Source organism: Pinus tabuliformis, chromosome X (genome assembly GCF_031772625.1).
Source record: "Pinus tabuliformis cultivar Carrire ecotype Pingquan chromosome X, CPIR1, whole genome shotgun sequence".
In the NCBI taxonomy this organism is placed as follows: Eukaryota; Viridiplantae; Streptophyta; class Pinopsida; order Pinales; family Pinaceae; genus Pinus; species Pinus tabuliformis.
The window spans coordinates 1,598,597,624-1,598,669,712 of record NC_142308.1 but is presented as its reverse complement, the minus strand read 5'-3'; the positions used below and the strand labels follow the sequence as shown (position 1 = coordinate 1,598,669,712).

Sequence of the window (72,089 nt, the reverse complement as noted above, 5' to 3'; positions counted from 1 at the left end):
ATCTCCATACCACTCATCGCTTACAGATATCAGAAACAAACTTTCGTCCACGATTGACTCTTCCGATGTTTCATCGTTGGACGACGATGGGAGATCGCATAATAATTCTGCGAAAACTAGAGCTTTCTTTGATTTGGATTTTACAAATTCCAGATCAAACTCTTGAAGGATCGCTATCCATTTTGAATATTTGCCCCCCAGCAACTGTCGCGACAGTATATAAGTCATGGGGTTGCAATCTGACAAGATGGTAGTTTTCCGAAAGAGGACATAATGTCGAAACCTTTGAATCGCTTGAACAGCTGCAAGCGCTAGTTTTTCAACATAAGAATATTTACTTTCTGTATCATTTAAGTTTTTACTTAAATAATAAATAGGATGTTCAATTCCATCGACTTCTTGAACTAAAACCATTGCAATGGTCGTATCCGCTGCAGCCAGATACAGGTTAAAATCTCTTTGATAGTCTGGGGCGTACATTAATGATGCTTTTACTAGACAATCTTTCAGAGCATCAAAGGAAGCTTGCGCCACCTGGTCCCAGACAAAAGGTACATCCTTTTTCAAAAGACGAGTATAACCCTTAGCAAGTTCTGCGTAATTTGGAATGAACCTCCTCAGAAAGTTTGCTTTCCCTTGGAGTTTCTGAATCTGAAGCAAATTTGAAGGTGGAGGCAAATTAATGATTGCCTGAACCTTGTAGGGGTCGAGACGAATCCCATCCTTAGAGACTACAAAGCCAAGTAAACGACCAGAACCGACGCAAAACACACATTTGTGCGGATTGAGTCTTATCTTGTAGTGTCGGCAACGTAGAAATATCGCTCTTAAATGCTGCGGATGATCAGTCCGCTTTCGCGAATGAGCCGGAAGATCGTCGAGATAAGGTTGAACAATGTTCTTGATGTCATGGAAGGCATAATTCATCGCCCTCTGAAACGTCGCCCCTGCGTTCTTTAAACCAAAGGGTAATTTTCGATAAGCGAATGTGCCCCACGGACAAATAAATGCAGTCTTTGACTGGTCCTGTGGGCGGATATTTATTTGATTATACCCGGAAAATCCATCCATAAATGAAAAGATTTCACATCCGGCGCATTCATCAATTATCTGGTCGATGAAGGGTGTAGGGTAGTTGTCCTTCGGACAAGCTTGGTTTACATCCCTATAATCGACACACACTCTAATCGTCCCTTGTTTCTTCATAACAGGGACAATATTCGATACCCAATCGGTTAGAGGAACCGGGTAGATGAATCCAGCATGGAGGAGTTTTTCAACTTCCGCCTTAATGGCAGCGGCTTTCTTGGGGTGCACCTGCCGAAGCCGTTGTCTTACTGGTTTGACATCAGGATACATTTTAATTTCATGTTCAACGATACTCGAGTCAATGCCTGGCATTTCATCATATGACCAAGCAAAGACATCTCTAAATTCGCGAAAAAGAGCGTTATATATTTCCAGTTCTGAAGGGGAACAACCTTTGCCGACATAAATATTCTCTACAACATCTGTTTTAGTCGAGATATTTATGGCTATAGTCTCTTCAATATTGGATAGGTTTCGCTCGGAATCCACCGTGTTTACAGTATTTGTTAGGAATTCAAAAACTGAAGGGTGATAAAGGTCACTTTGAGTATCTTCTTCATATTCCGGAAGAAGGGAACGATGGTGGTGATCATTCCATGGTGCCCCCTCAATCATCATTGATTGTAAGATTCCTTCGTCAGTCCCATGTACTTTCGACCAAGGATCTAATGGGGTTCCATATTCTCTAGACCTATCTACCCAAACGCTTGACGAGCGTTGATTTGGGTTCGCCTCCCATGCTTGAAACATTGATTGCTACAATATTTCTAAAGGGCTTGGGGGCAAAACCATTGAATGATCCATGTTGACCTTCGTGGAAGATATCATGTTGCAGGTTGCTACAAATGGTATATTTCCCATATAAATAGGAGGTGGTAGCGCGAAAGTTCCCATCAATGTGGGGTCTTTCAATAATCCTACTCCGATATCTTGAATTGAATGGTTGCTCTCATGGATCATGGGAATGCTTCCTGTAACTTGTGAACCATTAGGGAGGAAGTTCTGTTGGTCGACGATCGTAATCCCTCCTTCAAACGGGAATGCGATCTTCCTAAAATAAGTCGACACGACAGCTGCCATGGCATAAATCCATGGTCTACCCAGTAGGATGTTATAGTCAAGATTTCCATCAATGACCTCAACATCAATTTCTACTGTTTTTCCTCCTAGTTCAACTTTCAAGTTATTAAGGATACCGTAAGGGGTATAAGTCCTTCCGTCGAAAGCTTTTAATGTCGTCGATGATCGCGACAAGGTTGGAGATCCTAAAGTTTTCCAGCAACTCATCGACATAATACATGTCGAGGCTCCCTCATCAATTATTGTTCTGTGAACAGTTTTGTTGAGGGCTTTCACTTGAATAAGGAAAGCTAATTGAGCTGGTAACTGAGGATCATATCCCTTGTGATCAAAGGATACAAGATTGGAATCCTTAGGATCAACCCCACCAATTGCTGATAACAAGGCCTGCCTTTGGGTTGGACAATTTTGTAATACCTCAAGAGTCGACATAGCGGATGGCGATTGTGCCAAATCTTCCACTATGTTATAATGCTGCGCCGCTCTGGCGCGAGGATTAAATGTCGACTTGTGTACTACACCCTTTGGCGGTTTTATTGTTAATTCAGGGATGGTGGGCGTTACAACTTCTGTCGAAGTTGTTGTCGAACTACTTGGTTGATCTTTACCTTTTTCGTTCGACAGCTGAGGATTCCCATAATCTTTGTTCCTTGTCGAAATCAAAGCATCATTCTGCTGTTTTGAAACCGACAACATAAGGACTTGCGACGGGGAAGCATTTCCACTATCAACCAGATTTTGACCTGGGTTGGGAAATGGATCAGTTAACACAGCTGAGGTTTGGGAACTTTTAAAGAACCTCTTTAACTCAGCTTTGAATGGGCAATTCTTTGTGTTATGATCCTTATCATCACATATTAGACATGGATAATTTTGTTTCCCTTTCCCAGGAGGGTTTGAAGAATTTTTTCCAGGGGATGACTCACCCTGTTTCTTCTTCTTCCCTTTGTTTTGTTTCTTCTTGCTTCCTGGTTGATTGGTTTCTTTGCCTCTATCTTTGATACGGCATTTACTTCCGAAGCAAGAATTTCTTCTTTTGCATTTTGATCCGAATTCTTACGGGCTTTCTTTGACGAAGCCTTTATCGATTTCGCGTTTGCCGTGCCAATCACACCGTCACCGGCATGAGAGTCACTATTTGATTTAGGAGGGGGAGGAATTGAAAACTCTGGTCTAGGGGCGTCAGGTATTTTGTCATAGAGTGTGCCGGACTGAGTATAAACTAAGTCCAAATACTGTGCACGAGCAATCACTTGCTCCTCTGTTACGACTCCCCCCTTGGCCACATCTTCCGTAATAGCCGGAAGTAACGACTTTATAAACCATTCAGCTAATAGCTGATCGGGAACATATGTTTTCACCATCCTACGACGACGACGCCACTCATGTATATGATCAGATATATGGGTGGCAGTTGTCTGCTTGAAGTTGGTTAATATTTCTGTTCCCGTTTCATACCTTATCGGTAATTGAAAATGGGTTAAGAAAGTCGTGGCTAGGGAACTAAAATTGTCGAAAGAGGCTCTTGGCAATTCAATATACCATTTAGCCGCTGGACCTGTCAATGTCCTCTGAAAAAGGCGAAGCCTTATCGAATCGTCGTTTAGGGTGTTCGACGAACACCACAGATGAAAAGTCATCACGTGATTCGATGGGTCTTCACCTGGATTTCCATTGAATTTAGGAATGTCAGATGGAAGTTTATGAGGAATCGCTGGCCACCAAGGGGCATAAGCAATCGGATCGTTGGTTAACCGGTGTAAATCGGGTAACTCTAAAGTTGCCACGAATGGTAACTGTTGATTCAGGTTAGGCGAAGCGTAACCAGGGTACGATGGAATCGCTTGAGCAGTGGGCCTTTGCATACCAGCATAATGTAATTGATGTTGGTATGACTGATACGGTTGGTGGACTTGACCACTGTAAAGTGGTTGGTTTTGACCGTTTTGGATATACGGTTGTCCACTATTCGCAAAGATCTGCTGCTCAGAACCTTGGTACACCTGCTGGAATTGCGGTTGTTGGTATTGCACAAGCCATGGTTGTGACGCCATGTTTTGTTGTGCTATGCTAACCGTTGGACCAAGGTGTGGGGTAATTGTACCCGTTTGGACCTGTGTCGCCCCACCAGTTGGCGATTGTGGTTGTGACCCATGATCAAGTGGCTGTTGCATTACAACCTGAGAAATCTGAGGTTGACATGCAACAGGTATCGCTTGAACTTGTGACACTGTTACAATAGCCGGTGTGGTTGGGATGTTCGTCATAGGTACACACTGTTGCATAGAATATACAACCCTTGGTTGTTGAGGTAGCATAGGTACCCAACTACTTGATGCAATTCCAGTATAACCTGAACATTGTTGTGAACTCACGTATGGGTACCCTCCCGGAGGGGGTAATGAAAGGGCATATTGCCCCCCATACGGTATCAATCCCGAACTCAAGGGGATTGATTGCCCAGATTGACCTCCAAATGGATCAATTTGGCGAGTTTCAACATAAGAGTTGCCGGGTATTACTCCGGATGAACAAACTGGAACAGACCATACTGTCGAAATAGTCCCTTGGTGGACTCCTTCTAGCTGTTGTGAGCTAGTTGGGACAGCTGGTATGCCGGCAAACATCGTCGGAGTGACGGCAGGGACTTCTGCTGTCGCTGTGTCATTTGACACAGTCCTAGATGATGACGGTTGTTCAGACATCTTAAGTCTATCCAATAGATTGCCTAGCGATTCTACAGGAACTTCCACTTGTGGTGGATTAACTTCTGATGAAGGAAATAGAGTGACCCCGACTCCAAAATGAGTTGGAGTACTTGCTTGCGGATCCTCTGCAATTTCCTCTATCGCAATCAAACCCGGTGGAAGAGGAAGACCGTCAGGTCCGTAAAATATTTCTGGTGCCGAAGAAGTGGTTGCTTCGACAGCGACAGTTGTTTGAGGAACAAAACTCTCTGGACCGGTTACAGATGGAACTGGTTCAGTTACACAAGTATTTGCCCCCAGACTAGGATCAGTATTACTGTCCTTCTGTGGCTGTTGAACTTCTTCTATAGAGGCAGGGTTTCCAGAAATGTTAGGAGTAACCGGAACCTCAGATGTAGTTGGAACACTTGTTCTAACTTTTATAGGAGATTTTGAACCGGTTAAACGAGTTCGCTTTGTCCGTACTGTTTTCGATTCCGGAGACAAAGACGGTTGACTCGTAAGCCTCCGCGAACGACGGGGTTTCAATTGACTTTCTTCCACGATTGCGGATTACTCGATCAACCAAAATATTAAAAGGGGAAATTTGTGTTTCCGAATTGAATGAATTTTATTAGACGCTTTTAGACACAACTTGCTTTTTCACTTTTTAAGAGTCGAGAAAAAGCTAAAGATGACTCTAGTCTCCTTCGATGTATTAACGAGCCCGAAGTGACAAATGCTCGGTTGGACTTTTTCAGTTATAGAGTTTGAAAAAGGCCAAAAGAAACTGCTCTGGAGATCTAGGCAGAGGGTGTGCCAAACCTTTCGCAAAACCACAGAATACGTTTTACGGTACGGGTGGTCGATCTTCGTGAATGCTGTGTTCACTGCATTGCGATCAGTAGGGCGGCCGACACGATTTCCTATGGATAAAAGATATATGCCTATAGGGGTCTCCCAATATATACGCGACGGTACGTGGGAGCACAAGTCCGTATTAGTGCCACCGACTCTCAGGAGGAATCACCCACCTTCGTCGAGATCGACAGTCACTACGTTTAACGACGCCGGAACACGTCTCTAGCTTAGACCTCTATGTGTTTGCGTTATGTTTCAAAGCGTTGTTAGGTTCATTCAATATATTTTAAGTTGATCTTTTTAAAGTTTTCCTTTCAAGGTTCACCACGAGATGTTTGATACAAATTCCTAAATGCAGTCTAAGATGAGAAGCAAGCTTTTTCAATCTTTTCGACTTATGAAAATCTTAACTACTGAGGGAAAAGAGAGACAAAATCTTTTCACACAGATCAAAGAGCATACACTAATGCACTTTTTCCCTAAATCAACATGCAAACTTATCAAATGCAAAATGCAAAATGCAGGTATTTCTTTTCTCTTTCTTAATGTTGGTGCGATACAAAAAGAAAGTTGTTGTATAACTTTGAATTCAATTTCAAGTGAAAGCAAACAAGCTTGTCCAAAATCAAAAGACACCTTAAGATTTACTTGTTTCGACACTAGAAATATATAAATTCAAACCATATGACGAAAGCAAAAGCTCAATCAGCTATGAACATCAAACAAACTAACTCTTAAGATCAAAACGACACTTTATCACAGGTCTAGATCTAAGAGGCCACAGCAAGACTAGTTCACTTTCGTTATGGGAAACTGCAAATGATGTAAGAAATACACAAAGAACAAACACAGTTTCTTTATACAACCGAGGCGGAATAGTGGCAAGGAAAGTTGGTTTCAGATAGGTACATTGACTGGTAACAGGCTGCAAAAACAAGAGTGAAAACAGGGCAAGAAACAGCAAGAAACCCCAGTAGCACAAGGCAAGACTGGTTCAGCGCAGGTAGTACACTGGAAGTTTGACCTTCAGCGCAGGTAGCCCCTTCGGGAACTGCGCTGAAATGCAGACAGCCTTCACACAGCCTGCACTGAAGAACGAAACTTTCGTTTCTCTTGGTTTCCGGGTCACAGATTGCTAAAAAATTCACAGTTTTTGGCCAAATCAGAAGCTATCAGTCAAGTACACACTAAGGGATGAAAAGAAGGATGAAAAGCTATCACTAAGAGTTGTTCAGAGTCATTGTGGATCATCTCTTCAAATCATAAACTTGCCCAGCAACTGAGCTAGAGTAGCTGCCCTCTACTTTGCATTTGAAAGATCCAAATGCAGTTCGATTCGGTACTCCCTGTGTTTATGAAATGAATAGCAAAAACACGAACAAGCAACAAGATACGATCCCCAGTGGAGTCGCCAATTTGTTTTTGGGAAAAGTATCCAATACGGAATGACCCTATCCCACTCTAAGGGTGATAGTACCTCAGCAACAACCGAATGCAAAGCTATTCGAGATTACTTCTTTATGAGATGTAAGAGAGGGGAGAAAGAGATCCACTAACCATTGTCTTCCGCTAATGATTGATCCAATCTTCTCTCTTTGCTGCTTGCTCCCAGCTCCTTGCTCTTTCACTGGCCCAGCTACACAAAGATCCTGCAAAAGGGCAAGAGAGGGAAACTACAAGAAGCATACATTCATAATTGATTCAAGGATTAGAATAAATCAAATACACAAGTATAACAATTCACCATTGAGACACATGCATATAGAAGAACCTCAAATGCTTTATTAATGGAAGAAGTAAAGTTCTGAGAGTGTTACAACCATAAGAGGCCCAATCCAGCAACACCTCCCAGCAGAAAGAAATCTCCTCTTCACCTCCTTCAAGCAAATCACCCAATAGTTCTATACTCAAACCAAAAACACTTCCTTACATTCACAAGATTCCCGCCTCCCTAGACCTCATGAGAGAGCTCTATATATAGGAGTTTTGGAGAAAGGATGAGTCAGCTTGAGCTTGGCATGGAGCTGACTAGTGTCCTCTCCCACTTCAGTTATTCTTCAGTTCTTGAGTCCACTTGGAGTTTCTTGCTTCCACTTGGAGATCTAGATCCTCTTACTCATCACAAGGCGAATTCCCTGATCCAAGTGTCATTTTGGAAGCTTCCTGGGCATTGACACCTTGAGGAATGACTGTGCCACTTGGCCAAACTCGCCCAGCGCAGGTAGCCTTCTTTGCAGTTGACATTCAACGCAGGTACACAGTGGAGCACTTGACATTCAGCGCAGATGCTCAGTGGAGCAGTTGACATGATCCAGAATTAGCTTGTTTTTGAGTGTTTTCAGGTGGAGAACTGATATTTAGTGCTGTGGTTTGCTGACCTTGTTCCTCTAGGGGTAGGAACAACATGTTTAGGGACTTTGGATCCCTCAGATTATTGACATTTCATGCTTCATGCTGTAAGGCACAAAAATGTCTATAACAAGTGTGCTCTATGCTCTTTGAGAAAAGACTGTGTCTTTCTTTTCCCCTTGTAGCTAGGATTTTCATTGTTGAAAAGAGATAAAAGCTTGCTTATCATCTTTAGATTGAATTTAGGAATTGTATCTACATCTCGTGGTGATCCAAAAAGGCAAACTTCTAAGAAAGATCAACCTAAAATAAACTGAATGAACTTAACAACGCTTTGTAACTTAACGCACAACATGGAGGTCTAGGCTAGAGACGTGTTCCGGCGTCGTAAAGCCTGGTAACTGTTGTCCTCACTGTTGGTTGGGTGATTCCTCCACTGTGAGACGATAAGTGCCAGTACGGATTGTGCTCCCACATACCGTTGAGTACATATTGGGAGACCCCTATAGGCATAAAACCTTTATCCATAGGAAGCCGTGTCGGCCGCCCTACTGATCGCAATGCACTGAACACAACATTCGGGAAGATTGACCGCCCGTACCTTAAAAAGTATTCTGCGGTTTTGCGATTGGTTTGGCACACCCTCTACCTAGAACTCCAGAGCAGTCCCTTTCGTTCATTTTCAGACTCCTTAATGGAAAAGGTCCATCTGAGCACTTGTCACTTCAGGCTCATTAAAAATCGAAGGAGACTAGAGTCATCTTTTGTTTTTTCTCGACTCTTTAAAATTGAAAAAACAAGTTGTGTCCAAGCGTCGTAAAATTTATTTTAAACAGAATATTCATCCCCTTTTCCTATGTTGATCTTAGGTTGAGAAAATGGAGTCTACCAACCAAGGAATTCCCCTTTGTGGAAATCCTAGTCCTTTCTCCTCTTGGGGAGATGTTGGTGCACCCCATATGGCCACATTGTCGCTTCCAGGACTGACAATTGGCTTGCCAGTCTGGCTCTTCTCAACCAATGTCGTTCAGAACACCACTATTCCTGAACAATCGAATCAACAGTTAGACCAATCCAGAGTTACCCACCAACCTTCCACTTCCTCTAATTCTTCCTCTCCTCCTTCCTCTTCGCTTGATGGGGCTGGCAAAGCCAAAATTCAAGTTCCTAAGGAGAAGAAGGAAAAGAAGAAGAAAGAGAAGAAGAAGAAGGAGCTAAAAGCGACTGGGGGCAAACGAGTGTCGTCTGACGAAAATCCACACACTGCACTGACGAGGCCTAAATTGCCATGTGTCGTTTGCAAGGGAGACCACTTTCACAGAGATTGTCCCTGTATCCCTCGGATACTAAGGTACTGGTCTCCCCGTTTGCACAATCAGGTGGCGTCAACCTCTGATTGCCATGTTGAAAGCACACCGTCAACTAGCGAAAGTGAAGTCCCAGGACAAAAAGGGAGAGCTAGATCTCCTTGTAAACTGTGCGAAGGCAATCACGCCATCCACCGTTGTCCCTTATAAGACGAAGCTAAAAGAGTTTTGGATGATCGTTCGGTTTCACCGTTACGACTTCCTACTGGATATAAAAAACTCTTGTCGAGTCCTTCGTTAATTAAAAATCTAGCTGGCCCGCTCAAGTGGTCAGCTGAAGCGCCGGTCATTGAAGATGAACCAGCTGAATCCATACCCGACGAAAGTCAAAAGGTCGAGGTGGCAGTTGACCCGGTCTTGCCTTCAGAGGTTTTATCTTCGAATGATACAGTCACTGAGGAGAATAAGGATGACACCGTCCAAATTCTCTTCATCAACACAGACTCCGACGAACACGGGGGCAACCTACCCATTCCTTTATCGCAGGAAGGAAGTTCGTCAGAGCCGTACCCGGCCGTCTACTCGGTCCCACCTCCAAGCAACCTAGTTGTCTCCTTCGACTGGAATCAACTAGGCAGACCCCGTTTACCAGCAAGCATACCATTCAGAATTATCGTCCAAATATATAGAATGGTCATGGCTGGTACCATCATAGATGAGGGGGCTTCTGTGAGTATCCTTTCCTCTACTGCTTGGAAAGCGCTTGGTTCGCCATCGCTTTTGCCTGAGATGAGAAATCTGACAGGTTTTGATAAAGGAACCAGTCGACCTTTAGGGATCCTCCCCAATGTGCCCATAACATTGAAAGGGAAGACCGTTCAAATGAACGTGATGGTCGTTCAAGGACCTTTGGATTATAACCTACTCCTTGGACGAGATTATATTTATTGCATGGGAGCCATCGTCTCCTCACTCTTTAGAGTAATGTGTTTTCTGCACGAAGGAAGAGTGGTCAAGCTCGTGGACCAGCTTTCATTTCCCGGATCATGCATCGCAAATAGTCATATACCATCCCTAAATGGTCTCTTCACGCAAGAAATGTCTCAACCCACGGTCTGTCCTCCCGATGAGCGCAAGTAATTCGGAGGGATATGACTGGAACCCAGGGGGCATGCGTCCTGGTATGCTTCGGCAGGAAAACTTCGGGTATAGGGTAGGTTTCCGCGGGAGAATATGACTAGTCTGTACCCCGTCCGTGATTGGAAGAGGGGTTATTCTAGAATAAGATTCTCTTGTCAAAGTTATGTGTGTGGCGCTCGTTGTCACTCACCTTTGTTTATCTCGGTAGACATCGCCAGAGAAGTGTTTTGTTTACACTATAAATAGAACAATCTCTGGGTAGCATGTAAGAGGTAGTACCCTTCCTGATAAAACAAATGTTTTGTCAGCTCGAATAAAGGGTGACCCTTCCTGATGAAACGAATGTTTTGTCAGCTCGAATAGAGGGAGACCTCGAAACTCTGTTTTATACCTGGGGGCATGCAAACCTTTTCGAGTGCAAGCAAGGGGCGGCTATTTATTTTTTAAATTTTTAGGTCCTCCCTTTAAACCTGTAGGCTAACCCTTTAAACTCGTAGGATTAGTCATTTCCTAACTTGAATAAAGAAAGGATGTGGGGAAAAAATCTAAATGTTGACGTTTTATATGAGACGTTCTTATCATATGACTGGATTATCGAGCAGTTTTAGCACATAGTTCATGCTCGTTAAAAAATAAACATAAGATCGAGCAAGTGTTTCAACCCGAGTTTAAGCTCGTTAAAAAATGAACTATCCTCTGGTAAATAACCACTGTGAATGTAACATTATCAGCCATTAAAGCCTTGGTCGTGTTTGCACCGTCACCTCCACTTTTCCATTGGCCGATCATTCACCTCCATTTGATTGTTTACCCATTTTGAGGAACAGCTGCGAAGAGTGATTTCACTAGCCATCCTTGTGACACTGCCGTGCTTGGAAAATTCCAACCCTTACCTGGAATCAGCTGCTACCCATTTTATCACTCGTTCCTCAAAAGACGAGTCTTCTTTAAGCTCTTTTCATCTGACTCGTAAAATATGAAAAGATTGCCGAGTTTTGGCCTTCCAGCTCGTTAAAGTGACAGGAAGAGCTATCCCTCCTCTAGATTTTAATCTTTTTGGACCTGAGGGATTATTGCACAAAAAGATCGAGCGCTTGTTTTGTTCGGCTCGTTAAAACTATCGAAAATTCATCCCTTCTGTATTGTTTTATACTTTTTCGGACTTAAGGGATTAGATGACGAAAAAGGAATTCCGGAGTTAACTTTACGTACCTTTTCAGACTCTCTAAAAATGAAAAGGACCGAGTTATCTTTGTCGTTAGACTCGTTAAAAATATTAATAGCGACAAACTTGTATTTAGACGAGAACGAGTTTCACTATCGCTAGGCTCGTTAAAACATAGCGATGGGTTTGCCCGAAGGGCAAATTATAGAACAAGCATATGTTATCCTCCTCAAGCTTGACAAAAATAAAGAGGTACTGGTCAGCAATGACTGGGGAAAAATTGGGAAGAAACTCAAAGAACCTTTATTGGTAGCAAGTCGCTCTTGAACATGACACTTCCACTCCGTGACTGAGTCGGGTTGGGTTGTTTCATTCACCGGTCACATCACCATGGTCTCGCCATACCATCCACCTTTAGGGTAAATGCTACCAATCCATCATATAAGTGTCACCGATATGTTCAAGAGAAGTCATCCAGAGAAGTCACCCGTGTCCCATCCACTGCCATACATTATACTTCATTCTTTCATGACCGCCACCCTGAACCATATATCATCAGATCGTTTTCACCTCCATCAAAATCATTTGCTCTGTTCCGTGTCATTGATGTGGGATTCATTAAGGCCCTCCTTTGACGGATCGCTTCTTGTCTACATCAGCTCATTATCCAAGAAGTTGATCTAGGAACACCCCCTTCAGTACTTTGAAGCTTGCATGCCTCAATGGCAAGTTTCTCACTTCCGGCGACAGGTATACATCAATGACCTTCGACCGAAAGATTTTGCGTGGTGTTCGACGCCAAGTCCTTTATTCACACCACGTGAATTGTACTGCAGTACCTTGAGGGTCATTATCATTATCGGTGATTCCTCTCGCGCTTGTTAACAGTTTACATCATTGACTGGTAATCAAGCGATGTCTTTCCATGTTCGACTTCAAAACATTTCTCACATGGATCGACTTGTACTTAGAGTGAAGATCGGACGAGATTGAAGACCCCGGATCTAGTTTCATCCATCCGAGCTGCGATATATATTTAGAAAAATAAAGACATTGACATGTATGGCATTGCAGAACAGATAATCATCCTACCAAAAGGATGATGATTTCATCAGAATCATCAGTCTACCATCAGATGATTGTCTGTCCTATGTACATAAAAATGAATTCATAAAGCTGAGCATGGGAATGCCCGCCTCAGCTAGATCATGAAAACAGTATGAAAAATAATGTATTGTATTGTATCTTATTACAGGTCTCCTCCCAGCATTGAAAGAACTTCGGATCCTCCTAATAAAGCATTTCACCCGATAAACGACCTCATACTTTAGGGGGCAACTATTATAGTCATTTTGTGCCTTACAGCTCTAAGCATGAAAAGTCCATAATCCAAGGGATCCAAAGTCCCTAAAAGTGTTGTTCCTGCCCCTAAAGGAACAAGGTCAACCAATGACAGCTTCTCCCAGAAGTTCTCCACCAAAAACTACTCAGAACTAGTCAAATCAGGATCAATTTAGATGCTCCACTAGCTGCCTACGTTGCAAAGCACCCAAATACACTGTCTAGGTGCGTTGCAATGCACTTGAATGCACTACCCAAGTGCGTTGAGCGGGAAATGACAAGTGGCAGAGTCATTCAATGAGGTGGAGAGACAATGGAAGCTTCCAGAATCTTCTCCAATGACACTTGCCTCACTGAATTCGACCAGTGATGAGTAAGAGGCTCTCAGTCTCCAAGTGGAAGCAAGAACTGACAGAGAGAAGCCACAAGTCAAAACATAAGCTGACTCATCCTCTCTGCTTACATCTATATATGGATCCCTCATCCCAGAGATCCAGGAGGCTGGAATTTTGTACTTTGCAGAGAATTGTTGTTGGTTTGAGATTGAGATTAGTGCATTGGGTGATTTATGCTTTGTTGGAGGTGAGGAAGGGATTCCTTTGTTGGGAGGTAGATGCTGGATCGAGACTCACTTGGTTGTATCTCCTCTTGGACTTTCTTATCATATCAATAAAACTATTTGAGTTTCTCCTACATGCTGTGTATCAATGATGTTTTGTTATATTTGCATGTTTAGCTTAATCTGATCCTAAGCTTTTTATGAATGTAAATCTATATCTTCGTGTAGTTTCTCTCTTCTGTGATCTTGCAGGAATTTGGTGAAGCTGGGCCGGTAAGGGAGCAGGGAGCTGGGAGCTATTGAAGAGAGGAGTGATTGGATCAACAAACTAGCGCAAGACACAGGTTAGTTTATCCTTCCTCTTCGTTTACATTTCATAAAGAAGAATACTCAAGTAGTTTTCCTTGTTTGTTGCTAAGGCACTGTCACACCTTAGAGTGGGATAGGGGCGTTCTGAATAGATACTTTTCCCAACAACACAAATACCTCGGAATTGACTTCAACAAAAATCTAAGCTCGGATGGCTATAGAAAGAAAAGAACTTTGGGGGGTTGGAAAGCATTTTATGCTTTTCAAAATAGGTGTAGATAGGCAGAATTATGGGACTAGAAAACCACTCAAAATCCTTTTGGGCTTCTTGTGATTCTGGCGATTCTATATGGTTGTGAACTATGGGCCAACAGTACATCTGACATGCATTGGAAACAAATTGAGAAAATTCAGAAGCATTTGATTACAAACAAATTCAAAATTAAAAGTGCAGTTCCTTATGTTATCTTGTTAAGTGAAACAAAAGCTGCACTTATTGAAGTAATTGCTATGCTCCAAGTCATAAAGTATTTAAAAAAAATTGAACAAATAGAAATGGAAGATGGCCTAAGATTGTCTTTAATGACTCAAATATTACTTATTTATACATTCAAAATACATTTTAAATCAAACAAACCCATTTATACATTTAAAATAACAAAAACTTACAATCTCATTAAAATTTATATCTCCTGATTTTTATGAAAAAAAATCACTTAGAACCATAAAACATGTTCTAAAACCATTTCATTCTCACAAACTAAAATCACTCCTGACAATAACCACTTTTAAATGCTTAAAATATTTCACCTTTAAATATTTAAAATATTTCAATAGAATAAATATCATAAATATTATTAAACCATGATAACATAATAACTCGTGTCATAAACTTGTGACTAAGTCTAGGTCAAACTCACTTAACCTTCACTATATTACCTCGTACTCTCTCGTCACCCAATTCAATAATGATTTAATGGGACGCCTGATAAAATATGAGAATCCAGATTAATTTATTAATCAAATGCAATTACATATATACAAGAAGTGTTGTCTCAAGATAGGTACACTATCTTGGACACACAATTTGTTGGTTGAGAGATTATCTCAACCACACACCAATCTAGGAAATAGATCCTAACTACTAGGAACAGACTCCTTTACTTAGTAAGAATCACAATTGAGACAAGTAGGAATTAGATATTCCAACACTCCCCCTTAATGAGTACTTGTCTCCATATCAATCTGTAAAATCTAGTTGTGGTCAAATATACCAAAAAGAATATGTTGATGTCCATATAAAGGAGCAACCATCCACCGGAATGCATGGGTACTAACCACTGCAACCACCAGTCTTGTAGGATGTCCTTTGCATACATGGTTCTTCCAACCATTATAACTACACACCTGTACCTGTACCTGTAAATCCCCCTCCGGTATCATCATGGGTTTTATCGGATTACCCGTAACCATGCTATGGGTTTTATCGGATCACCCTCAACCATGCCACCAAGGGCTCTCAGCCACCAAGGCTAACCACAACCACGAAGGCTCAACAATGCCACCAAGGCACTCAATTCAGCCATGAAGGCTCTTCATGTTAAATTGAGATACCACTAGGGCACTCCAACCACCATGGGCCAAGGGTTTTGCCGGCGAACCCTAAACCATATTTACAGGAATATTTGTCCCACTTCACTCTTACACGTGGTTTCTGGCTTACCACAAACTGACACTGCAAATACAAAGCAGTTTTTAGATTACCACGAACTGTATGGAGATACACATGCCTTACAAGGCTTACATTTCACACTCCAACTCTGGAGTTACCAGGTACACAGTTTACAAAGACCACTATAAAACACCTAGACTTGCTTACTAATAAAATGTGACTCATAAAATAACATGCTAGTGAGTCTATTCCACAAACTCACACTAACTCAAACAAACTTTGACCTAGTTGTCCATCATCCTCCAATCTCTGATGCTTCTTGTGCACTTCATCTTTTGATCACATTCTAGGCATCTTTGTCTTTTCTTTCTATTTCTGATTTAATTGTCTTGGATTTACCAGCATGATTTGTTATAGTAGCTAATTCTAACAAAACCACTCCATTGAGTTAGCAAAGCTCAATGCTTCTAATTCCAAAACATTTATAGATACCACATTAATTTGTTTCTCATTGGAGTTTTATTTTTATTTTTAAATATGAAATTCTAAAAAATTTCACTTTTACATTGAGTTGATCAGGCTCAACGTGTTTACCTTTCCAAACTCCAATTCTGTCAAGTTGACCTGAAGAGAAATAAGAAGGCAGTAAACCTCCAGTTGCATGAAAAACATACTGTCCAGAGTTTTATCACTAGATCTTGTGGCAACAACTAAACCATTTGGGTTGATTTTGATACTTAGAACCCAACTTGTATGCCCAGGCATAGCACAAATAAGGCTCTTGTTGTCAACATCATATATATGAATATGCTTGTCATTTGAAGCAGAGAATAATATCTGAGAATCAGTGGGAGAAAAAAAATGAGGGATCTCACCGGCATGTAATGACCCTCCAAATAGTACAGGAATTTTCCACGTATCACATCAAATATTGCAATCATCTCGTCCATTATGCTACATGCAAGACGACTTCCATCTCGACTCCATGAAACAACTAGAACAAATTTCCCTCCAGCTTTTTCTCATGATTTTGTGTTAGTACCCTCTCCTTTAGGAACTTCAAGGGAAACATCTGTTTGCCATGAAGTAGTATCCCATAGCTTCACAGAGGTGCTACCCACTCCAGCTACAACCAACATATTCCCCTTGGAACTGCCTGTTCTAGGCTTCTGAAGGGGGCAAATCGAGCGTAGAACAGTGGTGTTGGTGTCGACATCGAAGACGCGGACGAAGCTGTCAAGGGAGGTGGAAGAGGCAATTGGGGTCGTAGGATGGGCAGCCAATGCCACCACTCCCAGGGAAAGGCCAATGTTGGTGGCCTCTTCTTCCAATTCATTGCCACTCCATATCTTAACGCTCTCATCCAATGATTCGCTAAGTAGTTTAACGAGCCTTGAGGTTGTGGCAGGAGCCCAAGTCACAGCCCTTAATTTCACCCACTGTCTATGCCATTTATTCATTATCAAAAAGTCGGGTTTTCTTCTTGAGTTCAATTAACAAAATTATATATTGGCCACTGATCAAATTAGCAAAGGCGATCAACAGAGGTCCCGGTAGCCTACTCCCTCAGATCCAAAACTTCACTAATCGCCAATCCCTTTTGAGAAGCAACCAGGTCACAAAAAATCAGCAGTGCCTAGATGCCCTGTGCAATCCAACAACCGCTCGATGGCCACCATGAATAGGCACAATCGGTCCATAGGTCTTTCACCACGATCTCGATCAGTGGACTCATATATCTGCAGACTCATAGATCTGCCACCGACGCCCTCATCGCTGATCGGCGTCACTAGCACGTAGCAGAGAAAAACTGTCTCCACAGATCCGCCAACAGGCCGACACATGATTGATTCGCTCCAGCCTCACGGTCTCCACCTCCGTTGCTCTAGCACTTGGCCTCCCAACAACCTCCACAACACGGATTCACCACACCACCACTGCGCCATACAGGGAGCTGGTTACCAATGACACCTCCACCTGTAAGATCGATGATGGACAAACTCAAAAATTGATTGGCAAACCAAGCTCTTTATTTCCTTGGCCCAGGAGGGGCCAGGCCCTCAGGGCTCCGATACCATGATAAAATATGAGAATCCAAATTAATTTATTAATCAAATGCAATTACATATATACAAGAATTGTTGTCTCAAGATAGGTACGCTATCTTGGACGCAAAATCTGTTGGTTGAGAGATTATATCAACCACACACCAATCTAGGAAATAGATCTTAACCACTAGGAACAAACTCCTTTACTTAGTAAGAATCACAACTGAGACAAGTAGGAATTAGATATTCCAACAACGCCTATAGCTTTTCTTTATTAGAGAACAATGAACCAAAGATAATAATGTCTAAATAGGCTTCACAACAATATCTCTTCTAGATACAACCATATGAATTTAATATGTGATCAACATCTTTCTTACAAATTCTTTACTAATCTGTATCCAAGTATATCATTATAGATACAATTACCACAGTTGACACTGAAGTACAAAGTATGTTTCATTTTCTTATTTCATTTATGTTTCATAACTTAATCTTTATAATAAAAACCTTTTGTTGTGAGAAATTAATGAAATTTATTTAAAAAAAATCCAAATTTTATTTTATCAAGAAATTATATGATCTCATTCACTCACTTTCACTTCAAAAATATTCTTTATTATGAAAACATTGAGTTAATTTCGAATTAAGCAAACATGCATTAAGGTGGTGTAAAGATTCTCATATCATAGATTGAATTTCAAAATTATCTAGATTTTCCTAGCATTGTAACTCCATTGCCATACCAGATCTTGGTCAATTTACTAGGTGTAGAAATTTAAAAGAATTGCAATTTATCAAGAAATTTAATCTAAAATCAAGAAACACATTTTTACTCTACTGATCTGCAAAATGAAATTCACAATTTAGAACAACATGCATAGACATGCAATAAGCAAAACCACAAATACACAGTGATTTCTAGGGGAGCCTAAATGGGAAAAAACCCTCCAGCCTCTTTGCATTAATCAGTTGAATAAAAAAAAGAGGATCGGATTTGATATGAAAGACGATGGAACAATGGCGGTTTAGGGTTTTGTTAGACCCTACAATGGCAGACTTGCTCAAATCACGACGCCTATGCAATAGTTTATTAGCAACAATGGCAATAACATACGACAACGAATAGAGTATTCGTCATGGATAACCTCCAGGGGGGGACTCGGTGCCTCCCCCCATCGATTAGGGAGAACCTCAAATTCAAACTGGAAATGATCAGACCACCAATCGGACAAAGCCAGCAAACCAGAATAATCAAGGCAAACACAAAAAGCCACAGGAAGAAACGGAAATGAATCAGAATGCACAGACAGCTAACGCAGGAATGGATGAGGTTCCCAAAGCAACCTCGGCAACCTGCAAACCTGTTGCAGCAGAAAGACCAAAGATTGAACTACCAAGTCAAAGAATCAATACCCAAATCCAGTTCATGAAGGATCATGCATTAATCGGGAAATTTATCGGCTTCTGGCCCACAGAGAAAGCCCTGCACGGTTGGATTGCAGCCAAATGGAAACCAAAAGGGCACATCACCCTGCAGCTGGGACCAAAGGGCTTCTTCACGGCGGTCTTCAACTATATAGAAGACTGGAATAGGGTAATTGATGGAGGACCCTACTTCTTCAATGCTGCTGGTCTATACCTGAGAGATTGGATTGAGAGATTCAACCCGGACAAAGAGGATCTAAGCTGGGCACCAGTCTGGATCCATCTTTACTCCCTTCCACTGGAATATTGGGATGAAGATTCACTGAAAGACATTGGAAATGGACTGGGGGAGTTCATTAAAATTGCGGAGGAGACAAAACTCAGAAGATATACGTCCTATGCCCGCATTTGTGTCTATATGCATCTAAGAAAAGCTCTTCTGGATATGGTAAGTCTATATCATGATGATTTTGAGTGGATTCAGTCAATAGATTATGAACATGTTCCATTCAGATGCAGAAAATGTCATGCCCATGGCCATCTCTTTCATGATTGCCCACTAAATGTGAAATCCCCAACTTATACCTCCTCAGAGAAACCTGATTCTGAGGGTTTCGCCAAGGTAAACAATCGCAAAAAGAACTACAAAAAACCTGCATCAAATCCTAAAAATCCTTCCACCAATACCTCAATGCCATCCACCAGTAACAACTTTGACATTTTAGCTCAACCTGCTCCGACAGACCCTGAGTCCCCCTTGCCCTCCAAAGAGCCTCTCAAGGTAACCTCTAAAGTCAACCCCACAGGCTCAGGGAAAACTCAAAAGCCCTCGCAATCCAAAGATCTCACCACCTCCATGCCCAGTATGACTCCGATCTAGAAACCTCATGGCATGGATATTGACATTTTTCAGCAAGAGACCACCACTTCAACAGACTTCGTGGTGGAAAGCAGTGAGGCCAAGCACATGGAAGAAGAGCCTGAAAGTATAGACATAGGAGATCTGGACATATTCGGCCTAGAGCAAGCTTGCAGGAAAAAAGAATTTGACAAAATCCCAGAAAGAGAGCTAGAAAGCTTGGAAGTTATCCTTTCCAGAGCACATCAGCAAAGATCTCTAGGTATTCAACCCAGAAATCAATGGGATGGGAAAAATATTCCTAAAGACACTAAGAAACGAGGGAGAAAGACAGACCTCCAAAGAACCATCCGCATTAGGGAAATTTTGGTGGAATCAGGAAGATATTCCAAGCTTACAAAGTACTACAGTCCCCTACCCAATACTGAAATATGAAGCTCACATATTGGAATATAAGAGGGCTAAACAGCCCTGGGAAATACAGAATGATCAAAAACATGATTCAGCAGGAGAAACCCCAAATTTTCTTCATGCAAGAAACAAAATGTAATTCTACCACACTTGGCCAAACTCTTGCCACAGCATGGCCAGGCAATCAAATAGTATCAGTGGATGCCTTAGGAGCCTCAGGAGGACTAGCAATATCCTGGGATGAACGAGCTATCACGCTTACTAACATCCATGTGAGTCATCATTTCATTCAAGCCACTTTTCATATAATAGGGACAAATGTGCATGGTCACCTCACCAATGTCTACTTCCCCCAGGAAGCAGTGAATAAGTTAGCCATTCTGAATACATTAACTTTGATCAACTCCACCAGAATACATCCGCTCTGGATAATAGGAGGAGACTTCAATATGATTACTAAACTAGAAGAAAAAAGCGGAGGCAAGAACAAACTGGACAGTGAAAGTACCCATTTAAGGAATTTCATATAAAACAACTGGCTTATTGATATGCCATTCAATAATGGTATCTACACATGAAACAATAGAAGAACTGGTACCCAACAAATCACCTCCCGACTGGACAGATTTCTGCTTTTAGACAATGCCATTCATCTTGGAGGAGATCTTTCAACCTCAATCTTACCTCTTTGTGGCTCAGATCATTGGCCTATTTCGCTCCAATGGCAAAGACTCAGGAATAACAATCGAAGACCTTTTCGCTTTGAAGCCTTCTGGTTGATGCATCCACACTTCAACAATCTGATACATACAACATGGAAATGATTCATTCCCCCGGAAGGTTAAAAAATGTATCAATTCCAACAAAAACTCAAACATCTCAAAAAGAACATCAAGCATTGGAATCAACTGACCTTTGGGAATATCTTTCGAGCTCAGAATGCTCTAGCTCAAGAAATGAAAAGAATCCAGCAGACAATAATTACTGAAGGAAGAACTAAAGCCTTCTCAAAGCCGGAAAAGCTCCTTCATATTCAAATAACAAAAAGAGAAAAGCAAGAGGAGATACTTTGGAAACAAAAATCTAGAGTCAGATGGCTTAAGGAGGGAGAGCGAAATACAAATTTTTTTCACCGCACCACCATATAGCAAAGAATGCACAACAATATCACTCATATTCAAAATCAGCAAGGAGTATGCTTGGAAAACCATGAGGACATATAAAAAGAGCTTCTTACATATTTCAAACGAGTGCATCAAGAACCACAAGTTGACCGACAACCAGCTATAGAGAAGATTATACAGAACATTTCGAGAATTATAATAGAAGAACACAATTAGTTTCTCCTTCATCCGATATCTCTACAGGAAGTCGATTCTGCTATGCAACAGCTCAAGGAAGGAAAGGCACCTAGTCCAGATGGATTTACCTCAAACTTCTTTCATTACTTCTGGGATCTCATCAAAGAGGAGGTCTGGCAGGTAGTTGAAGAATCCCAGACTATATGCTGGATGCTTCCCTCTCTGAACGTGACTTTTATTGCCCTTATCCCCAAAGAAGAGAAATCTCTAACTTCAGACAAATTCATGCCTATCGCTCTCTGTAATGTCATATACAAAATCATATCTAAAGTTATCGCCTCTCGCCTGAAGCTGCTACTACCTATGCTCATCTCGCCAGAACAATCAGGATATGTGGAAGGGAGGCAAATCACAGATGGCATCATTCTCACCCATGAGATCATACACTCCCTGAAGCAGCTCAAAAAATCAGGTATGCTCCTTAAAATTGACCTTTCAAAAGCTTTCGATAAGTTAAGTTGGACTTTCATTCAAAAGATGTTGATCGCCTTTGGCTTCTCCCCTCCATGGGTTAGATGGGTTATGAGTCTTATATCCTCTACTCTTTTCTCCATTTTGGTCAATGGCATACCTTCCACCCCCTTTCATCCCTCTAGAGGCATTCAACAAGGAGATCCTCTTTCCCCCTTTCTTTTTGTCTTAATGGCGGAAGGGCTAGGCATAAGTATAAAAAACACTCTTCAATCATAGCAGCTCAGAGGTATTTCCTTCCCCAATACCCCTAGTTTTACCTACCAACAATTTATGGACGATAACATGCTGTTTGGACATTCCTCTGTTCAAGAAGCCCTTAAAATAAAATCCGTTTTGAATGAGTTCTCTGAAGTCTCTGGTGCCAGCATCAATAATGTTAAATCCCAAATCTTTTTTTTTCATACCCCTTCCATCATTCAATCTTCTATAACCCGCATTTTTGGATTCTCAGTTACCTCTCTCCCTTCTAAATATCCGGGTGCACCCTGCATTAAAGCACTCCACCTGACAATTGCTCCTTAAAAAAATTGGAAACTAATTTTTGTTAAAATTAGTTCAAGACTTAAATATATGTTACACCTTGTTTCCCATAAATATCATTTCTAGTTAAATTGTCGTTGAAATATGCTTTCCCCAAATAATTATTAATTTCACTTAATTAATTTGTCGTTGAAATATGTTTTACACAAATAAATAATGACACGAAGATAATATACTTATTTTGAAAATCTTACTATATTTGGTCTCTGGAAATCGATACTTTGTATCCCATCACAACATCACGCTGACATTGTATATGAGTCAAGCTGGCTACTTCACAAAGAGATAAAGAAGTTTATAAAGGGTAAGTCCATCCAGAATCGACGGCTAAATTGAATCCTTTTAAATGTATTATAAAATTAACAAAACCGTCCGGAAAAACGGATCCAGGATGAATAAACAACTTTTTTCATTATTGGAAGCCACAAATTTATTGGAAAGTGCGGCACTGCGATAACCTTGAATACCTCGGTCCTCGGACATAGCATTCCAGCTAAACTCAGCCATTTTAAATATATATTTTACAATTTCAAGAAAAGCTCACCAACCTTGCACGCGATTCGCATATTCCAATGAACACTTCGTTGAAGCCTGTCAAAATTATCCGGCCTAAAAGTGAACCTGGTTAAAATATATTTAAAGATTCAACCTGCTTCTTCCCGAAAGTATTCCAGGATTAAGGCCGACGCAAGGTGTATTCCAGGAATTGAGGCACTGGAAGGTTCTAGTACACCTTTTGTTAATTATAAAGATTAATTTTATGCAAGAAATAGCTAACGGAGAGATATGCAATCCTTCACTAAAAAGGAATTTTGGATTTTCCACAGTGAAGCTTAAGATGAATTTGTCATTCTCATTAGCATTTATTTTGATAGTCTACTCATATTTATGGAGCCGCAATTATGCAGCGGCGGTTTGTCATAGCGCTATTTACAGTTTTGGAGATTCTTTGGTTGACACAGGGAACTTCTAAGCCTCAAATCCCGCTGCCGCTGGAAATATGGCTAGATCGCCTTATCGTTAAACTTATTTCAAGAGAGCAACATGTCGCTTTTCTGACGGTCGATTAGTTGTGGATTATATCGGTATGTTAGAAGCTTCTAACGAATAAACAGGTTTTTGATGTTTTCAAAGTAATAGACTAATTACTTTCGGTATTTGACAGCTCAAGCTTCAGGTCTGCCTTTCGTGGCCCCATATCTGAGTAACACTAGTAAACTTTGAAGTGGCTGGAAGCATGGTTAACACTAGCGGTGTTAACTTCGCAGTGGCTGGAGCCACGACCTTGGAACCTAGTTTCTTCTTAGCAAAGTCAATCTCGCCCTCTATGACTTCATTTTCGCTGGACACGCAGATCCAGTGGTTTTTGGAGCACAGGAAAAAATTTGTTCCCACTCTCCAGGTTGTTGTTCTTGATCTTTATAAAATGATCTAGCTAAATTTCACTCGTTCTGTGACTTTATTAACCTCTAACTGTAAGGGATTCGAACTTGTGACCAATTTTGTCAAAATATGTAGACTGTGAGAAGAATTTTGCAAATCCATAGTTTATGGTGGGAGAGATTGGCGGAGATGACTACACTGATCCATTCATGCAGGGACGGCCGATGGAAGAGCGGAAACCTTTCTCCCTTTGGTCGTCAATAAGACCATAAAAGCAATGCAGGTGAGTCTCTAAAATTTCAGTCCATTTCAAAGGAGCTAAGCTAAGGTAAGCTAAATTCGTTCAATTAAAGCAAAACTCTATTTCATAAGCGGACGCAAAGCAAAAGAATGGGAGAACTGCTCTTCTGCCAAGAGTGCGAGAAGAAGAGTAAAAATGTGTACAAAGAAACTCACATGTCCGTCGTTGGAGAAACGACAGATCCGGAGTAGTGAAGATGAGAGAGGCCGTCAGGCAGAGGATTCTCAGAGTGGGAAGAAATCATTTGAATTTCATCAGGGAGAGGATTCTCAGAGTGGTAAGAAATAATTTGAATTTTATAGGGACAGGCACTTACAACGACGACAATCGAGGTAAAACTTCAATATGGTTGAGGTAAAAAGGCAAGTTGCCGCTAATACAACATTGAGCTGTCATTGAATGAAGTGAAAGGTGAAGGAAATAGTAATGTTTATCGTTTGATTGGCCATCTAAATTGGTAGTATTTAGAAATGTATTTAAATATAGTTTGATCGGCCATCTAAATTGTAGTATTTAGAAATGTATTTAAATATAGTTTGATCGGCCATCTAAATTGGTAGTATTTAAAAATGTATTTAAACATGAAAACAGTATAAGAAATTTTAGAACTTTGTAACCAAATAATTTAGGATAAGTGAAAATTGTTTCATCCGCCAAAGCTGGGAAGTGGGTTTGATTCAATGTCAAATATTATTGAGGCATTTTAAAACGAAGACTAGCCCATTTAAAATGGGAGGAGACAAGGAAAAAAACAGTCTTAAAGGGAAAGTACTCAGGTGGTCGCAATAAGCATTCAAACAAGCCTCCTCTACAAGGATGTGGCAACAAGCAGCCCAAAGGAAAATTCATTGATGATTTTGTATTCCATAGTTCCACATCCACATCTCTTACTGGGTCATCTGATCTTTATGTGAAAAAATTGTTAAATGCAAAATAGAAGTTGGAAGTTTTAGAAGCTAAAGAGTAGTGAATAATTCATAAAATTCATATAATAACAGTTGAAAACAAAGTTTTAGGAAAAAGCAATAAAGTTTTGAAAGAACAAGTGACATCGCTATAGGAAGCTCTCCTGATAGGGAACACAGGATGGCAATGCATGAAAGCGGATGTGCAAAACACAAAGAAATTTGTAGTGGAAAGTATAGAGGCAGTGAATGCGAAACCATCCTAGAATAAAGGGAAAGAGGTTGCCCAAATAGACAACCATCGAGAGAAGGCAAGAGAAGTAAGGAAAGGAGATTCCATAAAAGTTTCCAAAACTTGGGCTCAAGTTATTAGCAATTCTGCTAATAGGGAAGGAGAAACAAACATTTAGATTGACAATATGCAAGATAGAAAAAGCAAGGAAAGACAAAATAGAGCAGCAAACATAATTATTAAAGGGATGAAATACTATGGGAAAAATGAATGTACTCTTGACCTTGCAAGGGACTTCTTGAAAGACAAGTTGCTATGGCAAGGACAAATATGTCAAGCATGGAGGGTGGGTAAGTTTAACGGTGAGAGACCCAGACCCATAAAATTCATCATGCCTAGCTTGGACGATAAATATATCATTCGAAGCAAGAAACATCTCTTAAGGGGTTTTTTTTTTTTCTAGAAAAAGATTTAACTGTAAGACAACAAGAGGAAAGGAGAGAGGAAATGTTAAAGGTTAGGGCAGCAAGAGATGAAGGAAAGAGAGCATGGATCTATAAAGGTAAAGATGTCATAGCGCGTTTTGGACCTCCTTTCAAAATAGAGCAGCAAGATGGTAATAAAGAAGAGGCAACAAACTCTTCAATAGGAAATCAGGAAGCAAGGTCAGTATGGGAAAGCAAGGACAAAGACTCAATTGTGATTCTTTCATGTCAAAATAAATAGCAATCAAGTCATACCCAAATTTCCTTAAGATTAGTTTGTTGGAACTATAGAGGTTACCCATGGAGACGATGAACTGGGTTAGGGCCTATTGCGGAAGATAGAGACATAATTTGCCTCATAGAAACACATGAGCATGAAGGGTGCAAGACACCTTTGTTTGAAGGATACTGGAAGATCGCAGTGTGGGACAAGGCAACGAGGAATGAAAAAAGACACAGGGTATCATGGTATTAGTGAGAGAAAAACAGGTCGTCTCATTCAATTAGAAAGAGAAGACTCAAATAAACAATTCATTTGGTTTAAAATATCAGAAAATGGAAATCACATCAGAATTGCAGCATGTTATTTTGCGCTGCAAGTTTCAAAAATCTACAAAAGTAGAGAGTTTGACCACAAAAATCCCTTTGCAGCCTTAAAAACATATAGTGAAACGTATTCTCAGCCAGGTGAAGTCGTTATAGTGGGTGATTTCAATGCTAGAACTACAAGTGAGCAAGCTAGCATTTTTTGTTGTAAAGAAGATTGCAATCCTATTTGGCTTATAGAAGGGAGTAATCATCAGTGGAAAAGAATTTCAAAGGACAAGGGCTGCAATCTCTTTGGTGAACAATTACTTACTCTATGTGGGGCCTTCGATTTAGTCATTTGTAATGGCTTGACTAGATGGGAAAAGTCCGGTAATTTCACTTGAAATACTTACAATGGAGCAAGTGTAGTAGATTATGTAATTTTCTCGCATGGTTTGCGTGAGAAAATGGAGGAAGTTTTGATTGGAGATCAACTTTGGGACTTAAAATAAGATCACAAGCCAATTTATTTAAGTTTCTCTTGTACCGAAAAGAAACAACTAGAATAAAAAACCCAGTGTGTTCAACAAAATCTCCCAAATAACAGAATTCTTTTGACTCCAGCTAATTGTAATACCTTCAAAATGATGCTATAGAGGCTCTTCGAGAAGGAGAAAATCTCAATTCATGACCTTCATAGTCACGAATTAACACATTTAATTCAAAATGCACTTGCAAAGTGAAAAAAAGCAAAAATTGAGAAGTCTGAAACCAATTGCTTTCCAGTTAAAGCTTGGTTTGACGAGGAATGCAAAAAGGTGAGGAGAATGCGGAAAGAGACAAACAAGGATAACATAAATCTCAAAGCTTACAAGAAGATATTAAGAAAGAAAAACATTGATTTCATGGTTTCAAGGAGGGAAGAATTAATCTTTCTTGGGAAAAATAATCCCAAGTTATTTTGGAAGGAGCTACAACAAAGAAAGATGTACACTAAAAATAGTATTACAGTTTCTAAATGGTTTGACTATGCAAGATAACTCTATGAACACGATCCCAAGGTTGACCCTCCCTCCTTGGTTGACACTGATATTGAACTCTTCATAGTTCAAGAGGTAGAGATGGGTATCAAGAAGTTGGGTGTTGGAAAAGCAAAAGACTTAGTTGAACTCTAAGTAGAGTATCTAAAGTGGGGCTCAAAGATTCTTGCACCTCACATTACAAAAATTTCCAACAACATCATACAACAGGGGTTCCCCACAGATTGGACAACTAGTTTGGCAATACCTCTTTTCAAAAGTGGTGACGTCAATGATCCCTACAATTATAGGACCATAATGATAAACCCTTTATTTTCAAAGTTATTTGGAAGCATGCTAGAAAATAAAATCAACAAGTGGGCAGAAGAAAGAGATAGGCATGCTAAAGTGCAAGCAAGTTTTAGACCTAAACATTCCACAGTCGATCATTGTATAACTTTAAGGCACATCATTGAAAAGGTTTGGGAGAAAAATGAAGAAATATTTTGTTGCTTTGTTGATTTCATAAAAGCATTTGACATAGTTCCTAGGGATAAGCTCTAGCACAGAATGGAGGAACTTGGGGTTCCTAAACATTTGAGAGTAGTTGTGCATAGGCTATATGAAGAGGTGAAAATCAAAATTAGAACTTCAGCAGACATTTTTGAAAGTTTTAGAAACGTTATCGGGGTTAAGCAAGGTTGCCCACTATCTCCTACACTTTTTGGTTTATATATTGACAAGCTTAAGGAGTGGTTAAATTCACAAGGGGGTGATGGTATCTATTTAATAAGTTTGTTATAAGGCTTCTTTTGTATGCATATGACCTTATTTTGATTGCTAAATCTGATCTTGGTTTGCAAGAGCACTTACTATCCCTTGAGCATTTTTGTAGAAGGGTGGGGATGCAAGTCAATATTAGTAAAATGAAATAGTGATTTTCTCTAAAAAGAATAAAACATAACCATCATATGTTATACTTTGAAGACAACATTTTGGAAGAAGTTGCGGATTACAAATACCTTAGAATTCACTTCAACAAAAATCTAAGCTTGGATGGCTATAGAAAGAAAATAACTTTGGGGGGTTGGAAAGCATTTTATGCTTTTCAAAATAGGTGTAGAAAGGCAGAATTATGGGACTAGAAAACCACTCAAAATCTTTTTGGGCTTCTTGTGATTTTTGTGATTCTATATGGTTGTGCACTGTGGGCCAACAGTACATCTGACATGTACTGGAAACAAATTGAGAAAATTCAGAAGCGTTTGATTAAAAACAAATTCAAAATTAAAAGTGTAGTTCCTTATGCTATCTTGTTAATTGAAACAAAAGTTGCGCTTATTGAAGCAATTTCTATGGTGCAAGTCATAAAGTATTTAAAAAAAATTGAGCAAATGGAAATGGTAGATGGCCTAAGATTGTCTTTAATGACATATTGTGTGATCCAAATTGGATCCTTAAACATTTCTCATGACTATTTCAAAATTATGTTAGATCAAATCTTATGAATAACAAGTATAAAAAATGACCTCTGGACAATGGCAATTGTGGCCTACACGGAACAACAAAGATCCTCGGTCAAGGCACGTTGACTGTTGGCCCATGGAGACCATGCATGGACACAAATTGGCAATCAGAAGCCCAGATCCAGAAACAAAGGCAGTTTCTGATATGTGAATTGCAGGACAAAATGCTCAAAGAAGGAAAGCCCCGAGTGCTCGGTCACGAGGGAAAATAGGAAACCGTGCAGAAAAATTCAAAAGGTGGGTCCCGCACCCAAAACTAGCAGGATATCACGTGCACTTCAAGCGGTAAGTGGGTTCGTTCAAGTTCAGCGTGATGCCATACACCGGGTGATGCGTGTCCAACGGATGAGAGAGAAAACTGCTTACATCGCGTGAGTAACAGTCGAGCAACTTACCTGGGCGATATAGACGGAGACCATAGGATCTAGAGGCTCCAGATCAACGGTGGAGAATTAACCCAATAGATGATCGGATTCGACGGGAAAACAGACTGAGGCACATAGAGATTTGAGGTCCGGCATGACCGATGAGCTGGCATAAGGATTAGTTTCACGGGAAAATCCTAGAGTAACGGAAATAACGATCGTTCAAAAGGAAACTGACACTCAGTCCCTAAGGCGACAAGTGGCCACCTCTCTGTGCAGCATTACACATCGATGACGACGTAGAGCAGGGGAATTATAGTGGACCGAGGCAGGTGATTTAGAGAGTCGGGAAGAGGAAACAAACAGTCAGGGAGAAGATTGGATTTAAGCCACAAACAAACAAAGAATAGGGGGAACAAAAGTAGAGAAAGAAGCGAATTGCAAAGAATAGAGAAGCCGAGCTGACCTGCAGAGCAAAGGCAGCATCGAGCAGATAGAGATAGAGAGAGTCCGAGAGTCTGAGAACTCCAGAGAGGGCTTGAGAGGTTCAAGCAACTCCTTTGTGTATACCTGTCAGGTACTGAGTACCAAATTGGACTCATACCATTGAGACCAGTTGAGGTCGAGATTCAGTAAGGGGGAGTCTGTGTACTCTAGAGGCTTGGGGGATCCAAGTACCACCCTACTGATCATAATCTATTAAGTGAGACTCAAATTGAGCTCCTTATTGTAAAATCTCTTCTTAAGACACAATAGAAAAGGCCACCACTGAAGCTGGACCAGGAGACGTAGCCTAGGAGGATTGGGTGAACTCCTTATTAAATTTGTTGTGTTCTGTATTTGCTCACTGTGTTTCTCTTACTATTTCAAGTGTCCGTGTATTTCGCAATCTTATCGATCCGTTGCCTAAAATAACATAGACACACCCCAACACATGAGTCTGTAATACCTTCATTAATTAACTAAGATCATTCACGAGTGATTTCAGATCAAGTGGTATCAAAGCTCCTAGGTTGTTTAAGGTTAGACAAGCTTGTGCTGGATTTTTGTTGTTGAATTCTAACTAGATCAAAGCTTAAATTAGGAGAAGGAGAGCTGGTCAAAACTAACTCGGAGATTGGAAGAGTCTATCCTCAGAAGAAAATGTCAGAAGAAAGTCCCTTGGGGCCAGAATCTCAATTTATAGATAGTTTCTTGGCCATGAGGTCCATGGTAGAGGAAATGTATAAGGACTTTAGGAAACATAAAGATGATGAATCATCAGGCTCCAAGCAAGATAAAGGAGAAGAAGAGTCTCTCCTCTATGACCACTCAAAAGGCAAAGGGAAAGAAGAAAACTTTCTCACACCTCCTAATAGCCCTGAACATAAAAAGAAGACATCTTTGATTAAATTAGATGTTAAATTTGATTTACCAATATATGATGGAGAGTTGAATGCAGAGAAGCTGGATAATTGGATCAGACAAATTGATGTGTATTTTTGAGTGTGGAGTATTGACTCAGATAAGAGTAAGATTCAGCTGGCCAGCCTACGCCTCGGAGGGACTGCCTTGGTATGGTGGGAAGGCTGGACACATGCTGACATGAAAAAACATGGTAAGATTCTTTCTGTCTGGAGTGAATTTGTTTCTGCAATCAAAAAACAGTTCTATCCACTAGCTTACATGCAGCAAGCCATGATGAGCTGGAAAACTCTTCGCCAATTAAAAGGGAAAAGTGTACAGGGCTACACCCAAGAATTTAGGAGGAGAGCTTTGATTCTAGGAATTTTTTTAGACTCACCTGAAACTCTGCTGAAGTACATAGGGGGTCTACACAGCTACATGAGGCACACTATCCTCATGTTTAATCCCACTAGTATAGATGAGGTATTTGTTCAAGCTGCGCATCTAGAAGCTAGAGAAAGAATGGGAATCCAAAAGTTGGGGGATCATCCAAACCCATTGCAAGCAAGAATAAGGAGAAAATAAAACATAAATGGAAAGAAAGGAAGGCCAATACTGCACAAAAGACAAAGTCTTCATGCACTCACTGTAAAAAGGATGGGCATGATGATGAACACTGTTGGATTCTACATCTAGAGTTGAGATCCAAGAAGTTCGAAGGCAAGAAGAAGAAGACTGCTGCAGCTATTCAGAAATATTTGGGGTCAGACTCAGGAGATGAAACAACCATTGCAGCCACAGGTATAAGAGGTAAAAATTCTGAAGCATCTACTAGTAATTCTGCACAATCTATTAATGATGAAGAAAATGAGAGAAAAATACATGAGCTTTTCCATATTCCAGTTGTTTCCAAACATCAAAATATTGATACTTTGTTTGATAGTGGTTCACAAGTAAATTTAATTTCTGAAGCAATTGTAAAGAAGTTGAGACTATTGACTACACCTCACAAGAAACCATACCCATTAGGTTGGTTAAGTGATAAAGCACAACTACAAGTGACTAGACAATGTAAACTTAAGTTTTCTTTTGGGTCAGCATTTGTAGATGAGATTGAGTTAGATATAGTTTCTCTGGATATATGTGGAATTGTTTTAGGAAGTCCTTACTTGTATGATAGGAAAGCTATTTTCTATAGAGTTGAGAACAAGTATCTACTCGTTAAAGATGGAATTGAATACTTTGTAAGAGATCATAAGCTCAAGAATAATTACACTCTCATAAACTCAGGGCAGATGAAACGAATTGTAAATTCATGCAAACAATTTTTACTGATGGTTGTAAAAGAAAAGAAACCTGATAAAACCAATGTATTTAAGGGCTGTGATGCTAAACAACAAACTAATTTAGAAAAAGTTGTTTCAAAGTATGATGTCTTGTTTCAAGAACCTAAAGGTCTGCCACCCAAAAAGGAAATAGTGCATGATCTTAATTTGCAGCAAGATGCTCCATTGCCTAACATTGGGATGTACAGGTTGTCTGCTTTAGAGAATGCAGAAATCAAGAAGCAGGTGCAGGAGTTGCTTGAGAAGGGGTTCATCAGACCTAGCACATCACCATGTGGGTCACCAATCGTTTTGGTGATAAAGAAAGATGGCTTGTGGAGAATGTGCATTGATTACCGAGCACTGAATAAGATAACGATAAAAAATCGTTATCCCCTTCCTCGCATAGATGATCTATTAGATTAGTTAAAGGAAGCTGTTTATTTTTCCAAGCTAGACTTGCATAGTGGATATCATCAGGTCAGAGTTGCAGAACAAGATGCATGGAAGATTGCTTTCAAAACAAAGCAAGAATTGTATGAGTGGCTGGTTATGCCTTTTGGCTTAACTAATGCTCTTGCTACTTTCATGAGAATAATGAATGATGTACACAGACCTTTTCTTAATGATTTTGTTATTGTATATCTGGATGACATTCTTATATTTAGCAAAATGTGGGAAGAACATTTAAAGCATGTTAAGCAGACACTAGATGTTTTGAAAAGAGAAAAACTTTATGTTAAACTCTCCAAATGTGAATTTGGCAAAACATCTTTGAATTATTTGGGACATATAGTAGGGGGTGGTGAATTGAAGATGGATCCCTCTAAAGTTACAATCATTATAAACTAGCCTAAACCCAAATCTGCTATAGAAGTGAAAAACTTCTTAGGAGCAGCACAATATTGGAGAAAGTTCATTTCTAACTTTTCCTTAATTGTAGCTCCCTTACATGCTTTAATAGGATTGAACAAGGTGTTTCAGTGGGGAGGCAAACAGCAGAAAGCCTTCGACACCTTGAAAGAAAAGATTAGTACAACACCAGTACTAGCATTGCCCGATCTTCAAAGACCATTTGAGATCCAAATAGATGCCAGTGACTATGCCATGGGAGCAGTGTTGATACAGCACGGTAAACCCATATCATTCTGAGACATTTAATTTTGCAGTAGTTAACTATCCAACATATGATAAAGAATTGTATGCATTAGTACAGAGTGTGAAAAAGTGGAAACATTACTTAATGGGCAAAGAGACAGTCATACATACTGATCATCAACCACTTCAATATCTACACTCCCAAACTAATTTGCAACGATCAAGACACTATAGGTGGATGGGCTTTCTACAACAATTTCATTTAGTCATCATATATAAAAAGGGCATACACAATAAAGTTGCAGATATGTTATCTAGATCTATATAAATGCATCCACTATACTTAAGCATAATTCAGTACTGCATGAGAGCTACATTGAACAATATGCTCAATATATGGACTTCAAAGATGTATATGCAACTTTAAGTCAAGGCAAACGAATAGAAGAATCAGATTATCATGTTAAGGACTAACTCTTGTATCATTGTGGGAAGCTATGCATTCCACAAACTGAAAGAGTAAAAATAATTTGGGAAGCACACACTTCTATAATATCAGGTCACTTTGGTGTAAGTAAAACAGTTGCACAGCTGCAAAGATTTTGTTATTGGCCAAAAATGAATGAGACAGTTTCTAGATATGTAAGAGGGTGTACCATGTGTGCTAAAAGCAAGCCCAGCAATAGAAAACTAGGCTTGTACACTCCACTGCCAGTTCCTTCTCATCCTTGGGAAAGTATTTCCATGGACTTTGTTGGAGGACTGCTTAAATCTAGGAAAGGTCATGACTATTTATATGTTGTTGTGGATAGGTTAAGCAAAATGTGTATTTTGATACCTTGTACCAAACAGATTACAGCTGAACACACTGCAAAGTTGTTCTTTCAGCATGTATGGGTTCATTTTGGATTACCCACTTCCATTGTATCTGATCGAGACACCCGATTTGTTGGGAAATTTTGGTCAAGTCTGTGGGAACTAATGGACACCAGACTAAAGAAAAGCACAGCCTTTCATCCACAGATAGATGGCCAAACAGAAGTAGTCAGCATGAAAGTGATCCAATTTCTCACAGGCTATTGCAGCAAGCATCCCAAACTTTGGGATGAAAATTTTTGTTATGTGCAGCATGCTTATAACTGAGCAAAACATTCTTCTACACAGAGATCTCCTTTTGAGACCTGTTTTGGTTTTACACCAAGGTCTCCCTTGGATTTTGTCTTTGGTAAAGACATAACAGTTGATGGACACAGTGATGTGGATAAGGCAACCAAGTTCATTGAACAAATCCAAGAGATTCACCAGGTAGTACAGGAACAACTGGAAAAGAGCTAAGCCAAATACAAGGCAAGGCATGACAAGCATCGGATGGAGCATAGTTTCCAAGTTGGTGATCAAGTCTGGCTATATATCAGCAAAGACAGAATGCAAGGTGATGGTAAAAAGCTAAAGCCAATAAGGTATGGACCTTTCAAGATACTTGAGAAAATTGGTGAGAATGCTTTTTTCCTTGATTTACTAGCTTACATGCACATCTACTGAGTCATTAATGCAGACAACTTGAGACTATTTGAGCCTTCATTAATTGAAGATCCCGAAGAGCAAAGTCATTTGCTTTCTATTGATGATCTATTGCTTTAATATCTCAATGAATTGTAGGCAGACATAGTTCTGGACAGGAAGGTGAGGACGACGCGTAGGGGAGATGTTGAGTACCCCAGGATTGGACTCAAGGGTTCAAAGCCAAGCAGTGAAAAATGGATAGAGATTGGACAAGTGAGATAGTTATATCCTCACTCAGTCAATGCTTGAAAACCAACTTTTGGTGGTCCAAAAGCTTTTTCAGTGGGAAGGCCGTGATCCAAATTGGATCCTTAAACATTTCTCATGACTGTTTCAAAATTATGTCAGATCAAATCTTATGAATAATAAGTATCAGAAATGACCTTTGGATAATGGTAATTGTGGCCTGCATGAAACAACGATGACCCTCGATCAAAGTGCGTTGACCGTTGGCCCATGGAGACCGCACATGGATGCAAATTGGAAATCGGAAGCCCAAATACAGAAAGAGAGGCAGTTTCTGATAAGAAAGCGCTAATCCCATATCGTAGGACAAAACCCTCAGAGAAGGAAAGCCCCAAGTGCTCGGTCACGAGGGAAAACAGGAAACCGTGCGGAAAACGTCAGAAGGTGGGTCCCGTGCCCAAAACCGACAGGATGTCACGTGCACTTTGAGCGGTAAGCGTGTTTGATCGAGTTTAGTGCGATGCCATACACCGGGCGACGCTTGTCCAGTGTATGAGAGAGAAAACTGCTTACATCGCGTGAGTAATGGTCGAGCAACTTACCAGCACGATATAGACAGAGATCGTAGGATTTGGAGGCTCCAGATCAACGACAAAGAATTAACCCGATGGATGACCGGATTCGATGGGAAAACAGACTGAGGCACATAAAGATTTGAGGTCCGACATGACCGATGAGCTAGTAGAAGGATTAGTTTCACGGGAAAATCTTGGAGTAACGGAAATAACGATCGTTCCAAAGAAAACTGACACTCAGTCCATAAGGCAACAAGTGGCCACCTCTCTGTGCAACGTTACACAACGATGACGATGCAGAGCAGGGGAATTCCAACGGATCAAGGCAAGAGATCCAGAGAGCTAGGAAGAGGAAACGAACAGTCAGGGAGCAGATTGGCTTTAAGCCACGAATAGACGAAGAATAGGGGGGAACAAAAGTAGAGAAAGAAGCGAATTGCAGAGAACAGAGAAGCCGAGTTGACCTGCAGAGCAAAGGCAGCATCGAGCAGACAGAGACACAGAGAGTCCAAGAGTTGGTGAACGCTGGAGAGGGCTTGAGAGGTTCAAGAAACTCCTCTGTGTATACCTGTCAGGTACTGAGTACCAAATTAGACTCATACCATTGAGACCACTTGAGGTCGAGATTCAGTAAGGGGGAGTCTGTGTACTCTAGAGGCTTGGGGGATCCAAGTACCACCGTACTGATCATCATCTATTAAATGAGACTCAAATTGAGCTCCTTATTGTAAAATCTCTGCTTAAGACACAATAGAAAAGGCCACCACTGAAGCTGGACCAGGAGACGTAGCCCAGGAGGATTGGGTGAACTCCTTATTAAATTTGTTGTGTTCTATATTTTCTCACTGTGTTTCTCTTACTGTTTCAAGTGTCTGTGCATTTCGCAATCTTATCGATCCGTTGCCTAAAATAACATAGACACACCCGAGCACATGAGTCTATAATACCTTCATTAATTAACTGAGATCATTCATGAGTGATTTCAGATCATTGTGCAAAAAAAAAGACTTGGATGCAACAAAATAACAAATGTTTTAGTAAATGGGATATTTTCTTTAACAAGTATCCCATAATATTTGAGGTTTTTTATTTTTCAAAATATGTTTTTATAAAATACATAATTTTTTTTTTTACAATTTTATTAATGGTTTTTATTTAAAATTACTTAAAAAAATTGTTAAATTTAAACTCTAGAATTTACGCAATTCTAATACCTCAAATATTACTTATTTATACATTCAAAATACATTTTAAATCAAACAAACCCATTTATACATTTAAAATAACAAAAAATTACAATCTCATTAAAATTTATATCTCCTGATTTTTATGAAAAAAAATCACTTAAAACCATAAAAGTTGTTCTAAAACCATTTCATTCTCAGAAACTAAAATCACTCTCGACAATAACCACTTTTAAATGCTTAAAATATTTCACCTTTAAATATTTAAAATATTTCAATAGAAGAAAATATCATAAATATAATTAAACCATGATAACATAATATCTCGTGTCATAAAATTGTGACTAAGTCAAGGTCAAACTCACTTAATCTTCACTTAAAGAAATTTAATAGTTCCTGCCATCGCTATATTAACCCGTGCTCTCTTGTCACCCAATTCAATAATGATTTAATTGGACGCCTGATAAAATATGAGAATCTGATGAGCCCCAATTTTTGGTAACAATTTGGGCTCATTTGGCCTACTTACCTTGCTCAACCCTTCATCTTTTATCACTTATGCATCATTTCTTAGTATATTCGTGTTATTTGTAGGAAGAAGGGCAGGCATTATTCCTATCTGACTAATACATGATGATTTCAGGTTTTTTGGCATTAAATGGAGCAAAGACCACGCAAATGGGGACAAGGAGACAACAAAGGTGGCATTGCGGGTTTATAGGGAGGTTGTCCATAGTCTTGAATGACCTCCCTCGTGATCTCCACCCTAACTCCGAGCTCCAACAGCTATCCCCACCGAGCTAAAAGGCAGCCAACGGATTCTACAGGAACAGCAGTTCACTTTCAGTTGGACAGCCAAGCTCCACTAATTGAGGAAGCCAGCTTGATCCTCATCATGTATAAATATTGAGGCCGTAGCCTTTGATAGGAGCTTTTTGAACTTTTGAACTACTGTTGCAATTTCTAAGCACGGGCTACAGCTCGGTTTTTGCTTTTTGTAAGCCAGTTTTGGCATGATGTTAGATTCATGATTATGATCTTTTAATAAAGGCAGGCAGCTTTGGATTCAATTCTGAGTTCTTAAGGGAGCTATAGCTCTCAGGTTAGGGCCCAACCTGAGAGCAATAGACCTCCTTTTCCTTGTATTGTTACTTGTCTTTCCTTTCAGCACTTCATTTCTTTGCTTTGACATGCATTTGAAAAACACAGTCTGCTGATTTAGTTTCTTTAATGTGATTGAGTAGGATTAGTTTATGGTTAAAGTGCTTTCAGTAGCTTAGATTAGAGTAGGAGGATTAGCATTCATTAGAGCTCCAAGAAAAGGTTGACAATGCACTCACTACCATCTCTGTTTAGAGATTGGGGGTGTAGACCGTACCAACCACCAAAAAAAACGCAGTCTTATACGTTCATGCAAGCTGCAACACAGTCATTTCAATCATAGAACCATCCATGCATTCTGATCTTAAGCAATACTTTTTCGTTCCAACACCATGCACGATTTCTCTCCACAATTTACATTGTTGTTCGTTGGTTTAATAACACAGTTAGGATAGGTTGATGAATTCTCGGTTCTGTGCAGATTTGTTTCCTTTACACTGCGTAGCATCACTCTGTTATCTTCTTCTTCTTCTCAACTGCGCCTAAAGCCACCTACCCGACCTCTGTTCAGCTCGTTTGCTTTCCAACCCTTCTACTGTTCATGTAGCTCCATCTTTTTGACTTTTCATTGCTTCCACCCTTCTATCCACCAACCAACTGCATGCACTCTCTCTCCATCCCATCTCCCTGTCCCTGAGCCATCACTAGCTCCCTTTTCATCCTACCTATCCACCCATACCGCTCCTTCACTCCTCCATCACCAAAAACTCCAACCGCAGCACATCCTGTAGAAGTTAGCAGACTTCCTGTAGAAATCCCGAGCTTCCAGTAGGATCCCCTGCAGACATCCTGTAGAAGCCTGCAAACTCGGTTGCCAAGCACCTGAACGTTGTGGACTTCTGTGGAATGGTGTTAGAGATCCCCTGGAACCTCTCCCAGCCTTCATGACCATTTTCCAGCCTTCCTTCCCTCCGGACTCCCCTTGCACAGTCAAACCCTAATAAGAAACAAAGTCATAATAACTCCAACCACCTAAGCAAAAATATAAAAACAATGTTCTCTTCAGTAGAAGTAGTTTAAATTCATGCATCTCATATCACTAGGAGTAATGGCATCATTTTTAGGAGTTACATTCTCATCGTTGCATTGTAAGGATTAAGCTAGTCAGATTAGGGTTTACTAGGGTTTCCATGTTTGGTTGGATTTCAATTCATTCTTGCAAAGTTGGTTAATTTCCTTTAAGATAGCCTTCATCCATCATTTAGAAAGCTTCTTCTGAGAACATATAGAAGTTGGCTTGAGCCCTAGCGGACTTGTGCCAGCTGACCAAGTGACAGCTGCGACAAGAGCTAGTACTTGTGCATACAGCACCGTCGCTTCCAAGTTTGTTACGAACTACCAGGTTGATAAAATTAGAGATAGGAAGCTCCAGGAGTTGTAGCATTATTGCTACAATACTATAGCCCACCATCTTTTTGGCGCCGTTGCCGGGGAAGCGTCAGAGTATTAGTAATTGTTGCTTTTCTTCTATTTTCTTACTCTTGCCTTTTGCCAAGTAGTTTATTTCATTTCCATTCTGCAAAAGTAGCATAGACATTTCCTGCTTTCATAGATTAGCATTTCAATTCTGCAATTTCATTTCTGCAAGCGTAGATTAGCCTTTCAATTCTGCAAGCGTAGACTAGCATTTCCATTCCTGCAATTTCATTTGAGCAAAGTAGATTAGTTCTTTCCTGCTTTCAATTTAATTCTGCATCTTTATTTCAGTAAGATAGTTAGTTGTAGATCAATCTGTTTCAGTTTTGCAGGTACCAAAGAAAACCAAAAGCAATCAAAAAAATCTTTCCATTTCATGCCTCGTAGGAATCGAGATAAAACAAGCAAATTCTTACCCAACACCCCCACCACATCACTGAGTCACCCTTCTCTCTTCTTCGGTGACAGTGATCCAGAAGAACCTATAGGTGAACCTCCTGAGATATACGAAGATCCTATAGCAGAAGAAGAATTAGAGACCATTCCATCTGAAGCTATGGCTGACAATAGGAGAGAAGATGAGAGAATAGAAGGTGCCTTTCCCATCCGAGAGACCAATGGAGAGATGAAAATGAAGAACATTAGCCCCTCCGCTTTACCTCACTTCCATGGACTGACTACTGAAGATCCTGATACCTTCCTGTTTGAGTTTGCTGTCCTTTGTAGAACCTATGATTATACTGAAGATGAGCAGAAGCTGAAACTCTTCCCTTCAACTCTTAAGGATGCAGCATTACGCTGGTTCATGGGCTTACCTGGGAATAGTATCACTACTTGGGCTCAGATGTAGCAAGCTTTCAATACCAAGTACCGAGACTACTGTAGGTCCAAGGAAACCAAGGGAGAGATCTTTCAGATGACCATGGGAAATGATGAGTCCTTAGAGGATTACGAGGAGAGGTTCCAACTTAGCTATAAGCGGGCCAGGTGCACACTTGACCCTGAATCCCTCAAGTTGGTCCTGCTCCGAGGAGTCCCTGAAGACCTCTTAGATACCCTTCACATGTTAGCTGGGGGGGATATTTACCAACTGCCTTATGAGGACATCAAGACTGTGTTTAGAAACCACTCCAGGGCAGCTCGGAAACGAGGTAGAGGAAACCTCCTCTCAACTGGTGTCCCTTTCTCCAAACATGAGTTTGCAAATCAATTGGAAGATCTTAAGAGTGAGGTGAGACAGACCATTGCCATGCAGCTGGACACATTCAGGATCTAGCAGAAGAAGGAAGAAGCTGAGAGAGCCTTGGCTATCTTCTGCCCTAGATGTACAAGGAGACACCCTAAGAACGAATACCCATTGCATTCGGTTGAAGTGTGTTTCGTTTGTGAGGAGGACCATCCCACAAACCAATGTCCAACCTTACCTGGATTTAAAGCCATGTACCAAGGGACAGAAGCTCCCACTGAACCTCTCTATTTCCTCAACCAAAGGAGGCCACAAGGACCTAGACCTTACCAGCAGGGGATGCAAGGGGCACCTCAAGCTTATTACAGCCCCAACCAATCGACTCCTATGCCTTCCTGGGGTCCCCCTGCTCATCCTTCTTGGTCTATGCCACCTCCATGGTCTTACCCACCTCAGTACCCTACTCAACCCACTACTCATTCCTATCACTCACATGCCCAGCCACAGCCTCAGTGGAATGCACCTCAGTCGGGGTGGAGGCCCCAGTACAACACTCCTCCCGCCATTTTTCCTCCACCACCAGTTCAACCTCAACCATTACCTCCTGCTCCTCCAAGGCAACCTCAAATACCTGCTCAACCGAACTCGAACCCCAACAATAGACAGGCCCAGCAGGTATACACTGGGAAAACATCTTGCCCTACTTATGCTGTGGAGATCCAGGAAATCAATCTTCGATCTGGAAAGACTCTTCCGGATCGCCAACCTCCTCCCCCAGAGGATGAGGAAGATAAACAGGAAAGTGAACCAAAGGCTATTCCACCCTTTCCTGAGAGACTAACAGCCACCACACAACCCAACCCAGAGGAGGATGAGCTTCTGGGTGAGCTCAAGCAGTTGTGTGTGAAAATACCACTTCTCCAAGCCATTAAGGATGTGCCTATATACAACAAACTGGTTAAGGAAAAGTGTTTTAAACACCCATGCAGGCGAAAGAGAGATGCTTCAACCATCAATGTCTTAGGACAACTGTCTGACCTTATGTTAGGACAAGTCATCTGCCCAAAGTACCTAGATCCTGGGAGTCCTGTAGTAGATGTCCACATCAATGGCACCATCATACCTCACACCTTGATTGATTTGGGGGCTTCCATTAACGTGATGACCAGGGATACCATGCTTAAACTCAATCTTCAGGGTTCCTTGAGGAAGACCTCGACAGTACTGCAACTAGAAGATCGCTCCACTGTGACTCCCGAGGGGATTGTGGAGGATGTCTTGGTCTCTGTCGACTCTTGGGAATACCCTGCAGATTTCTTGGTTCTGCAACCCAAGGCAAAGCTTACTGGATATCCTCTTATTTTGGGAAGGCCTTGGTTAGCCACTGCAGATGCTTACATAAGTTGTCGTGTAGGAAATATGACCATCAAAAATGGTCCTATGTCCAAGCAGCTAGTCCTATACCCTCCTGCCCAACCTTCCTTAGAGCATGACTTACCACTTTGGTTGGAGGAAGGAGAAGAGGATGAAGTGTACTCAGCACCTTTGTGCACCCTAGATACCACTAGAAGAGACCCCCCAACCGAGGATGACTTGATTGAGACCTTGATCCAAAATCCACCTTCCAGTGCACTATCCCTAGAGAAATTGGTGGAGGATGCCCAAGCCAGCACCTTAGTGGATGTTTGTACAACCAACCCTGTTACTCCCAGAGTCAAGAATGTGGAGTTCGGCCCTGAGAGATCGTTAAAGATCAGCTCCTCCCTATCTCCTTCCCAGGAAAAGGAGTTGTGTAGCCTGTTGGCCAGTCACCTAGATGCTTTTGCTTGGAGCTATAAGGAGATGAAAGGAGTCCATCCCTCGGTCTGTACCCACCACATATACATCACAGAGGGTTGTAAACCGGTCAGGCAACCTCAAAGGAGAATGAATCCAGCCCTTAAGGACATTGTCAAGGAAGAATTGCAAAAACTGTTGGATGCCGGATTCATTTACCCCATCTCAGATAGTGAATGGGTGTCCCCTCTGGTGTTGGTTCCCAAGAAAAATGGGAAGTGGAGAATCTGTGTGGACTATCGAGAACTGAACAAAGCTACCAAGAAAGACCATTTCCCTCTACCTTTCATAGATCAAGTGTTGGATGGACTGGCAGGAAAGAAGTTCTTCTCTTTCCTGGATGGGTTTAGCGGGTACAACCAAATCCAAATCAGCCCGGAAGACCAAGATAAGACCACCTTCACTTGTCCTTGGGGTACCTTTGCCTACCGAGTTCTTCCCTTTGGGCTATGCAATGCTCCTGCTACCTTCCAGAGAGCTGTCTTAAGCATCTTCTCGGAGCTGGTCCATGATGCAGTGGAAATCTATATGGATGACTTCACTCCTTATGGGGCCAACTTCCAGGAAGCATTGTCCAATCTGGGAAAAGTCCTAACCAAATGCATTGAGATGAACCTGTCCCTTAGTCCTGAAAAATGTGAATTCCTGATGACTGAAGGGACCGTGCTAGGCCATACCATTTCTTGCCAAGGGTTACAGGTGGATCCTAACAAAATTGCTCTCATCAAGAAGGTTCCACCTCCTCAAAAGGTAAGGGATGTTCGGAGTTTCTTAGGATTAGCAGGGTATTACAGGAGATTCATTAAAGACTTCAGCAAGCTAGCCTCGCCATTGTTTGGCTTGTTGGCAAAAGATGTGGAGTTTAAATGGACTGACGATTGTCAGAGGGCGTTGAATGAATTGAAGGACAAGTTGGTGTCAGCCCCAATCTTGAGAGGTCCAAACTGGGTCCTACCTTTCCACATCCACACTGATGCATCGAACAAAGCCATAGGTGCAGCTTTAGGACAAGTTGAACAAAAACTTCCATATGCCATTTACTTTGTTAGCAAAAACTTGTCCAAAGCTGAACTGAATTACACTGTAACCGAGAAAGAGTTTTTGGCTGTGGTCCATGCACTGAACAAGTTCCGACATTATATCACTGGCTATCAAACATTTGTACATACTGACCATGCTGCAATTAGATATTTAATGAATAAACCAGATGTGAATGCTCGTATTATTAGATGGTTACTTTTGTTGCAGCAGTTTGATTTGACCATTGTTGACAAACCAGGTAAAGAAAATGTTGTTGCTGATTTTTTATCTAGATTGGATTTGTTTGCAGATGAGGATGGAACAGTGGATGACCAGATGCCCGATGAACATCTGTTTGCTATCTCAGCACTCTCTCCATGGTTTGCTGATATAGCAAACTACCTTGTTTCAGCACAGTTCCCTCCGCACCTATCTTCAAGAGAGAAGAGCAGAATCATCAGAAAAAGTGCCTCATTTACTTGGATCGGGGGCAATCTGTTCAAGCTTGGCCCCGATCAGATCTTAAGGCGTTGTGTAAGGGAGGAGGAAGTCTTTGATATCCTCCTCACCTGTCATGATGGGCCTTGTGGAGGACATTTTGCAGCAAAGAGGACTGCCTTCAAAATCCTGCAGGCAGGCTACTATTGGCCCACACTTCATCAAGATGTCAGAAGATATATTAGCCAATGTGACCGATGCCAAAGAATGGGGAAACCGACTCAAAGGGATGAGATGCCTCTCCAACCTCAAGTGACTCTTGAGCCATTTGAGAAGTGGGGTATGGACTTTGTGGGTCCAATCAACCCTCCTTCAAGGCAAAGGTCTTACATCATTGTGTGTACTGACTACCTGACAAAGTGGGCAGAGACTAAAGCAATCAAAGCAGCAAAAGAAGAAAAGATGGCCGAGTTCTTAAGAGAAAACATCTTCTACAAGTTTGGCTACCCAAGAGAGCTGGTCACCGATCAAGGGAGCCAGTTCACATCCAACCTGGTTGAAGACTTACTAGCTCATCATAAGATCAAGCATAGGACTTCCACCCCCTATCACCCTCAAGCAAATGGGCAGGTGGAAGTCACCAATAGAGCATTAGAAGGGATCTTGACTAAGGTGGTGAGCAGCAGCAGAAAAGACTGGGCAGATCGCCTGGTTGAGGCCACATGGGCTTACAACACAACCTGGAAGACCACCACCGGCTTCACACCTTATGAGCTGGTCTATGGGAAGAAAGCTTTGTTGTCCATTGAATTTGAGTACAACACTTTGAGGATGGCAGCTCAGCTGGACCTAGATCTCAGCCATGCACAGCAAGAAAGGTTGTTGCAGCTGAATGGACTGGACGAGCACCGAATGCAGGCCCTCCTTCACTCGGAAGTGGTTCAACTTCAGAGAAAGGTGTGGCATGACCAACACCTCAATGACAAGCAATTCCAGCCAGGAGATTGGGCACTGTTGTATGACTCCAGGTACAAAGATTTCAAGGGAAAGCTGAGAACCAGATGGTTGGGGCCATATGCAGTGGAAAAATGTCATGACAATGGATCTGTTCTTATTCGAACCATTGATGAGGAAGCCATCCCCATGCTTGTCAATGGGCATCGCTTGAAGATCTACAGGAAGCCTCTCTCCAGACAAGAGTTCATCAAAACTATGGAGAAACCAGTGATGGTCATAGAGAAGGGTTCTGCCTTTGCTTTGGGCATACCCTGAAAGATTTAAAAAAAAAAAAAAACAGAGAGAAAAAAAAGAAACAATAATAAAGATCCTTGGGTGAAAACCTTTCTGAGGCACCCAAGGCAGGTGGTAGGGGTGAAAACCTCATTGAGGCGCCCCTATTGTCTTTCAAAAAAAAAAAAAAAAAAAAAAAGAGAGATGTGAAAAAGATCCTTGAGTGAAAACCTCTCTGAGGCGCTTAAGGCAGATGGCAAGGGTGAAAACCTCATTGAGGCGCCCCTGTTATCTTTCAAAAAAAAGGAAAAAAGAAAAAGAAAAAACAATAAGCACAAAAGACAAGGACAGCAAGTTCATAATGTAAAATTGCATGCAGGTTGCAGGTGTTCTATAGAGGAGAGGAAGCCTCTCAACTCAAAGCCAAGGATCCTTATCATGCTGTCAGGAGACCTCACCAGCACCTCCTCCAAGAATACTCATTTTCTCCAAGGTATGTGTACAATTTCATCACGTCTTGAGATTTCTACAGGAAGATGCAAATTTTCTACAAGAAGGTGCAGACTTTCTACAGGAAACGCAAACTTTCTACAGGAAGCTCTGTATTTCTACAGGAAACTTCCTGTAGAAGTTCGGGACGGCCCAGAATTCATTCTATGAGGAGATCTAACGACTAAGGATCGGTTTGGACACATGCAAGCTACTGTTGTCACCCTTGCACACTGCTGTCACCTCGTCCTACCATCCTTGTCGACATGCAACGAAGTTACCTGCACCAGCAAAGCAGATCGTTGAGTTATCAAAGCGAAAGCAATTTTCAAGGTAAAAAAAAGCTGAGATGTCATACCATATCCATCCCAGCCATCCATGAGCTCTGGTAGCGTGTTCGTGAGGCCACATCCTTCGTCGTGCAGCATGCACCCGAGGAGGAAGAACTGTTACAAGACATCCCGCGGGAGTCCTGTAACAGTTAAGCCCGCTAGAGTGTACACCAATCACAGCGCTGGCCATATGCAATGAAACCATGGGCGCATGCAGCCAAAGCATCCAATCTATCGTCGGCAGCCTGTAAACATGAATCTCCAGGCCTGCGCAAATTCATCAGCGGCAAACGAATCCACTCATCATCGTCCAAAAACCGAAAAATCGTGTTGCGGCCGCACAGGTAAGTGTCTCGACCCTTTCTTCCGTCAGATTGCATGAATTTTACTTTGAATTGTTTGCAAAGTGTGAAGAGAATGGGTTGAGCGGCTGTATGGCCAGTTGACTGGCCACGTCGACCAGTTAATGGTCTAGTCGGATGTTTGGGTGGCGGCCATGACAAAAGGAATGGGCAGCACACACGTGAGAGCAATCCCGTCAGGAAAAACGGATTTAGCAGAAGAGACGGTGGCGGATCTGCGGGGGGATGATGCGGCAGTAAGTGAACTCGCAGGCAAATGATGGGACGACGTCATCCAACAGTCCGGCGGGGAAAGCTCACCCCCGCACCACGGATTCCGCCGATTCAAATCTAATCGGCTAGATCGCCCCATGCATTTATCATTCACCGTTTGGAACTCGAGTGATCATCCAGATCCCTCTGCAGTTCGAAACGCCGAGCCTTTGGCTATCAGAACGCCTGTGAAGCAACCCCGAGAGCGCAGACCAACTGCAGCCTTTCCCAGAAATCGCGCGCTGCTCCTATAGGAAAGCTGTTTCTACAGGAAGGCGGGTTCCTCACGTCAAAAGGTGGTAGATAAAAAGGTAAACCTGAACTCTCCATGCAATTGGCTTTTGAAGGTGGCAGAATCGTCGTCTACAGTCTGGTCGTAGGAAATTGTTGCAATTGTTGTCTGCTGTGCATAAACTGTCGTCCTACAGGATGTCAGTGTAATTAAGCTGTGTTAAGGTCCTCAGAGATAAGCTTCGTGGATTATGTGCATGACAGAAGCGTAATTCTACGCTCTGTCTCAGTAGACCAAATTTCTTCCGCATTTGCCACCTCTAGTTAAAGCAATAGTTTTTATCATGCCGGGTGGGTTTATTAGACGGGAACCCACTGATTCAACAAAGTTAAGAGAAAACCAGGAGGTGGTGGAGCTCTTCACATGAGCACAATGGATATCCTTCTGTGACAAATTGCAGGGTTATGACGACGAAGTGGCAGAAGAGTTTTTGCAGGCTCTGAGGCCGAAATCCAAAACATTGGCTACCGTGAACTTCAGGGGCCTAAGCCTCAAGCTCACCCCACAATATATCAGTCGAATTACTGAACTTCCAATGGGTTTGCCATGGGATAAGGAAGAAAGGAAGTTGAGCCAACAGGCCAAGAAAGAATTCTTTCCCCCAGAGGAGGAATTCTCGGAGGACAAAAATGGGGTGCGCAGAACCAGTTTGCTGCCACCATGGAATGAAGTTAGCCTGCAGATCATGAAGTATATAACCTGTGAAGGTCGTTTTAGCATTGTGTACGGGTATCACTTTAGGTTGCTCACTGAATTGAGGCACCAGATTGATCTTCCTGTAGAAAATAAACTGAGCATCCCTTATTTCCTGCTACAGTCTGTAATTGAGTGTGCCACAAAGTTAAAAGAAGGCATACTAGACCAGGTAGCCCACCATGGTTTGATCAAACTTCTCGTGGAGGATGCGCTTCATTCATACAAGGTTCCCCTCTCATGGGAAGCATTCAGAAATTTGACAAGAGATGGAGACATAAGGATGTTGACCGAGGAAAGTGGTTCCTCCAGCAGTGAGGAGAAAGAATCAGTGGCCGTGGGAAAGAAAGAAACAGGCCAGAAGACCCCAACCACAGTGCAGAAGAAAGAGAAAAAGAAGAAGCATGAGAAAAAGGATGACAAAGAAAAAGATGACACACCCATCTTGACAGCAAGAGAGAAAAGGTTGCAAGGCAGAACGGACAAAGCTGAGAAGGTCCACATCAGCAAAAGTACCTCATCAGCGACCGCAACCACGTCGAAAAGAAAAACCCATGCAGAAAAGAAAACCAAGGCGGCAACACCTGTTTCTACAGGAAAGCCGAAATCGGCTTCTACAGGAAGCCCGAAAATTATTGAAAAAGGGTCTTCTACAGGAAGCCCGAAAATTACTAAAACAGGGTCTTCTACAGGAAGCCCGAAATTGGCTAAAACAGGGTCTTCTACAGGAAGCCCCGGAAAAGTGAAACCCAAGGAGAAGAAAGCGGACATTCTAGCAAGGGAGGCAGCAACTGTACTGACCGCCCTCAGCACGCCACCTAAGCCAAAAGAGAAGAGAAAGAGGGAGACCCCTCTATACTTTGAAGCTCGAAGAAGTGCAAGAATAAAGGCGGGCAAGCCACAACCCCCATCCAGTAGCCAAATCACTACAGGGGATGCCCCTACTTCACCCAGTGAGAGGTCCCCCTCGAAGATATCGGTCACCTACGAGAGGGGGAGCCCAAAAACAATTACTTGGAAAGGAAGGGTAGACCAATCGGCTTCAAAAGCCCGGCTCAAGGTCAAGGAAGCAGAGAAGGGGGAAGGAGCGGCACCCTCATCGCCACCAAGGGTAGAACAGGCAGAGCCACCAAGAGTAGGAAAGAAAGAGCGTATTCCGGAGCCTAGTTCTCAGCCAAGGACAAGGAGCTGGGGCAAAATTGCTCAAGGATGAGAAAATATTTTAGCTGGGGGGTGATGATGAGCCCCAATTTTTGGTAACAATTTGGGCTCATTTGGCCTACTTACCTTGCTCAACCCTTCATCTTTTATCACTTATGCATCATTTCTTAGTATATTCGTGTTATTTGTAGGAAGAATGGCAGGCATTATTCCTATGTGACTAATACATGATGATTTCAGGTTTTTTGGCATTAAATGGAGCAAAGACCACACAAATGGGGACAAGGAGACAACAAAGGTGGCATTGCGGGTTTATAGGGAGGTTTTCCACAGTCTTGAATGACCTCCCTCGTGATCTCCACCCTAACTCCGAGCTCCAACAGTTATCCCCACCGAGCTAAAAGGCAGCCAACGGATTCTACAGGAACAACAGTTCACTTTCAGTTGGACAGCCAAGCTCCACTAATTGAGGAAGCCAGCTTGATCCTCATCATGTATAAATATTGAGGCCGTAGCCTTTGATAGGAGCTTTTTGAACTTTTGAACTACTGTTGCAATTTCTAAGCACGGGCTACAGCTCGGTTTTTGCTTTTTGTAAGCTAGTTTTGGCATGATGTTAGATTCATGATTATGATCTTTTAATAAAGGCAGGCAGCTTTGGATTCAATTCTGAGTTCTTAAGGGAGCTATAGCTCTCAGGTTAGGGCCCAACCTGAGAGCAATAGACCTCCTTTTCCTTGTATTGTTACTTGTCTTTCCTTTCAGCACTTCATTTCTTTGCTTTGACATGCATTTGAAAAACACAGTCTGCTGATTTAGTTTCTTTAATGTGATTGAGTAGGATTAGTTTATGGTTAAAGTGCTTTCAATAGCTTAGATTAGAGTAGGAGGATTAGCATTCATTAGAGCTCCAAGAAAAGGTTGACAGTGCACTCAGTACCATCTCTGTTTAGAGATTGGGGGTGTAGACCGTACCAACCACCAAAACAAACGCAGTCTTATACGTTCATGCAAGCTGCAACACAGTCATTTCAATCATAGAACCGTCCATGCATTCTGATCTTAAGCAATACTTTTTCGTTCCAACACCATGCACGATTTCTCTCCACAATTTACATTGTTGTTCGTTGGTTTAATAACACAGCTAGGATAGGTTGATGAATTCTCGGTTCTGTGCAGATTTGTTTCCTTTACACTACGTAGCATCACTCTGTTATCTTCTTCTTCTTCTCAACCGCGCCTAAAGCCACCTACCCGACCTCTGTTCAGCTCGTTTGCTTTCCAACCCTTCTACTGTTCATGTAGCTCCATCTTTTTGACTTTTCATTGCTTCCACCCTTCTATCCACCAACCAACTACATGCACTCTCTCTCCATCCCATCTCCCTGTCCCTGAGCCATCACTAGCTCCCTTTTCATCCTACCTATCCACCCATACCGCTCCTTCACTCCTCCATCACCAAAAACTCCAACCGCAACACATCCTGTAGAAGTTAGTAGACTTCCTGTAGAAATCCCGAGCTTCCTGTAGGATCCCCTGTAGACATCCTGTAGAAGCCTGCAAACTCGGTTGCCAAGCACCTGAACGTTGTGTACTTCTATGGAATGGTGTTAGAGATCCCCTGGAACCTCTCCCAGCCTTCATGACCATTTTCCAGCCTTCCTTCCCTCCGGACTCCCCCTGCACAATCAAACCCTAATAAGAAACAAAGTCATAATAACTCCAACCACCTAAGCAAAAATATAAAAACAATGTTCTCTTCAGTATAAGTAGTTTAAATTCATGCATCTCATATCACTAGGAGTAATGGCATCATTTTTAGGAGTTACATTCCCATCGTTGCATTGTAAGGATTAAGCTAGTCAGATTAGGGTTTACTAGGGTTTCCATGTTTGGTTGGCTTTCAGTTCATTCTTGCAAAGTTGGTTAATTTCCTTTAAGATAGCCTTTGTCCATCATTTAGAAAGCTTCTTCTGAGAACATATAGAAGTTGGCTTGAGCCCTAGCGGACTTGTGCCAGCTGACCAAGTGACAGCTGCGACAAGAGCTAGTACTTGTGCATACAGCACCGTCGCTTCCAAGTTTGTTACGAACTACCAGGTTGATAAAATTAGAGATAGGAAGCTCCAGGAGTTGTAGTATTATTGCTACAATACTGGAGCCCACCAGAATCCAGATTAATTTATTAGTCAAATGCAATTACATATATACAAGAAGTGTTGTCTCAAGATAGGTACACTATCTTGGACACACAATTTGTTGGTTGAGAGATTATCTCAACCACACACCAATCTAGGAAATATATCCTAACTACTAGGAACAAACTCCTTTACTTAGTAAGAATCACAATTGAGATAAGTAGGAATTAGATATTCCAACACTCCCCTTAATGAGTACTTGTCTCCATATCAATCTGTAAAATCTAGTTGTTGTCAAATATACCAAAAAGAATATGTTGATGTCCATATAAAGGAGCAACCATCCACCCGAATGCATGGGTACTAACCACTGCAACCGCTAGTCTTGTAGGATGTCCTTCGCATACATGATTCTTCCAACCATTATAACTGCACACCTGTACCTGTACCTGTAAATCCCTCTCAAGTATCATCATGGATTTTATCAGATTACCCGTAACCATGCTATGGGTTTTATCGGATCACCCTCGACCATGCCACCAAGGGCTCTTAGCCACCAAGGCTAACCACAACCACGAAGGCTCAATAATGCCACCAAGGCACTCAATTCAGCCATGAAGGCTCTTCATGTTAAATTGAGATACCACTAGGGCACTCCAGCCACCATGGGCAAAGGGTTTTGTTGGCGAACCCTAAACCATATTTACAGGAATATTTGTCCCACTTCACTCTTACACGTGGTTTCTGGCTTACCACAAACCGACACTGCAAATACAAAGTGGTTTTTAGATTACCACGAATTGTATGGAGATACACATGCCTTACAAGGCCTACATTTCACACTCCAACTTTGGAGTTACTAGGTACACAGTTTACAAAGACCACTATAAAACACCTAGACTTGCTTACCAATAAAATGTGACTCATAAAATAACATGCTAGTGAGTCTGTTCGACAAACTCACACTAACTCACACAAACTTTCACCTAGTTGTCCATCATCCTCCAATCTCTGATGCTGCTCGTGCACTTCATCTTTTGATCACATTCTAGGCATCTTTGTCTTTTCTTTCTATTTCTAATTTAATTGTCTTGGATTTACCAACATGATTTGTTATAGTAGCTAATTCTAACAAAACCACTCCATTGAGTTAGCTAAGTTCAATGCTTCTAATTCCAAAACATTTATAGATACCACATTAATTTGTTTCTCATTGGAGTTTTTATTTTTATTTTTAATTTTTATTTATTTATTAATTTTTTATTTTAAATATGAAATTCTAAAAACTTTCACTTTTTCATTGAGTTGATCATGCTCAATGCGTTTACCTTTCCAAACTCAAATTCTGTCAAGTTGACCCGAAGAGAAAGAAGAAGGCGGTAAACCTCCGGTTGCATGAGCAACACACTATCCAGAGTTCTATCACTAGATCCTGTGGCAACAACTAAACCATTTGGGTTGACGTCGATACTTAGAACCCAACTTGTATGCCCAGACATAGCATAGATAAGGCTCTTGTTGGCAACATCATAGATATGAATATGCTTGTCATCTGAAGTAGAGAATAAGATTCGAGAATTAGTGGGAGAAAAAAAAATGAGTGATATCACCCACATGTAATGACCCTCAAAATAGTACAGGAATTTTCCACGTATCACATCAAATATTGCAATCGTCCTGTCCATTGTGTTGCATGCAAGACAACTTCCATCTCGACTCCATGAAACAGCTAGAACAAATTTCCCTCCAGATTTTTCTCATGATTTTGTGTTAGTACCCTCTCCTTTAGGAACTTCAGGGAAACATTTGTCCGCCATGAAGTAGTATCCCACAGCTTCACAGAGGTGCTACCCACTCTAGCTACATCCAACATATTGCCCTTGGGATGGAATTGCCTGTTCCAGGCTTCTGAAGGGGGTGACTCGAGCATAGAATAGTGGTGTTGGTGTTGACATCGAAGATGCAGATGAAGCTGTCAAGGGAGGTGGAAGAGGCAATTGGGGTCGTAGGATGGGTAGCTAATGCCACCACTCCCAGGGAAAGGCCAATGTTGGTGGCCTCTTCTTCCAATTCATTGCCACTCCATATCTTAATGCTCCCATCCAACAATCTGCTAAGTAGTTTAATGGGCCTTGAGGTTGTGGCAGGAGCCCAAGTCACATCCCTTAATTTCACCCATTGTCTACGCCCTTTATTCATTATCAAGAAGTTGGGTTTTCTTCCTGAGTTCGATTAACAAAATTATATATTGGCCACTGATCAAATTAGCAAAGGTGATCAATGGAGGTCCCAGTAGCTTGCTCCCTCAGATCTAGAACCTCACCAGTCACCAAACCCTTTTGAGAAGCAACCAGGTCACAAAAAATCAGCAGTGCCTAGATGCCCTGCCCAATCCAACAACCGCTCGACGGCCACCATGAATAGGCACAATCAGTCCATAGGTCTTTCACCACGACCTCGATCAACAGACTCATAGATCTTCCACTGACGCCCTCACCGCCGATCGGCCTCACCAGCACATAGCACAGACAAACTATCTCCACAGATCTGCCATCAGGCTGACACACGATTGATTCGCTACAGCCTCACAGTCTCCACCTCCGTTGCTTTAGCACTTGGCCTCCCAACAACCTCCACAACATGGATTCACCACACCACCACTGCGCCATCTAGGGAGATGGTTACCAATGGCACCTCCATGCTGTAAAATCGATGATGGACAAACTCAAAAATTGATTGGCAAACCAAGCTCTTTATTTCCTCGGCCCAAGAGTGGCCAGACCCTCAGGGCTTTGATACCATGAAAATATGAGAATCCAGATTAATTTATTAATCAAATGCAATTACATATATACAAGAAGTGTTGTCTCAAGATAGGTACACTATCTTGGACACAAAATCCATTGGTTGAGAGATTATATCAACCACACACCAATCTAGGAAATAGATCCTAACCACTAGGAACAGATTCCTTTACTTAGTAAGAATCACAATTGAGACAAATAGGAATTAGATATTCCAACAATGCCTATAGCTTTTCTTTATTAGAGAATAATGAACCAAAGATAATAATGTCTAAATAGGTTTCACAACAATATCTCTTCTAGATACAACCATATGAATTTAATATGTGATCAACATATTTCTTACAAATTCTTTACTAATCTATATCCAAGTATAACATTATAGATACAATTATCACAGTTGACACTGAAGTACAAAGTGTGTTTCATTTTCTTATTGCATTTAAGTTTCATAACTTAATCTTTATAATAAAAACCTTTTGTTGTGAGAAATTAATGAAATTTATTAAAAACAATCCAAATTTTATTTTATCAAGAAAGTATTTGATCTCATTCACTCACTTTCACTTCAAAAATATTCTTTATTACGAAAACATTGAGTTAGTTTCGAATTAAGCAAACAAGCGTTAAGGTGGTGTAAAGATGCTCATATCATAGATTGAATTTCAAAATTATCTAGATTTGCCTAGCATTGTAACTCCATTTCCATACTAGATCCTGATCAATTTACTAGGTGTAGAAATTTAAAAGAATTGCAACTTCTCAAGAAATTTAATCTAAAATCAAGAAACACATTTTTCTACTCTATTGATCCGCGGAATGAAATTCAAAATTTAGAACAACATGCATAGACATGCAATAAGCAAAACCACAAATACACAGTGATTTCTAGGGGAGCCGAAATGGGAAAAAACCGTCAAACCTCTTTGCATTAATCAGTTGAATAAAGAAACTATTACAATTGCTAGCTCTAGCTTTGAGCTCAACCTGCAAAAGAATAAATGTTTTCCCTACTCAATGAACAACTCAAGCCAACACTTAGCCAAATATCATCTCACCTGACCTCCTATTTCCTTGCGCAATTCCTAAGGAAATTATCCCTTATTTTTTAGGAAATGTCCTCCAATTGATTGCACAATTTCAAAGGATTGATCACATAACTCCATGCAACACCTATACACTCAAACTAGTTTACAACTTCTTGTTACATTGCCTTGTCATCTCCACTTCAATTGAGGAAATCGAATTCCCTCCATGCACTAGCTATTTTGGGCTAATTGATAAGTTAATTAACAAATCTTTGAGTTATATTGTTGTCCCACTACACAACTGGCCTTCAACTAACTCTAACAATAGTTAGAGGTTAGTAAACTGAATGCAACTAAACTATATTACTAAAATTTAGCAATCATACATGCATAACTGAACTCCAAGCCCTCTAACTCAAATTTACTGAGCTAACTGAGTGACAAGATCCATGCCACACTAGTTAACTGCCTCCAAGTTGTCCTGTTGATGTGGAAATTCAATTTTACTCAATTTGACTAAGGCTAAAGTCAAATTGAGCCTTTCTTGCTACATTTTTTCAATTCTCCCTCTTAGCAAAAAAATATTTTCAACCACCCCTATCCTGCACCTGTGGAATTCGAATTTACCTTTTGACAACACCTTTGTCAAGATGTCAGTATCTTTCTCCTCAGTTGGAATGTACTGTAGCAACATAATTCTCCTCTGCGCACGGTCCTGCAAATGATGATACATGATATCAATGTGCTTGGACCTGTCATGAAATAATGGATTCTCATAGAGCTTAATGCAACTCTGATTATCACAATATATCACTGTTAGATCCATCTTCTGACTGAATAGTCCCACCAGTATTTTCCTTATCCAGGTTGCTTCACATGTTGCTTGACTTGTAGCCATGTATTCAATGTCTGCTGAGCGGAGCGCCATTAACCTCTACTTCCTATTGTACTAGGAAATAGTTGTGGATTGAACACTCAAGATAAAACCTAATGTATTTTTCTTGTCAGATGGACTCCCTGCCCAATCTCCATCGGTGAAGCCTTGCAACTTCACTCTTTCTATCCATTTGTACCATAATCCATACTGGGTAGTGCCTCTGTGGTACTGTAACACATGCTTTGCTGCCTTCTAATATAATTTGGTAGGCCTCACCATAGCTTGACTAAGTTGGTTGAATGCATAGCACATGTCGGGTCATGTGTTCACAAGATACATCAGTGAACCCACAAACTACTTGTAAATGGTAGCATCAACCTCTTCACCTGAAGTGGCATTCTCCTTCCATCAGTTGGTAGCTAGAGGTGTGTCCACGAGCTTACAACTCTCCAAGTGAAATCTCTGAAGTATCTTGGTAGCATACTTTCCTTGAGATACAAACAATTCTGTATCACCCTGCCATACTTCCATCCCAAGGAAGTAATTCATGAGGCCCATGTATTTCATCTCAAATTCCCTTGCAAGATCCTCTTCGCAAGAGTGACTTAGTTCTCATCACCTGCCAATATTAAATCATCAATATACAAAACAAGAATAAGAAACTTACCATCTACCACAATTTTTGGCATTATGGCTAAACTGTTGTCCTTGATGGAAATCTACTTGATAAATATGTCAACATTGTGACAACATGACGGTTATGCAGATTGATACAGATGCTACATATGATATGAACAAAGGAATATCAGTTCATAGACATATGAATGATAAATGTGATGTTTGAGAAAGTATATGGAGATCCTATGCAGAAGGGTTGCATACATACAAAGGTCCTATGAGAGAAAGTCACGTATAGAATCCACACCATGGTAATTTGGATACCAGGGGTCATTACCATGGTATTGACCCATAGTAATGGAAGAAACAATGGTTATTTGATCCGGTCAAAGAATACCAACGACATTACTAAGGGATTGGCCTAAGGTATTGGCTAAGGCTAAATCTATAGAAGGAGATGGAGATCAAAATGTTAAGTGTGCAAGTAATGAGTTATATATGTGTGATATGATCTAAAACAGGTGTGCACTAGGGAGTAAGGAGAAGACTCATATTTGAAAGATCTAAAGAATGTTGAAATATATGCTTGTTTGATTTACTTATTGAAAATGTCTAAGTAACTAACAATGATAGATATGTGGTTGTAATGATGATGGATATGAAAAAAGTATTCAAAAGTCTGTAATTCTAACGGTAAGGGTTGTAGAGAGTGAAGTTGTGTTTTGTAGTGAAAGCTTTTCAGATCTGTATGTAAGTTTGTTTGGAAAGAGTCACGTACATACGTGGATCCATCTCTACATGGTCGTGTATAAATTCTACAAATTTATATTGTATGTTGAGATCTGTACACACGTGTTGTGCATGGTAAGAGCGTACATACACTGATATGTTTTGTGGAAGTAATGTACATATACTAGGGTTTTACAATATGCCTTGTTGATGACATTTGATCAGTTTTGTTCTGATTGTTGCTATCTGTCGATGATGTCTCTATTATGATAATCTATATTTGACAATGTTGACTGGGTTAAACATGGAATGGTATATTTATTGGTAATAATGCTACAATATGGTGATCTATGTTTGGTTTAGTAATCTGTGATTGGCTCAAGTGATCTGTGAATGATGGGATGGTTTATGTATGGTTCAGTGATTGATTATGCAATGTTTAGTATTATGAGATATTTACATAGGTTTGATATAAAGGAAGTGTGTATATACATGGGTGTGCTTCAGAGAAGTAGTGTAAAAATTCTAATGTATGTCTGATCAGGGTTTTCAGGAATAACACCATGTTTCTGTGATTATGAACAATATATGGTTTGGTATATTGATGAATGGTTGTGCATTGGTTTGAATGGCTGGATGAGATTCAGTGATTGGTTTGCTGATGTTATAATGATTCAGTTGGTTTAGTGATTATCTTGTAGATTCAACATTTATTTTGATATTTAGCTTAATGATGGGTGTGGGTGCAGTCTGAAAATATGATGAAAGGTGGCCTACATGTTTGATGTTTTGAGTCAGGTGAATTTAGTATGAAATATTATGAAACTTGGACCATAAGAGGAATTGAGGGTTGGAGCCTTCAGTGAGGGAGTTGAAGCTTCCTTCCAGTGGTAGCTCACAAATTTGTGCAGGGGGTAGGTGCGGTAGGAGCCAGAAACGAGATCAAGGGGTTGGAGCTCCCTTCCAGTGGGTGTTGGAGAACGAGAGAAGGTTGTAGCCTTATGCAGGTGGGTGCCTGCATATTGGTAAGAGTCTACACTAGTACAATATTGTAAGAAGTTAACCTAATAATAAAAGAAGAAGACAAAGACGATGACAATGGTGGTTTTCTCCCACATTGGGTTTTCACCTAAAATCTTGGTGTTCATGTGTGTTGATATGTTTCTTGTGTATTGAATTTGCTGCTCATGCTTTTTGATTAATGAATAATGAAGTAATGATGCACTTGTTAAGGATGAACAATTAATGAAATAAATGATAAATTAGTTATCTGGATATACATTGTTTGCATTTACTATAGTCGTGTACATACCCTAGTTTCCTGAATGACAATAGCATACATAAATCAGAATAAGAAATTGAAAAGTTAAAGTGAGATTGAAACACTGATTCACCCAACCCTCCCCCCCCCTGTATTTTTCCCAAAAATTAGTATAAGAGCAGGTCCCTCACAAGAAGCTTGATCACTTAAAGGGAGATCCAACAAGATGGGTAGTCAAGAAGTAGTATTTTCTATTAAGCCACCTTTTTTTGGTGGAACTAACTTCGTATTTTGGAAAGTCAGAATGAGAGCATTTTTGCAAGAACTTAGAGTTGATGTATGGGAAATTGTTGAAGATGGATATCAATATCCAACCTCTATTCCCACAGATACTGCAGGGAAGAAACAATATGAAACCAATGCAAAGGTTGTAAATTCCATCTTGGGAATTCTGGCCGAATCTGAATTCATGAAATTCATGCAGCTAAACATCGCAAAGGCAATGTGGGATAAGCTTATTCAAATTTATGAAGGTGACACCAAGGTAAAAAGTGCTAAAGTTCAAACGTTTAGAATTCAATATGAGGCCCTTAAAATGCATGATGATGAAAGCATTGCAGGATTTTTCTTAGAGTAGACGAGATTGTTAACTCAATGAAAAATCTTGGTGATGAAAACAAATATGCTAATATTGTTGAAATATTTTGAGATCACTAACTCCAAATTTCGATTCCAAAGTATCCACCATTGAAGAAATGCAAGATTTGAAGAGTCTTACTCTTGAACAAATCCATAGGATCTTGACAAATTTTGGGATGAGAAAAGGGGGTCCATCAGATATCAGAGAAGCAGATTTTAAAGCCACTCACAAAGGGAAAGAAAAGGAAAATCTTAAATATACAAGCCACATTTCAGATGAGGAAGAAGAAAATTTCATGAGAAAGTCACAGATAGGAATTGGTAGATTCAAAGGTAAGCTTCCTTTTAAATTCTTTGTCTATGGAAGAGTAGCTCATTATGCTACTAAATGTCGTTATAAAGATAGTCATGAGAAAGGGAAGAATGTTCCAAATATGAATGTTAGAAGACCTTTTGATAGCAAGAATAGTTTTTATTCTAATGAAGATAGTCAAAGCACATTTGATGAACAAGAAATTTCATATTCAGATTCTAACAATTGTTATCAAGTACTTATGGCCGTTGAAGATCAGTCAGGTGAACCAAATAGTTGCGAAGTAAATGAATTAATGAAAGTGTTGGAAGAAAATGATATACTTAGGAATGCAAACAAATATCTAGAGACAAAAGAAAGTAGCTGATTAAGGAAATAAACATGTTAAGAATGGAATTGAAAGAAACCAATAGAAGAACATAGATATTAAGAAAACAACTTCAAGAAAAGAAAAAGCACTGTGAAACATTAGAATATGAAGTTGTGACTCCAAAAGAATACTATGGGAAAATCAATAAATGGATAAAGGCATCTAAATCACTATAAAGGATTATCAATGAACAAAGATCTCCTCTAATCAAGACATGCATTGGTTACATGGATTCTGATCTACAGTGCAATAACAAGAATAACCATCATGAGGTATTTCAAAAGGAAATTGAATCAAGCCAATGTAGTTTTTAACCCTGTACATAAATTACCTACAAATGAATTCTTAAAAATAGAAAATATACAATGGCAAGAAACACAAAACAAATACACTGATATTTCCCCTAGATCCCAAAACCGGGACTACTAGATTAATTTTTCATTATATTTCTTTCAATGTTACAACACACATATATACATGTTGAAGCATTCATAAACCCCAACCCATTAACCCTAGATTAGAACATAATCGTAGTTCCCTTGACCGAATCTACAAGATGCCATGGGCAGAAAACCATCATGCCCAAAACCTTGTGCAAAACCCATGCACAAAACCATAGTTAGATCCACCCACCTAATATAGGGTCCAAAAATGAATTTCTTAGGGTGTTGCCCTAGATCTTGTGCAGGGGCGCTACTACCTCCCTGCAAACCCCTCGGCATGGGGGCCTGCTGCCCCCCCTGTGACCCCCCTGTTGCAACGAAGCGTGAGGCTAGTCGTGGAAATAATATAACACACACCCAAAATTCTCACAATTTTTGTTTTCTTTTCCACAGAAGGGGTCACAAGAGAGATTAGTCATTGTTCCAACCCTGCAATTTCCATTGTTTCTCTACACCAATAAAATTTTTTAGTGATCACATATTTCGTCAATGCATCTGCAACATTCTTGAAAATGTCCACCTTTTTGTCCTCAATCATATCCCTCATAAAGTGATACTGAACATCAATGTTCTTTGTCTTTGAATGATAAGTAAGGTTCTTTGCCAAGAAAATTTCACTTTGGTTGTCACAGTCTATCGTTATAGCTCACTGTACTAAACCCGTACTTGAACACAATCTCTGCAACCAAACTACTTCCTTCCTTGCATGAGTGGTTGCCATGTATTCTGACTCTGTAGTTGAAAGTGCCACTATAGACTGTCTCTTGCTTATTCAACTTACTACACCTTAAAATAGGTTAAATACATACCCACTTGTAGATATTCTTTGATCCAGATCTCCAGCCTAGTCTACATCAACAGAGCCACGGATGTCTAAAACTTTGTCCAATCCTGGTCTTCCTTGGTAGCACAAACCATAATCACTAGTGCCATGCAAATACCTAAAAAAATGCTTCATTCTTGTCCAATGCTCCTTCCCTGGATTTGACATAAACCTACTCAATACTCCCACTGCATGTGTAATGTCTAGTCTAGTACAACATTACATACATCAGGCTACCGACTACACTTGCATATGGAACATGGGACATGTCCTCTTCCTCTTCTTGTGTCTTGCGACACTATTCATCTGATAAATTTACACCTACAGGAATAGGAACCTTCACTGGTTTACTACCCTTCATCTTAAACCTCTATAGTCATGTCTTGACATACTTCCTATGGTTTAATCAGATCTTCCTCTTTTCCCGATCTCGTTTAATTTCCATGCCCAAAATATAGTTTGCAGCACCAAAATCCTTCATGTCGAATTTGGAGGACAATTGGGTCTTCAAATCTTGGATAATTTCTTTGTCATTTCAAATCAACAACATATCATCCACATACAAGACCAGATAAATAACATGGTCACTAATTAATTTAAAGTACACACAGTGATCCTCTTTGCTTCTGGTTAATCCAAGTCCCCTTATATATGTATCAAATTTCTGATACCACATCCTTGGTGACTGTTTTAACCCATACAAAGAAATTTTTAACCTCCATACCATTTCTTTCTTTCCCTTCACCACAAAGCCTTCAGGTTGCTTCATGTAGATCTCTTCTTCTAGATCCTCATGAAGAAATTGTGTCTTCACATCCATATCTTCTACCTAAAAATCAAAAGAAACAACAACATATAAATGTAATCTAATAGATGCTGACTTCGTAATAGGAGAAAAAATATCACCAAAATCAATCCCTGACACCCGTGAATAACCTTTTGCTACCAATTGAGCTTTGTATTTCTCCACCTTTCCTTCTGCATTCATCTTCTTCTTAAACACCAATTTTCTTCCAATGTTTTTCCTTTTAGCCGGCAACTCCACCAGATCCCAAGCCCCTTTTTTGTCCAAAGATGCCATTTTATCAATCATGACCTCTTTCTAGAGTTTTCCATCCTATAAATCCACCACCTCCCTGACAGTTTTGGGATCATCATCAGTAATGGATAAGGAAAAATTTGAAAAGAAAGCAGAAGGAGTATACCTTTCTGGTTGCCTTCTTTTTCGAACTGATCTTCTCACATCTGGATTTTGTGGCTTTTCATCTTCTGATTCCTCTTCCACTGTAGAGTTTGATTCTTCCTCATTTAGCTCAAACTCTATCTTCTCAGGCTCCTTTGGTATGAATTCATGTTTAGTAACATCTTTCACCTTTCTAAACACCACATCTCGGTTGTACACAACCTTCCTTGTTTATGGGTTCCAAAGCTTATAACCTTTTAAACCATCCTTATACCCAATAAATATGCACCTTTCAGATTTACTATCCAATGTGCTTCTTTTCTCCTTTGGAACATGTACATATGCATCACAGCCAAACACCCTCAGATGTGAAAGAGAGGGTTTCTTACCAGTCGATACCCCATGTGGAGACTTATCCTCCAATAATGATGAAGGTGATCTATTAATTAGGTAACATGCAATCTACACCACCTCTACCCAAAATTCCTATCCTAACCCGACACCACTAAGCATGCTTCTTGCCTTTTCCATCAATGTCCTACTCATTCTTTTTGCAACTGCATTTTTTTTAGGAGTGTATGGAGTAGTATTCTGCTATGCTATAACACACTTCTTACAAAACTCTTCAAATTCCTTCTTGTTGAACTCTCCACCATTATCTATCTTCAACACCTTTATCTTCTTCTCTGTCTGGTTTTCCACCAGAGCCTTAAATTCTTTAAACCTATCAAAGACTTTAGATTTATTCGTGAGGAAATATATCCATTTATTCCTTGAGAAGTCATATATAAATGATACATAGTACACAAAATTACCTAGTGATGGAATCGACATAGGTCCAAACACATCACTGTGCACAAGCTCTAATATCCCTTTCTCCCTCTTAGCCCTAGAGGGGAAAATCACCTGATTCTGCTTCCCATATACATAATGTTCACAGAAATTGAAATCCAGAGAGAAATTAGACATACGTTCTACCATACCATTACCATGAAGTATTTGAAGGCCCTTCTCTCCAATATGTCCAAGTCTTTGATGCCATAACATGGTCTTTTCTCTAGAGACCACTAGATTTTATGATCTACTTTCAAGAACCACATAACTTTTGCACCCATCAATATCAGTGCTACCCATAAGCTTGTACAGAGTTCCAATCCAAACTCCCCACATCAATACCAGTGCTCCCCGAACCATCTTGTCGGTATCTTTCTCGAACATTATTTTTAAACCTGCATCATGCATCTTGTAATCTAGGTGGATATTGGTGGCGACCCGCCTATTCCGCTTGGACCTCACCATTGTTCTTTCAATTTTTTTTAGTTTCCTTAATTGTAGCACAGTTTACTATTTTTGGCATTTTTTCATGTCTTGAACTTCCAGAGACATTTTGAGACCCTAAACGACATTTTTTTTGGCAACATTCCTCTAGTGATTTCTAGGGAAATCACAATTTCAGCTATAGTCCTCGAAGAGATATTTCCAATGAGGTATCATACGCGTCAAACGGAGATAATATGACCAAATTACGACCCCGGGAAGTTGGTTGCCCAACTAACCCCAACGGGGCCCATAAACTCTTGGTGTTACATCTCCTTGGGTTAGGGTTTTGGTTGTTTAGGGTTTTCTCTCATTGTTCAATAATAAAAAGGCCCTTGAGCCTAATTGTAACTCAATTCAGAGGCATGTAGCCACCACATCTCTTCTCAGAGATAAGCTACCATCGCCCGAGATAGTATTATTTTCATTCTGTTAGTAAGCATATTTTAGTATTTGATATTAATGAAATGAAGTGTTATTTCTACTGCATCTCTATATTTATGGTTATATTTGTAATTTGTTGTGTTCCTGTTCAAATCCGGATCAGTGGTATTAGAGCGATATGCTCTTTCTCTATTTTTCTTTGCATGTCCCCAAGAAGGTCGGGATATAAGGAGTTAGGGTTCGATCTGGTTGAACCTTTGCAAGATCAGCCTCTCAAACCTTGACGACCACCCATGGGGGAAGAAAAGAAAGACAAGGGAGTAGGATATCCTATTAAAATATTGCTTGAGGAGACCCTCGAGAAACAAAGGAACGCGATGATGGATAACTTTGCCCAGATCCTTCAACGGTTGCCCACCGGCAGTGCATCCACATCCAGCAGCCACTCTAGAGGCTCCACACCTTTTAAAGTACAAGTAAATTTTGACATTCCCATATTTTAGGGCCAAATAGATGTAGACACCATAGATAAATGGTTAAATATGTTAGAAGGATATTTTTCTGTTCATGATTTTTCCAGTCGGGAAAATATCACTTTTGCTCTTCTCAAAGTTGCGCCCCACATCAAGGACTGGTGGGAAACCTAATGTGAGTAGAAGGATGAAAGTATGACCTCACCGTTTTCAGCCGCTTCCACTTGGAATTTGTTTTGGGATGCCATCAAGGAATAATACTACCCTGTCAGGAGCTATGAGGAAAATACATAAAGTGGACCATGTTGCGGAAGGGAAGGGACCAAGATGTGCCAAAGTTTACCAATGTTTTTCATACCCTTTGCACAAAGTTGGGTATCAAGGATTCTGAGAAACATTTGCTACTCAAGTATCGTGGCTAACTACATAGATACATCCAGGATGAGATAGAGTTTTTGGACATCTCCTCTTTTGGCACGACGTACCGATACGCCATCAAGATTGAGCAGAAGTTTAAAAATAAGAATCGAGACTTTGGATCTATGAATCTGAAGCAATGGAAAGGTCCCCCAAATTGTAGAACAAAGGACAAAGCCAAGGTGGGATGACCTAGGACAACCCACCAAAGCCACAAGAAAAGGACAACACTGCGAAGACAATGAAGGACACAGGAAAGTGGGGTGAGTTCCATAAGAGCTCCACTCACAACACAAGTGAGTGTTGGGCCAAGAAGTAACTGGTGGCCGAGCTAAAGGCATGAGAATCAGATGCATGTTCTGGCTCTGAGTTAGAACCCGACAAGGGGAATGACAAACGGACACAAATTATCGATGCGGAGCCCAACACCAATGGTGCCACCACAAAGATTGATTCGGATATAAACAGGAACACAACAAATTATAGATATAACCATAAATAAAGAGATGCAACAGAAATAATACTTCATTTCATTACTGTAAAATACTAAAATATGCTTACATACAGAAATGGAAATAAACCAGCTAAGGCGATGGTAGCTTATCTCTGAGAAGAGATGTGGAGGCTACATGCATCTGAATTGTGTTAAGCTCGAAGGCCTATTTATTATTGAGAAACAATGGAAAACCCTAAACATCCAAAACCTAACCCTAGGAGATGAAACACCAAATTGTGGGCCCCGTTTGGGTGAATTGGTACATCAATGTCCTAGGCTCGTAACTTTTGCATACGATCTTCATTTGACGCGCACAATACCTTTTTAGAAATATCTATCCAAGGACTACACTTTTGAGTGAGCAACATCAATTTATTACCCATGTTGCTCTCGGTTTTCCTAAAAAACATTGTTTAGGGCCTCAAAACGGCTCCAGAAGTTTAGGACCCAAAAAATTGCTAAAAATAGTAAATTGTGCTACAATTGAGGAAACTGAAAAACTGAAAGAGACAATTGTGGGGGTCCAAATGGGATAGGTGGGTGGCCACCAACATCCACTTGGATCATTCCTCCCTCCTTAGGAAGCAATGGTCCCCATTGCGTTGAGTTCCTCCATAAGATGAGGAAACTTCTGCTGAACTTGGTCCCTGGTGAGCTATTGTGCAATCTCTAATGTGTCCAGTAATGGTGGGAAGCATGGTTGAGGGGCGTCCACATTGAACACTCAGTGTAAGCGAAGGAATGGGGGAATGTTGTGCTCCAAAACATTATTTCCTGTAGCCTTGGTAATGGTGTAAGGACCATATCAGAGTGGTCTGAGCTTCTGATGGGCTCTGGTAAGGCGTTCTTTCTGTAGATGTAACCAGGCTTTGCCACCCACTTGAAACTTGTGTGGTACCTGATGCTGATCATGTCGCTACTTGTACTTGGAATTTTCCAAAATGGAGCGGCGATATACTGACCCATTGGGTAGAGGTTCTCTAGGAGTCTGATCGAATGAATGCTTGACCTAATAATGCAATGGTACCCCTGTGGGTGAGGAGAAGATGTTCCTATCTACTTTCATGACCGTATCCACCTGCTTCTACTATGTGGAGGAACCCTTTGCAGTGGTCATGGATGTGGCAATGATCTTCCCCTTATTTTGGGAGCGAACCAGATAGAAAATGAAATTCTTGGTCTAGGAGATGAGGTTGTTGCATTTCATTGTAGTGATAAAAAAAGTGGCGGTAGATGGGGCTACCTCTGGTATCCTGTATAATGAATTACCCAAAGAAATAATAACAGCACGCGGCCTTAACTCATACACAACATGTCACCTCCATAAGTATGGTTGGCCTAATAATACATCACAAACATCAAGAGTTCCAACATCATACAATACCTCATCTGTGAAGGTCTTGATGTTGTAGGGAAGGTGGCACTGCTGGCGGACTTGAAGATCTCGTCCTTGGTGAAGCCACCTGATGCTGTACGATTGTGGGTGTGGTATGGTTGGTAGTCCTAGCCACTTCACGACCTCTACTGAAATGAGGTTCTTTTGGCTCCCACTGTCAACAATGAATTGTAGCGGTGAACCCTTCACCCACATCTGTGAGTGGAAAAGAAGTTCCCCCTCCTTTGGATCTTCGGGCTCATTCTTTTGGATCTTGGTGGTGGAAACAGTGGTGTTGGGCTCCATGTCAATGATTTGCTTCCCTTTTCCATTCCCCTTGTCAGGTTCTGACTAAGGGTTGGAACATGCATCTGATTCAGAAGCCTTCAACTCGGTCACCAGCAAATTCTTGGTTCGACACTCACTTGTGTTTTGAGTGGGGCTCTTATGGAACTCGTACCACTTTCTTGTGTCCTTCTTTGACTTTGTGGTGTTGTTATTTTCTTGCGGCTTTGACGGGTTGTCTTGGGTCACCCTGTATTGGCTTTGTCCTTGGTTCTGTGGTTTGGGGAAGCCTTTCCCCTGCTTCGTATTCACAGATCCAAAGTCTCGCTTCTTTCGTTTAAACTTCTGCTCGATCTTGAAAGCATATCGGTATTCTGTGCCGAGCGAGGAGATGTTTAGGAACTCCATCTTGTCCTGGATGTATCTATGTAGGCAGTTGTAGTATTTGAGTACTAAATACAGCTCAGAATCCTTGATACCCAACTTTGTGCGAAGGGTATGAAAAATATTTGTGAACTCTGGCACATCTTGGTCCCTTCCCTACCGTAGCATGGTCCACTTTATGTATTTGTCCTCATAGCTCTTGATAGGGTAGTACTACTCCTTGATGGCATCCCGTAATGAATTCCAAGTGGGTGCGACTAAAAATAGTGAGCCTGTACTTTCATCCTTCTGCTCGTAGTAGGTTTCTCACCAATCCTTGACGTGGGAGGCTGCTTTGAGAAGAGTGAAAGTAATGTTTCCTGGCTAGAAAAATCATGAACAAAAAAATAACCCTCTAGCAGATTTAACCATTTATTTATGGTATCTACGTCTATCTGACCCTCGAATATGGGGATTTCAAAGTTAACTTGTACCTTAAAGGGTGTGGCATTTCCAGGGTCGCTACTAGAAGTATTTGCGTCACCCATGGGTAACCACTAAGGATCCGGGAAAAGTTGTCCATCATCATGTTCCTTTGTCGCTTGAGGGCTTCTTCGAGAAATATTTTGATAGGATCTCCTACCCCCTTGTCTTTCTTTTCATCCACCATGGGAGGCCATTGGGATTTGCGAGGATTGTCTTGCAAAGGTTCGACTAGTTTAAGCCCTAACTCCTTATATCCCGACCTCATTGGGGACATGCAAAGAAAGACAGAGAAAGACCAGACCGCTCTGATACAACTGATCTGAATTTAAATAGGAACACAACAAATTACAGAGATGTAGCAGAAATAATACTTCATTTCATTACTGTAAAATACTGAAATATGCTTACAAATAGAAATGGAAATAAACCATCTAAGGTTTTCATAGCTTATCTCTGAGAAGATATGTGGCAGCTACATGCCTCTGAACTGTGTTAAAATGAGGCTCAAAGGCCTATTTATTCTTGAGAAACAATGGAAAACCCTAAACATCCAAAACCTAACCCTAGGAGATGAAACACCAAAATGTGGGCCCCGTTTGGGTAAATAGGTACATCAACTTCTCGGGGTTGTAACTTTGGCATACGATCTCCATTTGACCCGAAAAAACTTCTCTAGAAGTTCAGGACCCGAAAAACTGCTAAAATAGTAAATTGTGCGAAAATTGAGGAAACTGAAAAACTGAAAGAGACAGTTGTGGGGGTCCAAGTGGGATAGGTGGGTTGCCACCAACATCCACCTGGATCAAAGATCCAGAAGGAGGAACCCGAAGATCCAGAGGAGGATGAGCATCTCTTCCACTCCTAGATGTGGGTAAAGGGTTCCTCGCTATAGTTCATTGTGAACAGCGGGAGCCAAAAGAACCTCATTTCCGCAGAGTTCGTGAAGTGTCTGGACTTACCGACCACAACGCACCCACAAATGGACACCATCGAGTGGCTTAACCAAGGATGGGATCTTCATGTGAGCCAACAGTGCCACCTTCCATACAACATTAAGCCCTTCACGGATGAGGTATTATGTGATGTTGCTCCCCTTGATGTTTGTGATGTATTATTAGGCCAACCATACTTGTGGAAGCGACATGCTGTGTATGATTCAAGGCCTCACGTTGTTATTTTTAACTTGGGAAATAAGTTGTACAGGATACCGGAGGTAGCACCGCTGATGAGCCCCAAAAATGGACAATTATTTGGGCTCATTCAACCTCCTAATTTGACTTAATCCACCATTCTCATTAGTTTATTGCATGTTTTTTATTATATTTATGTTAATAGAGTGAATTTGGTTAGTCATTATGCTAACAAGTCTAATGGGTGCTTTGTGTAGCCTTTTTGGTCAACTTGGAGACAAAATTGAAGGTCTTAATGAACACTTGGCAGCCAAATTCGTGGGAGAACAAGCTAGAGGATTTGTAGGAAGGTGTCCCCTTCATTTATGGGCCCTTACCTCGAATTCTCCACCATCAGCTCGGAGTTCAAGGGCCACCGAATCAATCAGCACAAGGGCAGCCAAGCAAGTCAAGTAGGACTGCTGTTAACTCCAAGTTTTGGGTAGCCGAGTCCCTAAAGTTTAGGAGGACTGTTGGGTCCTCAATTTGTATAAATAAGAAGGCTTAGGGCCTCATTTTGGTTAGCCAGTGTAGCCAGTGGATGTTAGCTAGTTAGCCAGTAGATAGTAGCTAGTAGTTAGTCATTTCATAGCCTTGTTGTAGTCATTTTGTAATTCGATTTGTATGCAATAGATTAGCTTTGCTTTCAGCTCATTCTCAAGCTCTCCTTGTGGACAGTTTTGATGTAACTCTTCATTCTTGATTAATAAAGATGAATTCAGCTTTGCACTAGCTCTAAATCTCTCTTGGGAGGCTGTAGCTCTTGGGGTTGGGCCCATCTCAAGCGCCCAGTACCTCCCCTGTTTATCTTTATGTGTGTTTGCTGCGTTCTTAAAATAAAATCTGCTCTTTAGATCTTGCTTTGTTATTTTGGTTGTTTTTGTTGGTTAAAGTAGCTTTTTATGTTTGGGAATCGATTGGTAGGAGTTTGTCATGCATTTAGATCTTTCGGAATGTTCTCGCTCACGTGATGTACATGGTTCTCTTTCCAAACGAGGCTGCTGTTTATTCATTTCATTGACAGTTAGATTAAGTTAGCTAGGACTTAGTTTGTTTGCAAGAATTCATTGATTCAGTTGAATGTGCATTGTGCAGGGCATCTCTATCACTCACTCACATGGTCAAGCTTCATCAGAGCCATCTGATTCATCCCACATCTAGGCTTCTCGCTTCACACCCATCCTCTTGCCCACGTAACCCTACCTTCTTCTCCATTGTTGTCTCAACTACCTTAAAGCCAAATCAGCCTTCCACATATCATCTCACCACTCCATCCATCAGTTCCTGGGTCACTTCAGACCCCCATCCTACCTCCACAACCATCCATGCATCTTCCATCAATCACCCATCCTCAAAAATCCCATTTCAAAACATCCTGTAGAAGAATTACAGAACTTCCTGTAGAAACCCCTGCAGACTTCCTGTAGAAGTTCATAAACACGGTTGCATGGCATCCAGACTTTGTGAAACTCTCAGAAAGAATGCTAGGGATCCCTTAGACCCTCTCTGTACCATCCCAACTTTTCCCAAAGCATTTCATCCCTTGATCCATCCCTGCACAGTGGAAAACTAGTTAGAAGCACATGCATGATAATTTCAGCAACTTAAGCAAAAATACAAAAAGATGTTTTCTTCAGATAGTGATAACTTAGACACATGCATTTTACCTTCCTAGAAGTAATGGCATCTCTTCTCGTAGTTTGCATTCTCATTTTTGCATCAGTAGGACTAGTTGGTAGAATTAGGGTTTGCTAGGGTTTGTATTTCTTTCTGGCTTTCAGTTTCTTTCCACAAGTAGATTAGCTTCCTTTGAGTTAGCTTTCGTCCATCAGTTAAAAAGCTTCTTCTAAGAGCTCATAGAAGTTGGCTTGAGCCCCTAGCGGACTTGTGCCAGCTGACCAAGTGACAGCTGCGGCAAGAGCTAGTACTTGTGCATACAGCACTGTCGCTTCCAAGTTTGTTACGAACTACCGGGTTGATAAAATTAAAGAAGGGAGTTCCAGGAGTTGTAGCATTATTGCTACAATATTGGGGCCCACCACCTTTTTGGCACCGTTGCCGGGGAAGCGTCAGAGTATTGGTGATTGTCGCTTTTCTTCTATTTTCCACTACAATCTTCTGCTAAGTAGTTTATTTCGTTTCCATTATGCAATTTCCTTTTTGCAAAAGTAGATTAGAATTTCCCGCTTTCATAGATTAGCATTTCAATTCCGCAATTTCATTTCTGCAAGCGTAGATTAGCATTTCAATTCCGCAAGCGTAGACTAGCATTTCATTCCTGCAATTTCATTTGAGAAAAATAGATTAGTCCTTTCCTGCTTTTGTTTCAATTCCGCATTTTCATTTTAGCAAGATAGTTAGTTGCAGTTCAATCTATTTCAGTTTTGCAAGTAGAAGTAGAAAAAAAAAGCAAAAATCAACCAAAAAGATTTCATTTCATGCCTTGTAGGAGTAGAGATAAGTTAGAAAAATGATTGCACAACACCCCCACTGCTTCACACAACCAACGTTCTCTCTTCTTCGATGGCTGTGATTAAAGAACCCCTGGGTGGACATCAAGGCATATTTAAAGAACCTCTAGGGAAGAAGAAGAAGAAACCATTCCTCTGGAGCAAATGGCTACAAGTAGAAATGTTGGGAGCAACATCTTGTCCAAAGATGAATTTGAAAATCAGATCAAAGATTTCAAGAGTGATATGAGGCAGTTTCTTGCCATGCAACTGGATACCTTGCGGATCCAACAAAAGCAAGAGGAAGCCAAGAGGGCTTTGGCCATTTTTTGTCCTAGGTGCACTAGAAAGCATCCTAGGAACGAATGTCCATTGTACTCCATAGAAGTGTGTTTTGTCTGTGAAGAATACCATCCTACAGATCAGTGCCCTTCCTTACCCAGATTCAAAGCTGCATATCAGAGAGCCAAAGGAGCCACTGAATCACTCTATTACATGAACCAAAGTTGGCCACATAGACCTAGATCTCATCAGTGGGAACTGCAAGGGACATCCGAGACCTATTATGACCCCTATCAAGCCACTTTCATGCCTTCTTGGGGACCACCTGCTCATCCTTCTTGGTTCACACCTCCTCCTTGTTCCTTCCCAGATCCATATTATGCCCAACCAGTTGCTCATTCATTTCACTCTTATGCTCAACCACAGCCTCAGTGGAATGCACCTTATCGGGAGTGGAGGCCCCAGTACAACTCTCATCCCGCTCATTTTCCTCCACCACCTGTTCATCCACAACCATCACCTCCTACTCCACCAAGGCAACCCCAAATGCCTGCTCAACCACAACCCCATCCACATCCATCTCAATTACACACCTCCACTCAACTACCCATACCACCATTTCCAAAACCATACAATGGAGCAGCTCAACCCAATTGCAAAGCTGAGGCACAACCTATCCAAATGACTCCTCTTGAGCTCAATGATCTTCACCATAGCTCAGGAAAAGCATTGCAAAAAAGAGATCATCTTGAAAGCA

General features: G+C 40.9%; 2 pseudogenes; both read right to left on the bottom strand.

Moving 5' to 3' along the window:
• Nucleotides 1-16,120: 16,120 nt before the first annotated feature.
• Nucleotides 16,121-17,019, bottom strand: LOC149146142 (WD repeat-containing protein VIP3 pseudogene; annotated as a pseudogene).
• A 35,017-nt stretch (nt 17,020-52,036) lies between these two features.
• On the bottom strand, nt 52,037-52,946 carry LOC149146141 (WD repeat-containing protein VIP3 pseudogene; annotated as a pseudogene).
• Between the last annotated feature and the right edge of the window lie 19,143 nt (nt 52,947-72,089).